General features: G+C 41.2%; 1 protein-coding gene across 1 annotated transcript; it reads right to left on the bottom strand.

Annotated features, from left to right (window-relative positions):
• Window positions 1-36379: 36379 nt before the first annotated feature.
• Window positions 36380-52755, bottom strand: LOC142996876 (protocadherin-10-like). Its single transcript, XM_076147995.1, has 5 exons — window positions 50209-52755; window positions 49078-49136; window positions 48447-48553; window positions 38706-39089; window positions 36380-36926 (listed from the first exon to the last, which is right to left on the bottom strand). The coding sequence occupies exons 1-5, from the start codon at window positions 52753-52755 to the stop codon at window positions 36907-36909; spliced, it is 3117 nt and encodes a 1038-aa protein (XP_076004110.1). The 3' UTR covers window positions 36380-36906.
• Window positions 52756-72089: the final 19334 nt, after the last annotated feature.

The raw sequence follows: 72089 nt of genomic DNA, 5'->3' as shown, positions 1-72089 counted from the left end.
GAAAGACGTGAAGACAAAGGATTATGGGTGAATTAGCAACTGGTCTGCACAACAGGTGGCCTGCTCTCTTCATCAAATCATCCATATTCCTATTATCATATCAACGTGTCTGTCATTGGCGAGGCTAGGATTGGAGATGCTATTGTTTTGGAGACGTTTCTACGATTTAATTTGCCTCATTAGCATTCATGAGGGGAGAAACTTTGCTCTTTTCAAAAGGTTTTGTTTCCGTGTTCAAACTGGATGATTTCACTGTAATCGTTTATGATAAAGGTATACAGTTTACAAACCTATACAAGGTGCTTTATCAGTTTCAATGTCTTTATCCACACCGTATCTTAAAGTCAAACGTTCTGAATTCCCTCCACTTATTTCAGTGATTCCCACATTGTGTCGGTTTCATTTCCCTTCACTTATATTGAGTCTGCACTTTCACACTTTTCACTTTCTAAGTGCACGCCAATGTCTTGATTGACATTTTCAAAATAACAGACAGACCACAAAGTGTCCGACATGTTCGGAGCGGATCGATCCAGCGAGTCAAGATCGGCATCTCTAGTTTACGGCACATTTCTGCTCGCACCCAAAGCTTCAGTACATTTCCTTAATAACAGCACAGCAAATGACATAACAGTTTATCTCCCTCCAACAGCATGACATCTAAAAGTAACAGCTAAACCCCGCTGAAGCATAATTTACCTTTTTCGCTTGTCTCTCCCTTTCTCACACACTCACTCTCACTCTCCCTCTCTCTCACACTCACACGTGCACACACACACACACACACACAGCGCACAGGAAAAAACTGTTGATCCTTGTCCCTTCCTTCCGACAGGAGATTCTCTGGGGTATTGAAGTATGTACAAGCTGGCATGACGTCTGGAACAACAGATGGGAAATATTCTCCCAGGTGAAGAAAATATCAGAGGTCCTTTCTAAGAGAACACGGAGAGAGCGGAACATAGCTGCACAGACATTATACACGCTATTTTAAAACACATTACTGCAGGGTGTTCACTGTTTAGTACTGAAACCTTGTACATGTTTTAACTGTTATTGTGGGGGGGGACTGCACTTAACTTTATACACTAACATACTGTACATGTAAACATATTCATGTACGAAGATTAGACCTCAATCTAAAAGGCCCTTTTCTCCACTTAGTAAGTTCAATATTCCATTATGTATGGAAATTGAACTGGCTGTACTTATTTCTTAATTGAAATCAGGATCAAAATGAACCTGTAGTATGTTTGACTCGTCTAGAAATAAATTCCACCTATTCGCCAACACGGGAAAAAATACAAAACCTGGTTAGTGGAGCTTCGCTAGATATTTAAAGCACTGAATACTGCAGATAAAGCATATATATACAAACTCATACACCGGAATTCAAAAGCAAAGCATTATCTTTCCAATAGCAGACTTCTCAGTAGGAATTCCCTGAGGGGGAAAAAAACACACAGCAGGATTCAGCAGCTTTTTTTAACACTGACAATAAATTATTCGCTAAGCTTGTGGGATTCAGAAATATTAATCCTCCGTAGTGTAAGCTTGTGGCTACAATACCTTCGCCCCAAACTGCAGGGGATTGTCAAATCTAAATCCAGTAATAAAATCAGCTGTTACACGTGCGAGGCCATTTTGACATTTCAAGATGCACATTTGGCTTTCGATTAAGTTCATTTCCTATAGTTTTGAATGTCACAACATCCCACATTGAGTGTTTCTCATGTTTTAATAACTGTGACCTTTCCCTTAAGCCAATTCCAATGACAGAATCAATTTCTTGGTGCTGGAAAGCAACGTAGGATTGGATTTTCGTTGGAAGGTAATGGTCAGCTGGTCTCGGCGGTCATCACAGAGGAGCAGAGTGGGAGCCGGTCTGTTTGTGCAATGTGCACCGACCTCACATTATTAGCAACGTAAGGAAGCTTTCCCTGCCGACTGCCCCACATACACATCCACCTGGATACATTCTTGGTGTTGGAGATTGGGAGGAACCAAATCTCCGACATCAGTGAATCAGGTATTGCCGCCCTTCTCAAACTCTCAAACTGCTTGTTGAATTTCAGCCAAACCAGGCAAACATTTGAGCTCTGAATGATTTTTGTAAACAACTGTCAAATCAGGAGTCAAATCATAAAAAGTACAGCGCATGACTTCACTTAGTGCTGAGGCTGATAATTATAAACCTGAGCTTTTTTCATTGGCCAGGCAGTGAATCCTGAGCCTTCTACTTGTACCTTTGCCGGTTTGGTTTTTTGTACTTATCATGTCCATTCTAAACTCATCTCTTTTTTGTCTTTGAAGTACAGGAAGAAAAAAAGTATCTTAGGTATCAGATTGATGGAAAGCCCGGGACATTTGACATTGACACTCTCTCTGCAGTCTATTTTTGTCGATGTTAGTGTAAAAAAAATGAAGATTAACCTCATGTACATCAAATCAGACGTATTTATAAATTTGGGGGTTGAGAGTCGATGCCTTATTTAAACGCCTCAGCGAAAATAAATATATAAAGAAAGAAAGGGAGGAATATGAAAGATGCCGCGTGATTGCTTCGTGACAGCTGAGTCACACGGTTTAAACACAAACACACCCACCCGCCGCTCAGACAGAATCCAGCGTTGACATCATATTAATGCAAACTCTGTCTTATTTCTTTCTTCTTTATATTTTCTCACCTAGGAGGGGATGATTGTTTAACCTTAACTTGCCTTTCTTCAGCATTTTATTTCTTGTTTTCAGTCGGCTGACTCGCGGGTCATCATGAAGTGGATGTTTTTACTTATCTCCCCCAGAAAGATTGTTGAGTCCTTGCTTATTTAGACACTGTATCCAAACAGGGAGTTGACATTGCAAAATAGAGCAACTACAAAGAAAACATAGCTCAGGATGCCATTTCTGTTTACTGTCAGACAAACAGTGCTGCACAGCATGAGCACATTTTGGATTCACAATCCATTTAATCAGTGAATAATATGGTCAAACAGTGTCAGAAGAGCTGCAAGCTTCCCTGCAAAATTCACAAATGTATGAAAACAACAAGGAAGCTTCCCTACAAAATATGAATGCTTTAGAAATCATATAATTACATGGAAACTGTGCTTTCAATGTATTATTCATTGCAGTTCATTGCATGCATGCTGGGATTGAATGTACCACTGACAGAATGAACCCATACTTGGGTAGGCCATTCTCTCATGATTGCTGCATTTATCTCTGAATAAATTTAGAATTAACCAATCAAAAGCTTTCAGCTGTTGAGTAAAATGCAAGCAACTTTTAATTCTTACCCCCTGTGTATAAAATTCACAGTTTAAAGATTCCTCGTTGAAGACATTGAGATGTGAGCGTATAGACCTCTGAGGGATACAGGATCTCTGGCTGACAGCTCCAGCATTTTGTATGTAAAAAGCCAAGTGATACGCACACAACACACTCTTACACACGCACATGCGCAAAACTGTTCGAACAAACACAGTAAGTGGCATCTGCACCGACTGAAAAACAAACAAATGCACAGGCAGACAGTGACAGTCAGGGCAATGTGTAGACTCGCATGTGTGCACACATGCGCAAACATCACACACGCATGCACACACACCCTGAACTCTTGTGTTGATCAGAGACTGTTACAGTGTCACCCAACTCCCCAGCTCAAACCACACAGGAGATGGCTCTCTGTCACTGACGCCACTCTGTAGACAGCCTCATGCAACCCCTGTCTGCTACCTGCGTGTGTGTCTTAGTGTGTGCGCATGTGTGGGGGTGTGTGTGTTTGTCATGGGAACTGAAATATTTCCTCACAGTTGAAAATGTACCCTCTCTTATACTATTCGATCAAATCTGCTTTCCAGCTATAATTCCTCAGTGTTTATACGCAGCAGCAGCACAGCATGAGTAATATCAATATCAGTTTAATTGACTTTGAAATAAAAAGGTAAACAGATCAAAGCTTTTTAGTATCATTGCTTCCATTTTTATAAAGCTGACAAAGCCGAGTTAAACAGGAGAAAAAAAGTGAACATATTTCCCAGAGCTGCAGTTCAAAGTGTCTAATTCTACAGCTTGTTTTACAGTTTTGGCTACATAAACTAAAAAAGCTTGTTGTAGTGAATATTACACTGTTTCCCTACAGAGAAGGACATAATTCTTTTTATGTCTCAGAAGGCCCAGAGAAATGTAGAATCTAAACACAGCTACAAAGAAAATAGCACAGACTCTTGTGTTCCCTGTGTTTTGACATCTTCAGGCAGAATGCCACAGCTGAGCTAATGGTGTGGTAAGCGATAAAATGTAGGTTTATGAGGGATTAGTTGGCTGTGTGTGCAACTCAAACACACACAGACACACAAACGCACACAGACACATGAGATTCCCCAAGTTTAGCAATGCATTAGTGGTGTTTACGACAGCTTTGAGTGGAGCTTACCCCTGCTCCAGTCGTGTTCGCCCTCACACGCACGCACTCACACACACACACACACACGCTTATACTGGCTACTGAGGCCACTATGACAAGGGTTTAGTTAAAGACTGGAATTCTCAGTCACAGATGGTCAGGTCGGGGGAGGGGGGTGTTAGATGTGGTGTACATCTACCATTACGTCACGCTGGGCTTCAAAGGGAGAAGAGGCATAAAACGATGACCAGGAAGGGATCTCATTTGAGCCTATACCTCCACCAAGGCTGAACAAACGCAGACGCAGTTGAGTGAGGAAAGATAATGAGGGTGATAAGAGGGGCAGAGAGACATGAAGCGGCAGCAGGGGAGGATCACTGTGCAGGTGAACAGCAACAAAGTGAAAAGAATGTAAAAGGAAACATACAGAGGGAGGGGAAGAAATTATGTTAAGTGCTATTTAATAAGTTTAAACGAGCGTAATCTCTGCTGCATGCATTATTGATCCATTATTAAAATCCCAAATAGCCCTGCATTTAACAGGAGCTCGGATTTATCCCAGCTCACAGTCTACAGCCAGGGACTGTGAGTGTTCATGCTCTTTAAGGAGTCCCAGCCCGACTCCACAAAGACTCTCATTTACTGCAACACGTTTTATTTCCATCCAACTACTGTCCACTACAAACATCTTTAATCTTGTCTCTAAGCTAAACGGCAAGGTGGAGTCCAGCAATGGAATATATCCGCCACAATTTCTGTGTGTAATGCAAGTTTCAGGGATGGGTGCTTGGTACAAGTGTGTGTGTGTGTTTGGAGTCACTTGGTCATATCTGTCCAGAATAATAAGGTGCCCAGAAATGTGCTATGCTAAGAGAGTTTGGTAGTTAAACTGCAGCACAGATAAACACTTCCCTCTCTCTTCCAAATCTCAAGTAAAATATTAAACGTGTTTTCTTTGTTATGGAAATCTTTCTGTGTGAAAAGACAGGCTGTGCTTGATATAGGCCACACAAACACACACACACACACACACACACACACACACACACACACACACACACACACACACACTTAGCTAAGAGCTTAACAAACAGTGGAATCTTCTTAAATCTATACTAATCCATTATCCACTGGGTGTGCTGTTCCTGTCTCCGAGTGGGAGGGACCAAAGTGTGTGCGTTGTGCTTAGTGATGTTGTTTGTGTTCACGTTAATGGTAGCACATGTGTAGTTTGTGACTTTTATAGGTATACGTGTGCCTGCAGTGTGTACATTAAGTTTAGCCGTTGCTGCTACAATGGTGGCTTCCTCCCTTGAGGTACCCATGATAACTCAATAAAGTACACAATCAAAATCCAAATGCAGAGAAAGGCAACAAATTACCCCTCATGCCCCCTCTTCTTGAGCACATCCATGTGTGTACGCGAGAAGACAGTTTGGTTAATGAGGCAGCATCTGTTGTATTCTCTACTGCGACGAAACACCAATCAAAGATGATTATGATGTTGACAAAGTTACCCAGCAGATAGCACTTACTACACCTCTGCAGGAGCCGCAGCTCTTAAATGAAGCCGGAGAAAACGTGTTCATCAGCTTGATTTTAGATGCCGTCACAAATAAATATGACTTATGAGCTGTTGCGGTTATTAATGTCTCCAAAATGATGCATTACATTGTAAATAAATGAATTAATGTAAAATTATGGATATATGAAGCTGCTGATGCAGAGCAGACTACAGTTTTGCCTCCACAAGGTGCTTTGTGCATAAGTCAAACATCATCAGAATGTCGTTAGGAGAAGTTCAGCAACTATTGAACTCAGTAGATTCCAATTTGATCAGCTGACACTTTTGAGTTTTCAGATAAAATACATTCTCCCCGTTAACCAATGATAACCTGAGCTCTTGCAAAACTGCAGTGAATAACTTATATAATGACCCATAATGTTTAATTCACTAAAATAAATACTATAATAACTATACTTTAAATCTGTTATTGCCATGCCAGAAATGTTAATTATATCTTCGAGAGAGATTCTAATGTGTTTTCAGATGTATTTGCCCCACGGTGTTAGATTTTCACAGAACAACAAAGAGGAATTTCAGATTGACATTGAACTGAAAACCATATGTGTATTAACTATATCAATAATACCAGGGCTCAACATCTGATTCCCTAAGCATTAGGGTCACAAACTGGGTCTAATTCCGTGAACACATGTTGTTGAGGGATTGTTGGTTTATGATTCAGTCATCTAGGAATAGTGTAAGTCTATTTATTACTTAGTGACTTTAGTGCCAAGAGCTTCTACCAGGCGGACGATTATCTTGACCATTAAGCTGAAGGTATTTTCATATTTTCATGATGGTTATATTCATGATGTTAGAACAAAGAGCTGCTTACTTCCCATTTTAAAACAGAAAATGCATTATTCCAAGTGGTTATTTTCCTTTTTGTGTATTTCTTCATTGCTTATTTGCCTTGCTTGTTTTTTCTGCTCTTCAAATATACCACAAAAGCCAAGTGTGGTACCATGGACACCGGATATGTTGTTTAAAGCATCCCTAGCTCTCATGTCATTAATAATAATGAAAAATAAATGTCTCTGTAATGTGAAAGGGTTACTCACAGTAACAAACAGGTAATTATAACCAAACTGAAGCTCTATGAAGCTTTCAGCCTATTTCAGTTAATTTCTTTGTTTTTGTAGTGCACAGTGGGCAGCCATTTCTGACAAATACACTCTAATACACTGACTATACACAGTCTGCACAGCATGAAGTGACTGAAACACAATTTAAACTAAGGGCTGGTGAAAAGAGTCAAGCATCTAGCAGGTAAGCGCCAAGATTCACGAGGCGGTGGAGACCAAAACAGAGCAAAAGGGAGAGGGAATATTACAGGGGCCAGAAACACAACTCCCATGTTGATGTAGCTGTAAATCTGCTGTTAACAGGACTCAGGGCTGTGTGTTTGTTGTCATTTGTCTGCCCCAAATGATCAGAAATTCACTGCATCTATTCCACAGTCACTACTGCATTGGCCAGATGTGCCAACATTAATCATCATTTTGGATTTTGGAAATATTTTTCAAGAAAGTGTCAATTCACTGTAGATCTTAATTTTACCTAACATTTGCCCTTATTTTGTATGTTTCAAATAACCTATACTGAATGACATTGTCTGATCATCTCTCTCTCTCTCTCTCTCTCTGTGATTAAGCGATCCTCAATAACCACCGTAACGTTTTGCACCTGCTTCTCTCAGGTGATTACAAACAGGCCCAGTTTTCTCTCCGGCAGCAGTCAAACAACAATGATATATCAGTTCGACCACACATCTGAATGAATCTCTATTCCCTCCTCTCATATTTTTGTGGTCTCACATATCGCATCAACCCAAACGCAGTTTTCAGCAGTGGCATTTTTCTGCCATTTTACAGACACAGTCAAGACCTCAGTGGCTCTTAATAGATATGGAGAACTACTATTTGACTCATTTGCGACTGTGGTTTCCATAGTCCAACGCTGATACTTCTTCAACAAAAACTGATGATTATAAGATTTTAGATGCTTAAGAAAAAACAATTAAACTAATTAAAGAAAATGGTGAGCTTGAAATGTCACCACAAACTAAGTATTTATCTTCTAAGAGGCATCAACTATTTTGTAACTTGTCAGTTATATCAATTATGGAATATAGGATGGTGGATGCAAATCACTTTTGTCAGCTTCAACTTGTTTAAGAGAAAAAAAAGTTTTAATTGGAACAGCACCAACACTGCAATTTAGCAGTCTGTATGTTATGAGGCTAAGTCAAAATGCCTATGAAAGGTGTAGGTGCTCAATGAATGCATTTGGAGTGGGATGCAGATTGATCTGCCGGGTTTAAATGCAATCCAGACAATTAGGAAAACATTTATGAGATAAGATCTGCTCGCTGTAGATAATAAACGTGAATCAGGAGCTTGGCTTAAATGAGTGTCTCTCTGAATCAAAGCCAGCTACAGCCCACAGGATAAAGTTGTTTATTTTCATGTAATGGATGAACCTCGTCCATGGGACACAGTGAGGAAACACAAGGTTTAAAAGTGTAACGACCCGATGGTCATAATGCAGACACATCCAGATAACGAGATTGCTTTTTTTATTGCGACATATAAACGGAAGCCCCTCATTTTGGTTGTCATTTTCCAAAGAATGTATCCAGACACAGTGTTCCAAAATAATGCAACATGTAGAGTACACAGGAACGTATTAGAATGTCCATGGTCCCTTTTTAGCCTCAATAACAAATTGTGATTGCTTTCTCCACAACAATTATTTCATCATGTGAAAATTAGCTCGCTCTCTTTTACACTTAAAGATAAGTGATTAGCGATTAACGAGTTTCCAGTACACACCACATATGCGTACGGGAAATTCATTAATCTTTTCTTCCACACTGCATCTATTTGTTCTTCCATCCTTGCGACATCCATTATTCATGCCTTTTTCTACTTTATCTCTCTCTAACACAAACTGACTCCACTTGAACTGTAAACAGATCCATGTTATCAGCCCACATATCTATTTACCCTTATTTTTGTCATCCTGTCCTCTCTAAAAGAAACACATTTTCTTTCTTACAGTGTGAAGTGTCTTTCTTATTTTTTTGCTCTCCATTATATACCTACAGCGTAAAACACACACTCTGCTGTCCACTTACACAGCACTCATAACCCACCTGCCAGATTGCTGCTACTGCTGTTAATGCTACTGCCCTCGTCTTTTCTCTGTTCTTATCATTGGAACTGATATCAAAAGCAACCAATATAAAATTAAAGTGTATACCGTATTGTGAAATTCAACCCTGAAAAATATAGTGCCTGTAAGAAATGAGAAAATATATCTTAACCCCATGAACACATTTTTTGGACTACTTTATCGATTTAGTTAGCTGTGATATTTTTGCAATTTGAAACTGGTTACTTGCCATGAGGTGAGTAAGAATTCAATGTTATAAATCTTGAACATCACACCGCAACCATAGCAAGTTGTCCAGAAGATCATCGTTTCCCATTGTCTCAGCACATTCACAGTCATAGCATTGTTTTCAAGGGCTGCTTTCTCTTCACAAACTAACTTTGGAGTCCTCACTACCTCTCCACCACAGGCCGTCAAGAACAATAAGAGCATGTGGATGTGGGCACATTGAGGAGACAATGAAAACGTGAGTGGTGGTGCTTCAGAAAAAGCTGCATTATGTGATCTTGCCGTGTTGTGATGTGTGCTTCTTTGATCTTGTGTGCTGCTCCACTAAACTACATGGTGGTGCTGCGATACCCGTGCTTGTGCAGCGGCAGCTGTCAGGATACAAAAGTTCCACCTATCTGTTTTTCTCTCAATGTTCATTATTAACTTGTTTCACATCATTAGTTGAACACATTTCCCTGACTATACCGAAAACATGACATGATATTTTGTATGGCTATTCATTGATTATTGCTAAACCTCATTAGCACACATCAGATATCACCACTACTCGATTTGCTCGCGAACCAATACATCTTCTGTTCTTCTGATGTTCCGTGTTGGGAGCGAGGTCATACTATATTGACTTGTGATGTATTTTCAATTGCCATTGGTCCATCAGGATAGTTGGTTTAATGTTTAATGAGGCCAGTGGAGGGTTTGGTGCGTCTTGTATCTGATAGTTAGTAATGTCCAGTAATGTCAGAAATTTTGTTTTAGGTTGTTACTTTCAAAATACAATCAAGGTTACCAGAACTTAATACTGCCTAAGCACTTGTTATCTAGACTTGTACTTCATGGCTGTGTGTAACCTGGTGTGAAGGCGAGGAAATTCAGTGGCTTTGGAGTAGTAGACGAGTAAAAGCCTGATCAAAAACAAAGATTTCATGGCAGGTCGGGACCTATGGATCTGTGTTAGCAGAGGCATTGATGTAGGAGTGGAGCTCAAAGTTTGCAGTTTAACCCACTTGCTACTACATTACACTAAAGACATTAAAGAAAATTACAAGGAACATTGTATGAATCCATTATCCATCTGTGTTTAACATTTCACACATTTCTTGCTTTAAATAATCAACCAGGTGTGAGCCTGGACCAGGAGCCAACCTATTCTATTAATATACTGTATATTAATTTTCCATGTATTAATCCACAGCACCAAACAAAGGAAATCTTTTACACATCTTGCAGCTGATTTGGTCATTCAGTCTCTCTGAAAGAAGACTAAAGAAAACATTCAATTCAATTCAATTATTCAATATCCATCCTAAATCTCTCCAACATGTTTTACTGGATTAATTTCTTGTAGAGCACTGGAGGAAAATTCTCTTGCATCATTAATGGGTTTTCCATCAGCTGTCAAAGGTAAAACACCTGATGGGAAATCTCTGGTTGAGGTTTCGCCAATAGCATGTTTGACATTCTAACCCCACAGAGAGCTCCGCAGCCGCAGTGATCCAGGGGTAATGTAAGAGGAACAAATCTGTTATTTTCACAAATGAAGAGGACATGACTTCTCTGTCCCTTCAGAGGGAAGTAATGTCACCTACACAATCACTGGGGTTATTAAGTACGTACCTCAAATCACTGGAAAGTGATGGTACTTCCACACAATACTTCCACAAGTCTCAACTCCAACTACTGCCAATCAAAACCCAGCCTCCTTTAAACAATGCTCACGTTTTGATAGAGCTGCGTAGCTCAGAGCAGCTGGTCATTATGGACAGAAAAAGGAAAGCTTTTAGGATGTTTTTTAATGAATTCATTCAATGTAATTACTTGACATTTCTTAGATTGATACTACAAGATTTATTTGGGGAGTTTACTTCAAAAATTACAGTTTGACCATTTGTAACAACTTGCCACCATTAGCATGATTAGTCATAGAAAAACAAATGATAACATGGTGAACTTTTGAATCATCTTAGAGAACATTTACATTTAAATTTCCCCATTAAGAATAAGAACACAACCATTAAATTTGAAATAGCTAGATTTTCTTTGCCGAATGGAAACAAATCTTTAAAAGAGCACAACACATATCTAGTTAACAGCCTTAGACACCATCAGCACAATCTTCATTAGATTTTGACTGAAACTACAAGTCATAACAAGCCTTTATTAGTTTCTGCCATATCTTTGCTGTGTCTCAATCTGAAGATTTGCTTTGAAAGAAGTAACAAACATGGACTGTGGCATATAATAACTGTGGAAACACTCATAACTCAGCCTAGACAGAATTTATCCTGAGAAGAGAAAGTAACTATTCCGACAACAGGTAAATTCTTTGCTTTGCCTGTCAACTAATTAAAACGATTTTTGAAACTGTACCAAATTGTACCTATTCATACTCTATTATGGAGTAGTAGCCAATTTTCACATTAACTGAGCAGAAAAACGTAATATATATAATCCTGCTAACTTATTGTACTGAATGGATAAAAGGAGAGAGAGAGAGAGAGAGAGAGAGAGAGAGAGAGAGACTTAAAGGTCATTGTCACAATGAGGCCTACTAAGGAGTGTATCACAGGGCCTGACCCAGCATAAAACCAAGCAATTAAAGCCTAACCACGGACAAGGTAGTTGACATGGCACAGCAGTAGAGCCGATCCAACAAGGCCATAGTCGCACAGAGTAAACAAGAGGGAAAGGGAAAGGCCGAGGCGACTGGCAGTGAGCGGGGGAATAGGTTATGCAAATGACCCTGGCCTCGAACAGAAGACAGTCAATGGAGTTCCTCCACGCCGACGGGAGCAGAAAGTTAACTACTAAAACAAGTCACTGGAGCTTTAAAGCAATCCTCTCTTTCCCTCATTCTGTCTCTCTGCCCTCCCCCACCCCGACTGGGAGGTGCAAGGAGCAGAGCGTGTAAACATATACTCACTTGCATCTCTGCTGATTGTTATGTTTTGACCTGTATAAAAGGAATGATTTATAATACAGATTCAAAAAAGCAAATTGCACACTACAGGGCAATCATAAGAGAAAATTACTTTACTGATTGGCTATTATAAGACTCAGGAGCTCTTTAAGGCTGTGTCCACATGTTACCACCATCCAGCATGTTTATATGCACACGATACTGTATTTGGGCTGTACTGCAATTAAGTCAAAAATGTGGAGTAAGTGCGTCTTCCCTGAATATACATGACTCCTTGCCTAATGGTTGTATGACGGGGGGCACAGCATGTGAGGCAATGTGTAAGGAGAACGCTTACTCTGCACGCCAATGGCTCATTTGCTTGAGTAAGTTGACATAAAGTCACATAATCTAGGTCATTCACTTGGCGTACACACACTCTGATTTATGCTCATTTCAACATTATGAAGGTGTTTGTGTGAGATTTTTTGATAATTACCTTGAAGAAAAGTTTCAACACTCAAGTAAAAACATATGCGGAGCAGCAACAGCATAAACTTTTATTAATCTACGGCGTATTTTGAAGCATATTTTGCACTAGAAATAAAGACCACTGCCCTTGAAACATACCACTCAAGTCTCCGCTGACCTATCAAGTTCCTCTGTATTCTATTGAACTCACCAACCTTGTTATCTTTGCTTGTAGTGCGGCTGACTTGAGAGGGAGCGACGGGACGGCTGGGTATATGCGGGTATGTTTTCATGCCATTCTGGTGGGAGAGACTTGGCCTGGTTTTCAAAGCTTGGTGCCAGATGGTGGGAGCAACTTGCGAGGCAAAGGAGGAGAAAAAAAGAAAACAAGCTTGACTCTATAATGCCAAGACCAGATGAGAAGATGTAACCCAAATGTCTCTCTCTCTCTCTCTCTCTCTCTCTCTCTCTCTCTCTCTCTCTCTCTCTCTCTCTCTCTCTCTCTCTCTCTCACACACACCCCCACACACACACACCCCCACACACACACACATCTATAAAATCTTTATCATCCCGATCGTAACATCAAAAGACCTCTTTAAGTGATGTTCTTCTGCTGAAACTTAAGATATGCTGTTGCGCCCTATTGTTAAAATAGAAAGAAACCTGTCTGTTCATCCCACTTAGACGTTAGCTGTTTTGCATTTACAACACATTTGCATTAGAGGTTACACCACATTTTCTCTGCATGTAGGCTTGCATCTCATCTATCTTGATAATAAGAGCATGGTCATTTGCATGGGATTTATTCTTTAAAAGTTGCTGTAGCCAGGTGTAGCCAAGTATTTGAATGTTAAAGCTCTAAATTGCAAAGTTACTTCTTTCTGGTAACAAAAGAATACAAAAGGTGTTGCAGTGTAGTATTTTTGGTTTCCTATCATTTGCTGGAAACATGGACCTCGATAAATGATGAACGTTATTTTCCAAGGTCTTTGTACTCGAATAGTCTCCGACTGCAGGACTGCTGACTTACAACCTATGTAACTCTTACAGTTTATCAACAATTTACTGTATATCTAGAAGAGAGATTGTGGAATGGTGGAGGGTTTAGTGTAGCTGGTGTACTGTATCATTGAAAGGCCACAGACTGCAAAGTTGTAAACGTTTCACTTTTAACCTTGTATTTACCAGCAGTAGTCATTTGGTGCTTTCAAATGCTTTAATATATCGTAGTTTTCATAGTTTCAGACATACTCAGGAACTCAGAAGCTATGATGCATGTTTCGTGTATAAACAGCGGTAAGTAACAGCTACCCTGCTAGAATATGGACATATGCTCTCATGGAATGGGTGAACGAATGATGGAATTGCCATCAGGTGTTTTCCCATTTGGAAACAGCTTGGAAACATTGCATTCCAAAAACACATGCAAGGAGCGGCGCAGGAGAGAGAGCTGCACGCCAAAATATCATGTGGTTTTTCATGTTTCGGATGAGTTCTTTAACATCCAGTTGTGCGTCGTCTGGTCTTGAGGGTCTCGAGAGGTGATATAAACATGACGTGAGGGTAAGATAGTTAAGGAGTCAGACATACAACTGGTTTAAATCATTTATGATACAGAGGAGCTGCTATTGTGATCCAACCAGGATCCTGCTGCTCAGTAACAACAGTTTATCTACATCCAGCAGCTCCGCCATTTAATCTGACCCAACAAACATTCAAAACCAAACCACAAATCACAACACTATAACCGTGGGCTCACTCCAGATTTTGGAACTGATGCATTGCCGTTTGGTTATAGGCCTTTGACTTTTTGTCTTTTTTAGCTTTTTTCTGACAGGCGCTTTATGTCCTTTATGCCATCCATTTGTTTCAGTTTAAGAGGCAGATAAACCAAACAAGCTACTCACTGCAAGTGTCACTGCATCCAGCAACATGTGTAACATTAACTGCAAAGTGCACAAATGTACTTGTCCTCCATCCTTATATTTCTGACAAATATCAAGGTCTGGCTGGTCAGGTTTTGGCTTGTTTCAGGTGGAGTTCCTCTTTAATTGTTCTCCTCTGAAAACTGATTTCATATTCTTCTTAGCCTCCGTTTTGCTGTAACTGTAGCAATAGCTGCACACAGACTTTAGTGCACACCCATACTGGGACCTAGTCCACAAACATCCACTTGTATTGGTACAGTATGTAGGCATAAACTTATGCACCTGAAAGATCTAATTCTGTTTTAGAAATTGTCTTTCCAAGTTGTAATGTTAGCCGCCGTGCTACTGGCCATTATACTAATGTGAAAATAAATTGACCTTCTCCTACTGGTAAGTCCCACTGGTGTTGCCTTATTATCTTATGCTCAGATGTGTGTTAGCTTTTGTTTTTGTCTTGATTATATTTTACCTTCTAATACTATGTGATAAAAGGACTTTTTGACATTGCATGAAAAAAGACATAAGTAACCCCACCAACAGCTTTTACTGAAGTAAACCATCTTGTGAGCTCTTCACCCCCCTGCTCTATGTGCTGCTGTAAAACCATTTAACAAAGTTTTTGTATACTATACTGCCAGATTGAGGTCCATCGATGGCAGGAAGGCGGCAGATGTGGATGTGACTGTCTTTTAGTTTGTTCAGTAAAGTGTGAATGAAATTGACTTTAACGTCAACATCTTGGTAGTATTCTTCTTTTGTAATTCTTTAAAGTCCAATTTCTTACCAACTTGAGAGCAGAGAACAGTATCACAACATCTGCCAGTCTGGTCAGACGCCTATCTTTGGAAAAAGAATGTGCTGCATATTGATGTGTTTAAGGATGAAGCTGTCAGGATGAGTCCATTTTCCAGTAGACACCGTGAATAGACTATAGAGGGAGCTGAGTGCTGCTGTCCTATGTTATATAACTTGATCGGTTATCAAATGCACAAAAAACATATTGTAGTGTTTTCAAGTGTAGAAAACTATTCAAACGACATGGCATTTATCAAATTTCACATTATTTCGAAAGCAGACCTCCATTGGAGCCTCAACCTCAATGTGTCCTAAGGACAGATGTGTTATGTCCGGTAGCATATGGTCACACCAGACATCTTAGAGCCTATTTGGACTGGTAAAGGGGTACAAGTCAGGTCAGGGTGCCCAAGCACAAAGATTGTGTTGACAAGACCTCACAAGCAGATGATCTTAACCTGTGTGCACCTCTCACACCTTAATGCAGGCACACACACACGCACGCACACGCACACACACGCACACACACGCACACGCACACGCACACGCACACACGCACACACACGCACACACACACACACACACACACACACACACGATAAGTCTAGGTGCTCTATTCAACACACTACACTACTACAAGACTGTCAATATACTAAGAACACTCAACAAACACACATAATCTGAACAGTGTATGGTTTCAAGACCAGACATGAACCTTTATCTTATCGGATCAGACAAATCCAATAAAGCAGCCAGTGGGGTTTGAAGTTATCTCGCTGTAATATTGTTTCGGACAGGAAGCTTCATACATGCATGTGTTTCTATCATTGTGGGATTTATAGTTGTTAGTTATGATTTAATTGTAAAAGATTATTTTCTTACCTCATTGATTGCATGCATATTAAGAAATTATATGAAAAGTATGTTAATGGTTTTATTTCTTCTCGATACGGACAAACTTAGACAAGATTGGCCAATAAAACTGCATTTAAGAGACTGACGACATTGCAGTCTTGTCAATCTTCTGTCTCAGTCAGACTATCATTTTAAGGACTTAAGGAGTGATGTGAGGCCATGTTGCGACCTTCTGCATGGTTAAGCCGTCATAAGAGGATAATGGTGTGATTTGAGATCATATGCTGAAACATTGCATGATGGTTGCACTGTTGACTGAAGATACAAGCTGAACCCTTCACAAACAGTAGGGAATTTGACAGTAGTTGTCGGGTTCATTATTTAAATAATGAGTTGTGCATTAGGAGCAGTGCAAATCCTGTGAAATGTACTCAGCTGTGTCATAGTTTGGTTTGACAGCTGTCTTTGTTTGATTGATTGAGCAAGTGTACTGCCAGGTGAAATAATAGACAAATTCGGGTGTACAGTATGTTTTAGGAACGCTGGGATGCTGCAATATTTAGCTACCAGTCTGTCGCAGGACTTCAGCACTAGAATAGACATCTAAACTAGATGAACTTATTAAGAAGTACTGATCGGTATGTAACAGCAAGCACTTAAGAGTACAAAGAGGATGAAAACATTGATTTGATTTTGTTTTAAGGTCAAGGTGTATCCCTAAACTGAAAGGTCAGATTACTGCGGCACAATTTAGTCAGCATTTGCTCAGTTCTGCTCAATAATGACCCAGTTTTGAGCAGGGTGGGTGATCAGAGTGCAGCATGAACAGACCATGGGGTCAAGTGGAATGATATTAGTGTGGCAAAGAGCTTGTTTTTCCAGTGGATTGGACTATCTGCCTGCTCTGGCACCTCCTCTGCACCCAGATGCATGCACAATAGCCTACAACCATGTATGACCCGACCATCCAACCACTGATTAAGCCATCAATACTTAAAAAAAAACAGAGTTCAAATAATTAGCCCATAACCATTTTGTGAAAGTATTTAAATAAATAAATATCCATGAAGAATTTAATAGAAATATCCATGCCAAATCAAAAAGTACAAAAATAATGATATAATATGGCCTCAATGGATTTTGGTGAGCAGCTGTCAGCAAAATCCCTGACTCATTCACTGTTGCAAATACAATTATTCCGTAATACATTTACATGTTGAATTCCATGCAAGTTGTCCTTGACTTTGTAGCAGTAAGGCCATGGTTACAACCTTGGAAACTCTTGAATAGATCTTGGAATGAATTCAAACTGGTCAAGGAACTGTTCACATTGTGGCAAATACACGCTCATAGCTGCACATGACAAAGGAAGATGAGCTGTGTTTTGGGACACGTTCATTATTCTCTTTTATCCCTCGTTCTCCCTCTTTCTCGCACTGTCTGCCCTTGCTATTAAAATCTCTGGATATTTTTGCTCCCATTGAATGAATTATGCCCATTACTCTCCCTGACAACTCAGCGTTGAGTGTGCCCGCCCCGATTTAACATTGTTCTAATCCTCTCACTATTATTCCAATAAAACATTCATCAGAATAGTTAACCATTTTGACATGTAATTTAAGCTAATTAATTTGAGAGAAAAATGCTTGTTATGTAGAGCTCTGTGAATTGCCATGAACCTTAATGCTAATCGCAGAAACAGCAGTGATGAGCCTTGATGAGTTTTAACTTCTTTAAGCCTTAACATTGCACAAAAAACATGCTCACACACAACACACACAAATGTTACATGGATCACCTGCCTATTAAAAGACAATGACAGTGATCCATCTTGATAATGGTTGTAATGGCTGATGCCAATAAGGATCGCCCAGGGTGTCCATTCCTCTGTGTGCCAACATAATGACAAAGACTTCACCGAAATGCACTATTCTTAGGTTGTTAGCACTGTAAACTACCTGGATAGAGGCAATCTAGCTTTTCAAAATCAGCCTATTGGTTTTCTTCTTATTGCTCTTCTGTTATAGATCCCTCTAGGCAGAACATTGATATACTATAATTTCTGTGTCTTTATTTTCTGCATCTGGCCGAGAGGTTTTTTGTTCAAAGAGACAGGCGAGCACAAACAGTAGGCATATATTGTTATTGGCACATTGTTTTCTTTATGAGAAGGCAAACTCTTGCATAGGCTGCATTTTGAATTCAAGTATTGATTGTCTTGGAAACTCCATTGCAGGAATGATGTAGTTTATGTTGGCAATCTGTTTGTTTGCTTTTGCATCACCTTTAATTTAGAACATACATAAATCTTGTTCAATAATAAAGAATGAGAAATAATATCTAATGAATGCATATTCCATCTATCTATCTATTGATCTATCTACAGGACATATTACTCCAGTTCTCAGGTCTTTCCTCTGGCTTCCAGTCAGATACAGAGTTTTATAAGTTTTACTTATTGTCTCTAAGTCATTAAATGGTCTGGGCCCCAAGTATATTTCAGAAATGTTTCATGTATATGAGCCTAATAGGTCTCTAAGATCTGCAGGAGGTGGTCAGTTAGTTGTGCCCACAGTTAAAACTAAACAGGGTGCAATGGCAATCAGCCGTTATGCTGCCCACTGCAGCTCCCAATGGAGATAAAATCTGCCCAGACTGTGACTGGCGTTAAAAGGAAGCTACTGCTCTGTCCCCCTCTGCCTGCATACTATTATCTATTTAAAAATCTGTCTTCTTTTTACTTTTTTTTAGCTCTTTTATTTCTTTAATGTCGGTTAATATCCTTATTTTATGTTCTTTTATTTTATGTGAAATCTCTCTCTCTCTCTCTCTCTCTCTCTCTCTCTCTCTCTCTCTCTCTCTCTCTCTCTCTATCTCTCTATCTATCTATCTTATAGTAGTAATCCTAGTTGGGTCAAGTATAGAGGACAAATTAATAAAATTAATCAATTAATTTAACAACTTTTACAATTAGAATTAGACACATTTTCTCCAGGCTTGCTTGATTTACGTGATCTAATGAGTGTCCCTTCGATCTCAAAAATGTTCTCTCTTTTGCCAGCCTTAGCAAACATGCAATAAAAACTTTGAAGAAGCATTTGGAGCATACAACAGACGGATTATTGCTCATTATGTGTTTTTAAGTCGCTGCCAAATTAACTCTAATGCTCAATGATCAAAGTTTTCAGCTTGTCATGCTTGTGAGTAAACCAATATCCTTGGAGCAGCTTGATAGGATCACAGACTGCCTGAACATCTTTCAGTCATTTGACACAATTAGGTGATATCTAATGTGAAATGTCTTCAGCAGCGCTCAGGCAGGTATATTTATCACACATGCTAATAGAGTGTGGAAACACTCATTTTGTTTCACCTACTACAAGCCATTAATTAAAATGGCATCCAAAGTGATTTGTTAGCATGCCCTATGGAAGAGCACCAATGATAAATACATATGTCCAAAGCAAAACAGATTACCAGGCCGAAAGAATAAATTCTTATTAAAAGTGTGCACGGGTGAGGGCACAGCCAACTATTGTCACACGAGGCAGGCATGTGGATTTGCTGCATTTTTCTACGTGAGTATAATTACATTTCATGCTTAGGAAAATGGTACAGGAAGTCGTCCAGATTGTTTTACATAGTCGAAAGCCCCATTCAGAAGTAAATCAATGACCTTGGGACATCAGGTAATTGCTCTATTTGATCGTGGTATTTGGTGATTTTATCGCCATCTCAATCAAAAATGTCTGAGCTTTTCTCTTACCGGCTTGGTGAAAATTCTGTGACAAAATACCTTCTGTTTTTCCACGATCCCCACACATGATAAATCTTTGAAATTGTCATCGCAAAATTGATTTTCTGATCTCATCTCATTCAACATCAAACCACTCTTTGTTGTAGCTACTATCAGCAGCTGTTGGTAATTATATCCATAAAGCACAGCATGTGTTTTCACATGTTGTATGTTTGTTTCTTTAATTGTCTGTTATGTCTTGATTTGGCTGGAAAAACTGATACTGAAAACAAAGAACATGTGTGATTCACACTTTGTGTTTTGTATGTTCCTGTAATTTTCTTTCTTGTGCAATCCCTCCTAGTATTAGTGAAGTTGTAGCTGTTTCTAGCAGCCTTGGAAAATGTACTGGTCTTCTGCTGTGTTCATGTAGGGCTGTGAAGCAAAAGTTTGTTTGTGGTGTGAGGAGTGCTTAGGCTTTTTGGAGGCTTTTTGTTATGCAGGCAGGTAGACCTTGGGTTGTTTGGCTCTGTGCTGAGCTTTGTTCATAGGCTGCACTTAGTATCTTCTACATCTACATCTATCTTCATCTTGGTATCAGCCTTTTCTTCAAGGAAAACCCCCACAAGAATGTATTGGATAGAATTTGAATTAATTTTTTGAAAATTTAACTGAGCATAGCCACTGATGCTGAAATTTTAATTATTCACTATATTTACATACAGTCAATGCTTATTTGTCAGGTTAAGGAAAAATGCGAGAAAGACGTGTACGTGGACTGAATTGATAAGATTTCGCCATAGAGGATGAGTTCTGCATCCACAGTAGAGTTGAGTCTTCTATTGAGAAAATATATTCAGAGGTAGCATAATCCCATTAAGATGTTTATATACCTGAAGAAATCATTTAACTTTTGCATGATTTGGGGTTTGTTCCTTAAGTTTAGTGAGTTCTTCGATTCTTACCAATTTCAATCATGTACTGTATGTACACATTAACAGTGTCTACATGACCTATAAAACAATCTATTTATTGTCCTATGGGTATCTAAACACCATTATTTATAAGAGAAAATAAACATTTTCTGTCTTTCAGTCATCATTATCGCTTTGAGAATTCATCAGAAAAAGGAAAAGAAAAATAAGAATTATCTTCTTTGTCAGTGTTCTTTGTCAGTGTCATTTTCTTTGAAAAATTAAGTACAAACAAACAGTTTCTCACAAGAGTCAATTCCCTGTCAGTCAGATACACAAGGCATCACACACCAGAAATAATGCTTTCTGAGATAGTCACTAATACAGAACAATTTCTTCCTATTGTCATTTCCTTTGTTTGTGAAGTGCTCCTTCATATCAATGCTTACTCTTAGGTTGCTCTGGTACTCCCCCACTCCCTCTTCCCATTTCTATTATTACTTTTCTCTTCTCTTGAGCCCTGGAATATTTGTTGAAACTTCATCTTGCATTTTTGTTTATAAAGGTCTCTTTGGACCAAAACAGTGTGTTTAAATATGATTTAGTACGAACACTCAGGTTTGCTCCTCACGCAGATTTTTGCAATGTCATATTCCCCTTAGCTTTGATCTTTTATGGTACCGCCTGTATGCCTCAATTACTGGAGCACGACTGTACCCCCTGTCTGTATATCAATTAATTTCAAGATAAAAAAAATCTGATCTAAGGTTTCATCTGAATTTTAAACTCAAAGTCACCTCCCACATCTGAAGAAAAATCTCATCATGTACCTTCAAAGCAGTGTCCGATTGCCATTTCCAGACTTGCTCACCATTAGTGCCACAGAAATTGATGGGATCAACATCAAGAAGGGGCGGCACAGGTATGGAGCAGCACAATGTTCATGGCTCCGTCTGCCAGACATCCGTGGCTAACTGCATTAGTTCTGGCTCAGTCACAGTTGGAGACCCCACAAAGGAAGAGACCTCACCACAATAAGCCACACAGGAGAGATGGAGAGATCAACTGTGTTTACTTCTTCAGTAAGTTTGTGTGTTTTGGGAAATGAATTTCTGGATATGTGTGCAGTTTGAATCAGTGTATACACACACACACAAAGGCCTGCACTCACCTTTCAAAGTGTCTTGTGTGTCTGTACAGGTGTATTATTGGGACAGAAGCAAGTCTGGATGGGTTTGTTGCAGTAGGTTCGGTATGAATACATGTGGGTCAAGGTGTCAGTGAGATGAACCAAGTTTATTACAGTAGAATGGGCTTGTAACATGGAGTAGAATGGGCTTGTAACATGGAAGGCAGGCATGCTGATTGCTGGCTGGCAGGGGGCCACCAACAACAATATATGAAGTGCTGTGTGCCTGGTTGAAGAAGAAAAAATGACGAATGGAGTCTTGACAAGATGTAGTCAGACCCTTTTGACCTTGTTTGACAAATGAAGGAGCAAAATGGCTAGGATTACATCACCACACTCCACGAGTAGAGCAAACACAGGCAATCAACAAAGGGGTTGAAATACAAAATACAGGAATCCAAGGTTGTGTTCTTGTGTGGTTATTGAATGATTATCATACAATAGGTGTGATATTTCTTGCTAGTATTTATATCACACGGTAACGTTCCTGCTTATTAAGTTATATTAATAAGCAGCAGCTCTTGGCCCCCATGCTGGTCCAATATGGTAGTTCAGTTATTTAAAAGCACATTTTGATAGTGTTAGAAATAAAAACATTGTAAATTATTCACTTTAACTGTCATGAATTGCCAGGAGAGAACAGGAATGAAGTAAAGAGAAAGATGTCCTTTATTAAATCCAGATCGTTCAAAGCAACAATGCATTAATGTCTGAAACTAAAAATGTCCACGCAAACAATCTTCCATAAAACAGGCTGGGAAAAGTAATCCGAATAAGTCAAAAAGGGAACAGCTTGGCAAAGATCAACTACATAAAATAAGAAACAAGCAGAACAAACACAGGGAACAAACTAAAACTAGGACACACAAAAAAATTACCACAAGGAAAGGAAGGAGGGGGAAACCAATGAGCCACAATCAAGACACAATACCAGGAAGTTAAGTGACAGGAAACATAGTGGGAGACAATTACAAAATAAAACAGGAAATGAACACAAAATTATTAAATTTCTAAATTATTGCAAGATTGTCTGCGATAATCAGCACGCGTACCTCACTTGAAAAGATTTTATAATTTGTAATTTGAGAGATTAATTACTTTGCAATAATTCTCACAATGTTGTCATTTAATTAGATATCTGTTTTATTCATGTTGAAATCCATTGTTATAAATACATATAAATTCAAAGACAAACAAGCCTTTTTAGAGTGGGCCAAAAATTATGGGGGCGACTAAAATGCTGCAATCACATTTACAATTATCGTGTGAGGAACCACCACTACTACCTCTGATTCCTTCCTCGCAGTGCATCGAGCAGTTTTCTAATATAGATTATTTCTTCCTGAACTGCCAAACTGGCCCCGTTAAAAATTAAATTAGCCTTCTGCTTTAAACTTGCGTCTCAAAAGTATTTTTACCCTCCTTTTTCTCAAACATCATTTCCGTTTAACCTTGACTTCCACACAGAATCCTTTCTCTGAAAATACCAAGGCTTAACGTCCTCTTTAGTGGAATACTAATAACTCTCCACCCTACATGATGAATGTTAACCTTGATATATTATTATAAAATTATTTTGACAGCATGTCAGAATAGCGGTAGAAGGAACTGGTCATGAATCTAAAAACTGGGTTATAAACTGATTTATTTTCAAGGTGTTTCATTGTCCATGTAGCTAAGAAAGGTGGAGGAAACATGAGGATCACGGCCTCATTTTCATTTGTAGTGTAGAATTAATAGAAATAGTCAGTTGAATTGCCACACAGCCCACAGTGTCCAGCTGGAACCATAAAATGAACAGACCTGCACTCTGTTACAGCTGTGATCATTTGACTGATCTAGCTTTGTGTGTTGTCCTTCAGCCTAATGCGAGCTGTGTTTGTGACTCAGACAATCAAAATCACCCACTTACCTCTGCTGTTTACAACCAAGCATGCGTCACCCTGTTAAACATGTGACACGGAAACATCAACGCCCTTTGAACAGGAACAATTAATCAATATTTTGTTTATGAATGAAGTATTTCTTGAACTAACCTTAATATCACAGTTCTGTTTTCAGGACACATCCAACTGATGAACTGATCCACGGCACAGCAGAAGATGAAGCTATTGTTATATTTAGGTACACAATACAGTGTTGTAAAAGAGCCATAAGGTGAATTATTGCATTGTGCGTTAGCAAATGAGTCTTGTCAGATAATGTGTGCAGAGAATTGATGGTATGAGTCTGGTATGAGTTTTCCAGTCACCTTGGGAGTGAACTACTAATACCAGCTCTGCTCTGGAATTTCTGGAACTTGAGCAAAAAGAGTCTGGTTAAATGGTGTCACCCTTCATGACTGTGTTGGTATTCGATAAGTACGAGCTATATTTGTACAAATAGGGCATTGTGGGTGGAACTGAGTTCAGTGGAGCACTAAAGCCAAAAAGAAGACAGCTCCAAGAAACCAGGGGTGTAACACATTATAGACGGATGAGGAGAAAAACGCAAAATATATGAGAAGGAGTAAACGCACAGAGGAGGCACAACAAATCTCAAACACTAAGCACGAGGCTTTGCTAGGTACCCGAGATAACCTTTGTTGTGATTTGGCGCTATATAAATAAAGTTCAATTGAATTGAAAGATTGAATTGAATAGCCTAGTAGCTAAGGCTACGTCGCTACGTAGGACTCTTTAATGTTACCACTCGCTAGCATCACCATGTATCCACTGCACATGTATCCACACATTATGCTATCCATTGAGCAAAATCTAACAGTTTTTTTGGCCAGATACCTAAATACTCATTTGGAGAAACAGCAAACAGCATGATGTTTTAAAATACTACTAGTTTAAAGTTACTGGTGTGTAATATCATTTTGGTGAAGCAGTACAGCCAAACATGCTTTATTGAGGGAAATGAGTCCATGCTCTTCTGTGAAATTCCAAATGTTTAAATTGACTTTGACGTGAGGAAACGCTCAATGCTCAAAACGTTAGCATTGCTCCTGCTCCTTGACATGCTGGCATAATAATTAACTCAGAAATGATGGTGCAGAAGCAGGGACCAGACTGTCAAAGCTAAAATTAGTGTAAAATTGAGTGGATGCTCAATTTACTTGGGGTTCTGCACTTTAGAGAGACTTAAATGTTTGAGTAAAACTAATTGGGGAAGCATTGCTAGTATAATTTGTACTGTCTGTGGAATAGCGGCCCTTTTGAAAACTGCAGTCTAAATTATGCACAATCCTCTACTCATCTTTCAAGTTCATGCAGAAATCTGCACACACACACATGCAGAAACCTCTTTCCTCTTTCCCAGAGCTTTTCTTCCTTTATCTAATCTGTGTTTTATTGAATATGGTAATTATAATGAAAAGCCTATCTTACACTTGGTTTAATTTGTTTTTGTGCCTTTTTCTGCTCTCTTGCTCTCTCCATTTAGAGAGTCTCTCTCTCTCTTTCTGTGTGTGTGTGTGTGTGTGTGTGTGTGTGTGTGTATTTAAGCACACGACATGTGTGGTAATGTGTGTGTATATGTTTTGTTATATGAGACAGTCATCCCCTGCTCTGACACAATGTGTTCCAGCGGGACCTTTGTAATAGGGAAATAAGACGTGGCTGCTGATGTCATTGGGGTTTAACTGTGGCTCGAGGGAAGAACACACACATACACACACCCCCACACATGGCGCAGACAACCCAAGACATCAAGAAAATTCTTCCAGCATTGGGCCTATGGGGGTTTAGGGGATTAAACACAACATGTAACCTTGGAGACCTGCCTCTAGTTGGCTGAAACAGTTTCTCTCCCTTCACTCCTGTGAGGTTGTTTGTTGTTTGTGTTCTTGTGGTTTGTCGATAATACCTATGATGCTTGATTATGCTTAAAAGGCTGAGCCATGCCGCTCCAGTTTTGCCACCCAGGTAAGGACACCATTCACGTTGCTAGTTCTTTTATTCTTTGTCGTTGTTATTCATTCATCAGTGCCTCAGAGTGGAGTGAAATCAAATACAGAGAGAAAAGGAGAAGGTTGCTACTTTCACTAACACTGAAATAAAACACAGCTCTGTTGACATGAAGGAAAGATTGAAAAAACATCATTAAAGCCGGTTTTCTCTTGCCTTTACATAAATACCAAAATGATCGATTCCCCTGATGTGGCCCTGATGTAGGTACATTGTTGGTAAGTAAAACAGTTGCTCCATGAACCAGACACTATAGCTATACATTCAAAGTAGCACTACAGTCTTTAGACACAGTGGGAAATGTATAGTCGCTGTAATAGGGAGTCCCTGGATAGCTTAGCTCCATTTGCTGTGAGCCTGGGTAGCCTCGTTTGAAAGCATTAGCTTTGTTGTTGAGCTGCTTTTGGTAGTCAGTGTGAATAAGCAGAAGAGATATTTTATTTTATATTTCGTAAGTGTTACTACAACACTGACAACCTATGAATATGAAACTTGTAAATTGTGTAATTCTTCTCACTCTGCATCTTTGTGTGTGTTGTACACAGGTGTGCACGTTTTTGCATGTGATGTTGGAAACCATTTACAAGGCTATCCATTAGCAAAGCCCTGATTCACTTTGCCTGCACCCCAGAGACCTTGTGTTGAAAACTCGTGCGTATGTGTGTGTATGTGTGTCAGAGAGAGAGATAGAGGGAAAAGGCAATATAATACAGCAATAGATTGCAGTAGCCTTCAGAAAGAAATTACTGGTTCTGTAGTTCTGTCAATGAAACACTGCACAATGCACTCTCTATAGAAACCCTGCATTTGAGCTGCACACACACACACATACGTGTATATGTGTATATATGTGCACACAATGTGTTTTTGAATAAGAATTCCATTTTAGCCTTCTTACAAGATGAGCCCTTAGAGATGCCATTTATTATCTTTGTGTGTGTGTGTTTGTATCTACTTCAGTGCCTTTGTGTGTATTTCCTTGTATTTATAACAATAACCTGCACTCCATCTCTGCTTTTTCTCTCCCATGAAGGTCATGATAGATTTCAACCTGTTAATAAAATATTGCAACTCTGTGGGTGTTTATGAGATTGAATGGGTATGTTAACTATGTATCTGCCTGCCATTGTTCCCAACAGCAGTTGCATTGTGTCGCTGTCTCTATAGAACAATGATGTAAAGACATGCAACACATAAACAGACCCAATGCGTGTGAATAAGCTCTGTGTCGCTGTGTTGAATGTTTTTTCCGGTGTGCCTGCCTTTCTTCGCACAGGATCCGCTCAAATTCAGTGTGTCAGCGGAGGTTTGGCCCTGTGTTTGTCTCTCAGGGCAGACCGTGCTTGTTTCCTCTTGTCTCCACATGCTACGCTGGATGAAAGTGCCACGGGGGTGTCACACAGGAGGTTTCCTGCTGCGTATGACAGTGTTAGATTTCATTTTCACTCTTCTTACTGTCTTACACTCTCTTTCATGTACACATGGCAGTAGATATACATATACTAACACCCACTATAACCCAATGCAGTTGTCAGAGACAAATTATCTGTGCAACATAATCGGTAAGCACAAAAGACCTGAATAAATGTTTTGCTGAAAAAAAGACAGTCTTTGATCTCCCATTGGCATTGTTAACATTTACAATACTCACCGGAAACAAAAGCACATCCTCATTTGCTCCTTTTTAATTACACTCCTTTAAACATTTTTCTTCAAAGGCCTGCTGACGACACCTCAAGATGGAAGTAACAAGCCCTAAGCTAGAAACCTTGGACCCAGTGAGGAATTACCGTACTGTCTTTGGAGGTATTTCACCAGTGGGAACCGATCCAGACAAGGCAACAACAGTATAAGCAATATAAGGTAGAAACAATATGCAAATGCCACAGTGGAACATGTTTGATTTGAATGTGGGTGTAGAATCATTTAAAATAATCAAATGTCAGTACAAATTAATGCAAGACTGTGTATTGGGATTAATGAAAAGAATGAATTTGTGAAAATAATAACATCACTTTTTGAACATGTGGTCCAGGCTGGTTAAAGGAACTGTGACTGGGCAGCAGTTGCAGAGTGCACCTCTGTCTGTGTCAGTGCAGTCCAAACATCCATATTATGACATCTATCCTCTCATGCACACCATCATGATGGGGTGGGAGCTGGGGGATTGAGGACATATTCACACACAACACCTAAAGTAGAACAATGTCATATAATGTTACATAACGATGAATTCATCCAGTGTAGCATGTGTGTTAATTAAGGTGGCACTTGTATGGTTAATATGGGAACACAGATTACTAGAAAATAAGCCTGAGCAACATAAATGAGTCTGAACAGTCAAGAATTTGTGTGTTCTATGTGGTCAGCATAATATATTGACAATGAAGTAGTGACTTTATAGTGTATCTGACAAAGGCAAAGCTCTATGCACAGTCACATTCACAGATGTGTGTGTTGTACTGTAGCGCTTGTATGTTTACATTTTTACATCCATATGTTACTGTAATGCAGGAATAAGGATGTGTAGCCTGGAGGAACACTTCTTGTATTGAGATCAGCTTCATTGTTCAAATTAAGGCAACAATTCAAACAGCTCAGGATGGTCTATACAGCTCTATAAAAGAATGTATACATCTCTGTGTGTGCATGTAAAAACATGGCAGATTGCAGGCACAGTTTATGCTGAAAACTTTTCAAGAGCAACAGAAAATTAGCTTATTACTTTCACAATGAGTACAATCTTGTGTTATGTAATGTTTTATATTGCGTTGCAGTTCTGCTTCGTTGTGTACTGATTAACTGGCGGAAGAAAAACCACAGTCGTATAAACATGGAGTTGCAGATGACCGTAATACTGCTTTTGTTCTTTTATCTAAGGAAACATAGCATTGTTCCAGGCATTGTTGGTCCTGCGAGAATAAGAACAGAAAATTGAGCAATTTCTCATAATGCCCAAATGCAGCGTAATAATCAAAGTAATGGCAAATAAACAGGATTGAACAGGTTTTCGCAGTCATATAAACACTACAATCGGCATAATGCCATACTCTTTTCATTGAAATGAAGACAGTCAGCAACCTGGAAGAGGGTCTTGATTTATCACAGCGACAGAAATGTGCAGATCAGAGTTGTGGAGGTCATAGCTGGCAACAACAATGAATAACACAGACGTGGTTAATTTTCCATCATTTAACAAAGAGGTCATTCGTTACTTTTCAACTCAAATTCCATTCAGTCATCCAATTTCAGCAAGGAGCAATTTTTGCAAATTTCAACTGTGTATGAGTTGAGGTAAAGGCAGCTCTTCTTTTGGGCCTGCAGGGTGATAACTTCTGTGTGTATCTGTGTGTATGTGCATGTGCGAGTGAGGCCTCTGTCCTCTTGCCCATCTCCCCAGGCAGAAGACCCCTGTCTAGCCTGCCATTTCTCAGCCTGACAGCTGAGAGCTAGACAGCGGAACGAGAGAGGAGGGAGGGCGAGAAGAACAGAGACAGAGCTTGAATTTGTGAAAGGTTGAAAGAAATGAGAGATGGGCGAAGAAGCAGACGCGTGGAGGAGGGGAGGCTGTCTCTAGATCACCCCCCCTCCCCCTTCCCCACCTTTTGGGACCCAGGTGTTCTCCTTCGAAAGAGGTGGGGGCATGGCTGGGAGAGAAAAAAAGTTCACCCTCATGTTTCACTCGGCGTCTTCGCACCTGCATTTGAGGGGTTGGGAGGCGTGTGTGTTTGTGTGTGTGTGTGTGGCAGAAGTCAGATAAGGTTGGTCTCTGGAGGGTACGTGCTTTGTTGTTACACCACCCTACAGCAGACCTCTCTGCCCTCACCAGCACCCTCTCCCTCCACCTGACACATCTCCTTGAAATGAATTCCAGCTTTTGAGTCAGCAACTCAAGCATTTCTCCCGCTCTCCTCAAACTCTTTCTTTTTCCCACTGGTCAGGTATTCTCTGTTCAGCTCTTTCTCCTCCTATTTTTAGCTGATTTCGTGACAGCCGGGGATGAGGCAGGCATTTTGTGTTGTCTTCTCACAGCCTGTATTTACCCTGCGTCATTATTGCGTTTGTCTTATTATGCAGCAGTGTGCTTGGCAGTCATGGAGAAAAGGATTTATCACTGTTTTCATGATCCACAGTTAATTGTTGTTGATTTAGCATTCACTTAAAGCAACCTATAAAATTAAATTAGTTTTCCCCCCACATTCATGATGGCTGTCTTCTTGTTTTAGTAGCATTAACAGCTTCACGCCACCCCCACCCCCCAACCCACCACCCCTCTTTTTCTGTGCATGCTGTTTATTTCTCTCTTATTATTTGTTGTCCTCTCAGAGTCGTTACTCTACACAAGGCACTCGTTTTTTGTTTAGTCTGTTTGTCTCTGTCAGCTATGTTGTGTTAGTCTACTGCTACAGGGCGAGGTCTGTCCTCTATTGGGTTGTTTCCCCCTTAAGGTCGGGGGCATGAGTCAGAGGCCTGATTCCGTCACCCCGGGTTACCAACTCACTGCTCCCTGTCCAGAATGGAAAATGAGAGAGAATGGTGGCTTAAGGCAAAATGTTTCAGGCCCTGTGAGTGTGAGCTTGTGTGTGTGTGTGTGTGTGTGTGTGTGTGTGTGTGTGTGTGTGTGTGTGTGTGTGTGTGTGTGTGTGTGTGTGTGTGTGTGTGTGTGTGTGTGCGCGTGTGCGTGTGTGTGTGCACGTATGCGTATGCGTGTGTGTGCGTGTGCTGTTATTGAAAGTGTAGGGGCCATTGTGAAATTGCTTTATTTTTGCCCTGGAATAACAGAGCACAGGGGAAGAACATTTTCCCTCTTTGTACTCAGAGCTGTCATTTTACTCACAATATATGACTATCATGTGCATTTCACATTTGTCTTCAAATTTTTGTCAAAAAATAGCAGCCTTTCATTGAGTTTGAGGCCAAAAGGTTTTGCATTCAATGTTCCAGCTATACAATTATTGTGCGATAAATGCAAAATAAATCTTCCATTTTACATAACATGAACAAAAATCTGTTATTTCAAAGAGGTAATAATGACATTAATGTGATGAAGGCTGGACATGGTTGAAAGCTTGTGCTAATGTAACGTATTCTGATATGCAGGGCAGGCTGTTCAGACATACTATATAGGAAGTAAATGACACCTACTGTATTCTTTCCTGGAGGCATATAGACTAAGTACAGCTTGCAGTAATTTTGAACCGCAGTGCTTTCTGTTGCAGTAAGATAAGATAAGATAAAATGAAATTTTATTATCCCGAGGGAAATTACTGTGCAACAGTTACAGTACAGCATGAAAAAACAAGACCCAGAAATCAGAAATCCAAACCAGTATGACTGGTTTGGAATTCTCTTTAAAGTTCGCTAAACCACTGATGAATTAACCATGTTTTGTTTAATTAAAAATAAATTTTAAGTGCTTTGTGTTTTTCACATTGAATCCAGCCACCTGCAGAAGAGGTTTAATTAAATATGTTTAGCCTTTGGCTTGATGATGCTTCATCATGGAGTCACATCACCGTGTGCAATAACAAATGATTTGTATTATGAATAGAATGGTGTTTGCAGTGAAATGAAAGATGAAGAAAGTGAAATGTCCTCCCAAATTCTACTTAGGCAAAGATACACAAGGGTTAGCAGTACAATGTATTAATTAACGATTAAAAGCAGAGGCATTAATTAACGTAAGAGTGTCATATTGTAATATGTTGACATGTATCAGGCACATGACAAAGCAGCAAAAAAAAACCTAAAACCCTGAAACAAGCAGGTAATTTTGGAGAGGATAGAAAGAAATAATGCTAGTTTTATTGTAGTTATATTAATATTGGAGCTATGGTGTATTTTCGCCAACAGCGGAATTTAAGTCTTATTCTCCAACCCTTCCAACCCTGTCCCTGCCTTACCCGAGGGGAACCTACTCAAATGAAGACATGCTGGATGAGGTTGGGGGCTGGGTAGGTCTGTAGGGATCCAGTTAAATGTACACACAGTTTGTTCAGGACAACAGGGAGGTAAGGCTGTGTCTCAGGTCAATAGGTTGCTGCAGTGTTAGTCGGCCCGCAGATAAGGAAAGAGATGGGGAGGAATGGGCAACATGGCTAACACTGTAATAGGTGTCTGATGAGGGGGCTCGGGAGAGGATACCAAGGATGCCTCTGTGTGTGTGTATTTGGTGTGTGTGTGTGTGTGTGAGCATGCTGACTGATGGAGCGACAAGCGATAAGAGGGCAAAGGAGAGCAGTAATGTGAGTCATTGTGTGGTATGAGTTTGTACACGTGTGTCTGCCGTGGGAACACACTTAGTCAGGTGTGGGTGTGTGTGTGGTGAGGTGGCCGTGAAAAAAGGTGATAGGGCTGGCTGTGTAAATGATGGCTGATGGGGTCTCTTGAAAGTCTATTTAGCCAGAGTAATGAAGTGCGTCTGCCCGGGGAAGAATATGAGCGACACACACAGAGGCTGAGACAGACACCTCAGGTCACCTCACTCAACCTTGTACCGAGACATGAGGAAAGATGGTTCACCTGTTATAATGCTCATTCTTCTGTGTGCTGTGGAAAGACCATGAAGGATGAGCACATCAGGTCAACTCAGAGACCATTGATAGAAAGTCATTGTCCACCTGTGGGTCATCATGCCTTGTAAAGATAATCGTCCATACGCTTGTTGCTTTCTATCCTTCTTTATCTCTTTGGGAAAGACATTTATGAAATCTTTTGAGGGAAATCCAGAAGGGAATTATACTCCATTGCATGTCAAACTACGGCATCCACAATTCCTACAAGTAAAAGTATATATGTTGTGTATTAAGAGAAAAATGTCTGTTAAATAATTAATAAAACACCAGCAGTAAAACCTCTGGTATATGTTAATACATCATAAAAATGGAGGGATTTGACGGCATGTACGGAAGAGGAGAGGTGGGATCCTGTGATTCATTAAAGCGTAGCAACGAGATAAATACGTGATGGCCGTGCGGTAGTTATGGCCTGATCACACGACTTATAAAACAGAGCCATGTCCAAAACTAACCATATCATCGGTTGTCAATGATTTGAAGGATGTGACAGGACATCATGGACATTAATGACACATTTTCACTATATTTTAAACAATGAATGACAGACCACGATTCATTTAGTCACAGTCTTATTCCCACTAAAAAATTACTTTCAAAGGTATTTTTTATTTTTATGTCTGTGCCTGTGTCCAATTTTGAGGCTGTGGGAAATACATATTTGTGCACATTGCAACTATCTTGCATTGTGACACCAAGCCAATAAAGGGCTGAGGTGCAGCATTTCTCAATCGGAAGTAATATTTTATATACCTGGAAAGTAGTAACAGTAACTATGGTCTTCAGATAAATGTAGTGGTTTACAAAAATGTAGAATAGTACTTTGCAGAGCTAAAAGTAATGTATTCTCTGTAATAACTCCCTGCATCTGTTCCTAAATACAGCATAACACAGACACTGGGTTGTTTTTGGGTGCGATTTTGAGTTGAATCCCTGAGGCAATTCGCACAGCTAGAACCACCGCATCTGAATCACATGCAAGGGTCACAAGTCTCCTTGTGTCTGACTCTATCTTGTGATGGACACAAACACATCTCTGTTTTTAGGCCGCCAGCAAGGGATCGCTGCAATTCCCCCATGACATACGACTTCAGAAGCAATAGCTACATCTTCTGTAGACTCCAACGTTCGTCTTGTTGTTGCCTGTGAACTCCTGCCAGGCCATGTGAAGAATACACTGGAGTGAAGAAGGGTGTGTGCGTGTGTGTGTCAGGGTGTAGTGACTTTGGAAGAAATGGACATAAGGCTAGACTATGTGGCACCAGAACTTTTTCTTGGATGAGCTATTGAGGTCAGGGAATGAGGAAAGTAGAGCAAAACCATGGTGATTGCATCTTGGAAGTCTGTATCTTCTTAAGAGATTCATCTGGGATAGTGAAATGTCTCATGGAAATCAAGTTAAAACCACAGTGACAACCAAGACTGAAGGTGCCCTATAAAGACTTGAAATGCGAGCGATCGCGGTTTAGCCGTTGAGCAGTTGAGAATGGTGTGTGTTTGGTTTTCCAACAGCTATAACAAAGAATCTCCAAGTAGCCTTTTATTCCATGTTTACAGCATGAATCGTCTTCTGATCAGGTACATTCCCAGGTGCACGCCACAAAACATACAATAGAGAACTTCAAAGACACTGTTGATTTACCACCACTTTGAGTGTGTGAGTGTGTGTGGGTATGTGGCATGTGTTGTTTGTGTGAGTGTTTCTATGTTCGCGCCTTACCGTCTGTATGCATGTTTAAGTGTGTATGAGTGTAAAACCTGACATCTATACTGATTGTGATAGTTCCTTTGGCTGGGCGGTATACCAAGCGTAACACTATATTTAGAGGGGTGGACAGTTGTTAACATTAAGACCAAAAACAAATTTATTCATGCTGAGAAAATGTGGTGAAACGGAGACAGACAACTCAACAAGTCTGTCACAAGTGGTGCCAGAGTGCGCTGTGAAACAATCCTCCTACTCCTGCACATGTTCCTTCATTGATCCAGCTTCTGTGCCTCTGCGATTCAGAAGGCGTTCCCGCTCTGACAGCTACTTCTTTTAGAACTAGGCCGCATTCTCAACCATTCTTCATACTTGTGGACATGTTTTCTTTGGATGTGATAAAAGAGGTTGCTTGTATCGCCACCTCTGGCAACACTTGTCATCCTGCACATAACTATTCTGCTCAGCAACCAACTTTTTAAAGTAAATGTCTAACCTCTGGTTTGAAGTAGTGTTTTTTCTTATGCGTATCAAGTCTCTGTGACACGATCTCTATTTATAAATAAACCTTTTCTGAAGGCGGTATATTAGTTATTGTAATTTTCCTTTAGTTCTACAGTATTCTATAGTTTATATATATAGAGTATGCATTGAAATTAGTAGGTTTAACGCCTATAGAAATGCATCCAGTAAGACCCATAGGTCGTGAACAGCTGTGGAAGCTTCATCTGTGATTGGTCCTTAACTTCTCCAACATGTAGACGTCCATGTGTGAAAGGTTAACACACCAGGTTAGTCACGCTAAAGAATCAAAAGCCTAGAGAAGGACAGTTTAGGTAAGCATCTGTGTAGTAGACTGTTGGTGTTGATAATTGGCCCATCAGAATAGAGCAGGCTTTTTTGGGGGAGGGTTATACCATAATGCCCCTAAATCAGCTTGTTTTCACTAAGCGTGCCAGCAGTGCTGCAGCAAAATTACTGCTCTATATATTCTACATAGGTTTCTAAATGTTAGGTCATACCGCCCAGCCTAAATTATTCTCCTTACAGCAGCCCAACACAACTTAGTGTCCGGTGCACACACCAAGGTCCATAATCTGGAAATGGTGAAAAATAACGACAAAATAAGAACAGGAACTTAATCGTTGGTTGTTGTAAAAGGGGTTTGCTTTTCCTTAAGCACTCCTCCTTGTTTTAATCAATACAAGTCTCGATTTTGTAGCACTTGGTATTATTGGACTGAATGACATTATGAGGTGTAGAAACTAATCAATGGTTACACAGTCTTCAGAAAAAAGTATATTGTATATAGTCATATATATATAGATTTATATTCATTTATAAGCTTTTTAAAATAGCACAGTAAACACTTTGCACACATGATAAAAACCACTGAATGTATCTGATTGTTTATGTATAGGCCAATGGCGTCAAGGGAACCACATCCTGGTAAAGGGTCATTTCACTTTTTCTGCAGTCAGCTCAGGAAGGCAAATGAAACTGTTAGTCACTAGTGTAGAAATGAGAACATTCATCGATCACGTTTTATTGATAGGCTGAACATGAGTAGTGTTTTACGTCTATTACTCTACCAATATGTGTGTGTTAAAAATCTCCTTCCTGAAGTGGCTAAACCGAAAGAGGACTGAACCCATCTCCAGACTACGTGTTCCTGTCTGCAACTGTAACTGGAAGTAGGTATACATTAGAATCTGCACACTTTAACCACACAGAAAGAACAACAGAAACAAAAAAGAGAAGTTATATAAAGACAGTCAAGTCGGAAAAACCGGAGATACAGAATTTATAGTAATGCACATTATCGTTGCTTATCTCCTACGCCTCTTCTTCTGCATCTTCTCATACCTGTACAACACCTCTTCTCTCTCTCTCTCTCTCGCTCTCTCTCTGCTTCTTCCCTCTCTTCCTTAGTCCTTCGTTTCACTCTTTTTCTTAGTCTCTTCTCTCACAGTCTCTGTACAGTTGGCTTAGTGGTGACGGTACAAATTGATAAAGGGTTCCGTGTGACGTTTGTACAGAAACATTAGTTTTTTTTTTCCTCATGTAAACAGGCACACAGATCTCCAGAGGATAACCCCTCATTCAAAAAAACCTCAGCGAGTTAATCAGTTCCTCTTCATCTCAGTTGTTTTGTATTCCTTCATTAATTTCTGGTTCTTTCTTCTCTCTGCTGATGACACTGTAATCTTCACATTGTCGCACGTTTTTGGCCCCGGTCTCAGTCCTGCTGAGAAGAATAAGGCCTTGGATTGCTCCTCAGATAACTAGAGGTTTACAGCTACTCAGTATTTAATCTCCCTTTCTTCCTTGGCTACCGCTGCCAAGGTTCTGTTACAGTTCGCCACCCAAGATAATGAAGCTTAACAAGGGTTGCTGTTGTCCTCTTGCTGTTTGTTTTGTTTTATTTCGCTGTCTCTAGCATCAGTGTTGGCGGTCTAGCACAGATATTCACGCTGTCTCCGACAGGTCCACATGGAACGAGCTAGCAAATCCTTTTGTGGGCTGAAAGGAGAGAGAACACAGTCGTTAAGACAAATGACACCCTTCCCTGAAGACTGTTCAGTGACACAGGCTTTAAACAACATCTAAGGATGGATACATGCCACTTAGTTCTCCCACTGAAGCCATTTATATACAGGAAAGGCTGATTCTCACAGTATAATGACGAAACCAATTTGGGAGTTATGAATACCATCAGTCTATCAGTGAAGATAAATGTTAAAAAACATTTTGGCTACAAATGCACGCATACAAAACACTGTAGACTAATTGCTTCATTCATTATCTATAAATGGATCATTAAACATTTATAAACTCTTTATCAAGGCAGCTCTGGTGAACAGAGCAGTAGTAGCATACGTTTTTAAAATTAGAACATGATGCCTATTGGTTAATAGCACTTCAGCCTGTGGTGATATTTCTCATGTTTTTTTTATAGACTAACATACAACCAGAGAGGTCAGTTTATTTCAACAGACCGTGGAATGGGAGAAGTCTTAAAGTGGACTAAGGGAATATGAAGTGCATTTATCTGAACACTGCAAGGCAGACAAGATGAGCAGACGTGCATGCAGCTATATTTGGAGGAAAGCAAGCTCTAGCACCCAAAGGCCAAATAGCAATTATTCTTCACAGCCCTGATGTGCAATGGAACGATCGTCTGGCTCTGTTTGGTTAGTTGCAAACAAAAAGCAGGTCATCATGCTCGTCAGTGAACTGAAAGACAGCGCACACTCTGCATGCAGCATCATGGAAGATGGTGGTGGTTAGGTGGTGGAGAGTTGACTGGAAATGGCTTCTCTATTGAATGTGTATATGGAATCCATTCTCTACTCTTAGACTTAATAGAATATTCATGTTATGTGGGAACTTGGAAAGCAATTGAAAGCAGCAAGTGTCCTCTCATCTATTTCTAAAGCGTCTCATTCAGCTGCAAAATCAGAAATGTTAGAGTAAGAAAAATATGTCTTTACAATTTTGCTGAATGAATATTTATACAAATAAATCTAGTAGCCCAGATCGTATTTGACCTTGATGACTCCCGCCCCGTCCATCCTTACTAGTTAGGTATTGATCCACCGGCAAGTATACTATAGATGCTTCAGATGTCCAAGTCCATTCATGCATTTGTGGAAAATATCCTTCCAGTTATTCAATAGTCAGGGAAGTGTAATTGTTGAATAAGTGAAAAAACATGTCCTTTACAACTTTGATGTTCTATCTCTGTGCACTCAAGCAGATTTGGTGCAATAAATATATTAGAAAAAACCCTTTTTGTGTGTTAACAAGTAAGTGTGCTTGTGTTAGTGACCTTTACTTTTATGAGCATCAGATAAAAATGCTGAATGGAAAGCAGTTAGAGGGGGAATTTTGAGAAAAGGAAAAATAAATAAAAGGTTGCCACAGCGATGTAATTTCAATCTGATTGAGACTTTGTTTATTTTATTTTGACATAATTACAGACATTTATTGGGATAAGGATGGGGTTAGATTGAATTTGGTAAAGTAGATTTTGGAAAGGGGCGCTTAGCAACAAAAGGATGTACATTTTACATTGGAGAAAAGAAAATATAATATACAAAGAAAATACAAAAAATAGTTAAGCCATATTTTGAATTTCATCTTAAAATAGAAGAAAAAAATAGTTGATGAACAACATAAAATATGATATTAAGTCCAGATCAGAATCGAGAGGCAGAATCATTGTCCCCTCCCTCTAGTATCTGTACTGGACCAGACCAAAGTCATAGGGTCCCAGTGAAGTTTCATACTGATACTCACAGAGAAAGGTGGGTTTGTATGGTAGGGTCCCCCTATCATACTCTTTCCTCTCTAGCGTGCTGGTGCTGTACTGCTGCTGTTGCTGATGAAGGTGATGGTGAAGGCTGTGGTGTGACTGTGACCTTTGACCGTCCTTGCCAAAGGTGGAGAATGACCTATCGCTGGACGAGGCAGTGGACGAAGTCATGGTGAGTTGCTCGGAGAGGTTGACGGAGGAGGGTACCTCAGTGTCTGGCAGCGTAGCGTCCATGCCGGGCACGTGCAGGTTACTGCGGTAGTCTGGCCCCTGGCGCCCATCGGACGGTACGAACGACGGCATCCAGCAGCGGTCGGAGTGGCCCAGGGCCTTGCACTCCTCCGTGCAGTTGGAGAAGAGGTCCGCACCTGCACAGGATGAGGGAGTGGGATGATCAGTTGGAGGACAAGACAAAGGGTAATGGGAGAGAGAGTGGTTGGAGGATCAAAAAAGATACATGGGACACGAAGCAAACCAAAAAAAAACAAAGAAGAAGAGGCGTTGAGTGAGATTGAGAGGAGAGACGGCACAGATATTTGGAGGGGAGGAAGCGGGAGTGGGAAAGAGATGAGAGAAAGAGCACAGAAGAGAGAACACCAGTTAGCAATCATTTGCCAATGTCGAAAGCAGAAAAAGAGCACCAGAAGCTATTCATCAAACAGACAGGGCCAACATTGATGAAGCGAATTGTTTGTTTTCTTCTTCACCTCATTCATTCCGAATGAAATGTGCAATCAAAGCGTTGGGATGTTGCAAAAACATTTCACACCCTTGCTATGTCAACATCCTCAGCCTCCCAGTTCAGTCTCCAACACCAACAGACAATACGGGAATCCATTTTCCACCACCCTTATACAAAAACCACAATTATCTTAAGAAATATGCAGCATAAAACCGAATATTCATTGGCTGCATAATCGCACTCTCATGTCAATCATGCCTATACAAACTGACAAGCTGTGCAATTGACACGGAGCTACTACAGAAACAAAACATCATCATAAAATAGTTAAAATTAACATCTGAAATCATGTAATACAACACATACACTCATGCACACACAGAGCCAGCATGAAATAGGCACCGGATATCTTAATTACCCACTCTTAGTGAGAATAAAGAGGAGAGGATGGAAAAAAAGAGGAGTGCAAGAAAGATTATGAAATGGAAGAGAAAGGACGAAGAGAGATGTACAGTCATCATAATAATGAAACCCTCCAGCTTTTCTACTTTCTGCAGATTGGATTTGTAGTTTTCTCTTATTTCCCAGTCAAGCTGGGACAAAGTTGAAGCGTTGGGACAGAATGATCAAAGAAGAAGGAAAGAGAAGTGCAGCATTCGCCGGTGGACACCAAGAAAGTGGACAATTGGTAACGTGTAATTCTTTCAGGCCGAGAGGGGTCAGCTCACACAGGTCTGTGCACACACACACACACACACACACACACACACACACACACACACACACAAACACACACACATACACAAGGCATGGAAAGTACGCCCTGACTGTGCATTTTGTATTTGAACACAACTGCAAATACAAAATATCTTCAATAATCAGAAAAGATCAAAAAGCCACGTCAATAAAATTATTTGTAAATATTCTGGTTATATAGCATAACAATTAACATTTAGAGACATTAACGTGCTAATGTGTGATATGTGTTAAAGTGATACTAAATATTCAAAATACAAATACAGATTGCATGGCTTTCGTTGTATTTACATCCAAACTGGGTCAACGACTTTGTTTTGCTTGTTTGTGATATAGGGAAAGTGATTTCTGGAGAGTTTCAATTGGTTCCCTCAAGATTGGAATCAGACAAAAAGGATAAATTAGGCCGGGCGATGGTGAGAAAGTGGTGTTAATTTTATCAGAGTGGAACTGTGTTAAACTCTCGTCCGTTTTCGATCTCTGTTTATCCCACTGTGTTGATAATACACGCAGAGGGACACAGGCCAACAAGACGGCGGTGACCAGAAAAGATGGAGACACAAGGCTTGGAAGCTCCCACAGACAGCCAGGGCTAAACAGACGGGGGAGTCGCTGATTTCACAGAAAGAGACAGCAGGAGAGAGGAGCAGTAAGGAAACAGTAACCATAAGGACGGGGGAGACCCGGGGCCTCAGATAGAGACGGCGATGGCCAAAAAAGACAGGGGAGACCCGAGCCTCACAGACGGAGACATGAGGAGGAGACAGCCGAGGGGCCCAGAGAGAAAGAGGACATGCAGGTGAGCACGGATTAACACATGGGAAGAATAATATTGTCGCAGCAAAGGGGATGAGAGAAAGAAAGATATATTTTGTGAATTCCAACCTCAACCTTTTTGAGGCAAATTCGTTTAATAGTCTTTCTGGGAGGGACACTGGGAGTCATCGCTGCAGTGGTGTTACACACTCAGTGCACACCATGCACAACGCATTCAAATGTACAAGCAAATCAGCAAAAACACCAAAACACAGGTGCAAAATCTAGGAGTGCAAGTAGGCAGAGAATAAGCAGGCAGAATGCACATGAGCACACACACACACGCCGACACCCACACCCACACATATACATGCATATACAAATATGCAATTAATGTCAAAGGATTAATGGGGGTTCAGTTTATTATACATTTCTCATGTCTTAGTGTATTATTACGCAGCAGCAAGGGCATAATGTCCTTTAGCGATGGCTGAGTAAATACGGTCTGCAGTCTGCAGCCAGTGCTGTTTATGGTATATTAAGGTTGGATCAAGTCTTGCCAACAAAAACTCTCTGCCAAAGGATTTTTTCTGCCTGTTCAATCTCAACTATGGATTTCACAGTATTAGGGTACAAGAGTTTAAAGTGGAACGAATAATTGTTGCATGGTTTTAAGTTTATTCATTTATTATGTAACACAATGGAGGCGCCAAGACAAAGAAATGTTTTAGTTTCCGTGTGCAAATAAGATTTAGCACAGATTCCGTTTCAGAGGGTTTTCGCGCAGGAAAAACGAATAACGCAATCGTGACACATTCCACCATAAGTCATGTGAGAACACTTGGTCTGCTCGTTCTACTCATCATTTAGTCCATATAGTGCTTCAGACAGCTGAACAGGACACCAGGAGGACGTACTGAGGACTTACCTAGGACATATTGACAACATGCAATGACATAACAACGTCCATTTTCTTTCTTTTCCAGTCTTACGCGTTAGATAAAGGTTTTCTGCGGCATGTTATTGCATGCTGCTGCTCAATACGCTGAGGAAACACTCATACATGCGGACAACAGCATCTAAAGGCTGCATAGGTATTTAATGTGTTCCTAAGCAATATTAATAGTAAACTGATTGATCTGTTCTACTTCCACTTCTCTTCTACTTCTTTTTTATCATACCAGTTCACGCTCAACAGCAGCAACATATGCAACTTGTGTCTATGAACAAAGCATGCTGATGATTGTTTAAAATAGAGACACAGTATCTAAATATACAAGTAAGAAACCAGACAGGCACATGTGCACAAGACGCCTAGCGGTGACTGATCCCTGTGAAGCACCTTTTCTTCCTCGGGCAGAGAGCAAACAACAAGAAAAACATTGACTGACAATGACAGGTCCTGCCGGCACCTTCAGGTCTCACGGTGACCTCATCGGGCAAAACATCAACAACGCTCAGCAACGGGACATGGTTTACTTGCTAATATGCAATTAACATTTCTGTCCCTTTTTCCACTAATTTTTATTAAATATCTGTCTGTTTCTCAAATCCCAAATCGGTGTGATGTGACTAATTGCATTGCCTGGCGTACATCCAGCCACTGGGAGAAAGGAAATAAAGAAAAACAAGTTTTGGGAAAAACATGATCCCCGTGTTTGAATTAATTCCACGGGCATATCTCCTGCACTTTGGTTTGAAGTTAGTCCCTGAATGCATCCCATTCATCTGTCTGTCTCCTTCACTCTGTCTCTATTAGTCCCTCTGTGTCTTCGTCTCTTGCTGTTAGTTATTTTCCACCTTGTTTTTTTGGAACCTCTCTGTCTGCCTCATCTCTTTTCCCTTTCCAGATCACACTCCTCAGGTATGCGCCGTCTTCTCTCCATACTGCTGTTTTTCATCTTGTCCTCTACTGTTCCAGTGAGAGTACTGGCACAAATCATCAACATTTGGACAGCAACTCAGAGCAGCAGGGGACAAACATTGTTTCCTTACATGTGTTGTCCGGTGAGGCAGTGACGAGTAAAAACCAGAGATCAGACTCGGTGATGATAGACACAGCGATTCTTCTCACTCTCCATTTTTTAACGGTTGTTCCGCAGCAACTTGGCTGGGATGCAGTCCAAAGATGGCCACATGCCCGAACAACGTCTCTTTGATTAATATCACCACTTACATATTATTAGAGCGACCACTGATTATCGATCTCTGGTTTATGTGCTCTTCATCTCTCTGTCCACCCTTTGTATGCAACACGCTACGTAGGCTTGACCATAACAAAGACTTGCAAAGAGATAAATACCAGACAGCGCGATACTGCTGCACCATGACAAGTGCATCAGCTTGTGATCCATAGGTGCGGGTCCGAGTAGCCGCCAAATTGTGAGACTTTGGTCCTATATTACTGACCCTGTTAGAATTTTATTGCAGGCTATTTATAGTCTCAAGATTGCCAAATATACCGTCAGTGGACTAGTCTCATTCTGCGACCTAGGACTGCCAACAATTGTGAGAGAATGAATGATGCTTTATCATTCATTCTCTCACAATTGTTGTCTTTTACTATCTTACTTTGACCTAACCTTCTAAACAAAAAGGTTGACAAATGTTTGTTGGAACAGCGATTTTACAAAAAAAATATTATTTTCAGGTAATGTACATCCAAGATGACCGAGATTGGTTTTCTGTAAGTTTTAGCTTTCTGGAGATATTTGGTGTCTATGTCACCAGGTATGTAGGTCAGGTCCAGGGAATCTAAGGAATACATCAAAAAGCCTCTCAAAGTACCTCTACATGAATTTTTAAGTTCATAATACATAGTTAATACAAACAAATATGTTCACTGTTGCTTCGGAAAACTTTTTCCAATGACACTTGACACTGAAACGTTTGTGTTTTGTTGGATCGCTAACCTATACTACCTTCTGGGTGGCTTCTCACATGAGTTCACAGTTTGCCCCAAAGCAGGAGAATTTCTGAGAGTGTTACAGAGATAAAAATAGTACCCAAAGACAGCTGATTTTACAAAGTGTTACCATCACTACAGCACAACACATTTCTATTTTGGGAACCCAGAAGGTACATCTAGCTTTTATTGTGACATGCATAACTTATATTTTTGCGCTGTTGACATGGATCCACAGCAGTCCATTCAAAGGCCTATGGACCTGGTAAGTGACACCAAATGTCTCCAAATTGCTACAATTTACAAAAACAATGTTGTTTTTAATTTTCAGAAAATTTCGTCAAATTGCCAAGACATCGCTTTAAGCATTTTGCCAATTAACCTTTCAATTCCTGCTTTGGACCGCGTGTTCTTCTGTAATGGGAATATGGACAAACCACAACAATCAAGCTCCTGATCCCAGTTCAGATTTCCAGATGCTTTACTTGACCACTACCAACGGATGTTTTAATATTGCATTACATTGTTTTAGTGGGAAGCAGTGCCTGGAGCAGATGTCCAATCTTGCTTAGTCTCTGGGTTGGATTGTTTGTGTTAGTCATGGCCAAAGCCTGTTTATGACTCCCAGGACTGAGATTTCCATTAGTCTAACAAACTCATGCTCCATTTGAGTAATAAATCGAGAGCGGATGTAGGGAAACGAGAACGCATCTTTTTCACTTTCTGACACTGATGTTTTTAGCTAATTTGAAGTATCATTCTGCAATGGTGCTGCAAAGGAAAGACTCGGGGTTTCTTTTCATCCGTTTCAGGGTTGGGACACTTCATTTGCTATTCAGCTCATTCAGAAAACAAAGCCTATTCACGACACGATGACACTGATCAACACACTCAACAGGGCCTTTCAGTGTATTGATATATCCTTAGTGACCCATTACTACCATCTGATAGCTTTAGACAGGATCGAGTCCGAGTGAATACATGCCTCCATCATTTTGAGCTGTGTTAATAGAGACAGTAGGAAATAATATGTTATCTCACTAATGAAACATAATTAAGGTGAATATGGAAGGTATTTTGTGGCAACGTAAGTAGGCCCGGTTGATATCATTTTATTCCATGCAACTTATACTTCTCATTTGCCGCGAGACCCCTGCCCCCCTGATTTATCTCTGATATAACTTTTATTGATATTCAACAAATCAGTCACCTTTGATGAAGCGATGATGTCGAGTGATACCTAAAAGGCAGAACGCTAAATGAATTTTTATCTCAGGACATTAAACTCTGGTCATAATGAGAGAATATATAATTATTCTTTTATTCTGTGATTGATTTTTTTATTTCTTTGTCATTTTTACACGTTTCATTACAGGGTCATGTCACCGCGTCTAGATGGTACTAGAACGCATTCTGCTCACCTTAGTCCTGATTGGATCATTCTATCGATCTTTGAGTTGAACCATATTGGCATTAGTAATTCCCCTGACTAACATATTTCCCCTTTGTTCTCTTCTTAGATGCCTTTCTATTACAGTAGTGTTCTTATGGGACTTTTACACTTTACGTTTGGCATAGTTTTGATGTAAATTTAGACTAACTTGTCCTTCTGCAGCAGCTGATGTCAGACTCTAGAGCCTGACTGAAAGCGCATTTCAAAACGCTATAAGCTAAATTCCTCTGACAGCTCAGTGACATGGGAGACTGCAACACAGTGCCTGCCGCTAATTCATAATCAGCCATCTAATATACCGTTGCCACAGTGATTTAATTGTCCCATTCGTCACGGCTGTTGTTCTCTCCAAAACAAATGGCATGATAATAATCTTTTCCAGTCTTCTACCCGTCATGCAGACTTCCACATCTCCTCAAAGGTTTCAGAGAGTGGATTTTTTAAACTGATGAATATTTTATCTCACGCTCACTCTTATCTTTTGTTTTGCATGCATGCTCTACCCATCATCTCCTATTAGGACGATGACGGAAATAATTAGAAAATTATTTCTGTCATCTGCCACCCCCCCCAAAAAAAAAAATTGGGTAGTCAATCAAAAGTGCTTTGGTTCTTGGCACAGCAGTGCCTCACTCCAGACGTGCTGCTTTCAGAAAAGCCATTTGCCCTCTTTTTAAATGTATCCGGTGATATCCCAGCCTCACAGGCAGTGTCCCTCTGATTTAAAACCACGTCAGGAGACTTATTTTCTAAAGTGTCAGACGAGCGGCCGAGCGGGAAGCTACAGCAGGTGTAGTTGATGATATGCCAACTGGAAATGGTTTTCCCTTGATTTGAAATATTCCGAGGTGCACCAAAAGGGAGAGCATGCCGCTCGGTCCCGTGAGGAAACCTTGCCGCTAACCCTCCTTTGATAATTGCTATGCAAAGGTTCAAGAAATGAATTACTGATCAGCCGAGTGTTGCAGAGAGCCAACGTGTGGGGGAGACAGAATGAAGGATGAGACTGCCACAAACCTTGGAAGAGAGTATGTGTGTTTTGTCAGTGAAAAACACACACAAACACACATACTCTTATGTAAAATTGCGCACGTGTAAGTATGTGTGTCTGTGTGTGCACTGGTTTGCTCATAAACCACGTGAAAATACATAAAAAAATCATTCAGTTTACACATACTTGGCTCAGGCTTATACAGTGAGGCCATTTATCGCGTTTAGCACATACAGAACCTCATACAGGCAAGTACAAGGATGCTGAGTGTGTGTACAAATGCATAATCACAAAAAGACTATAACTCACACAGAACAACCAGCTGCATTCTCATCCTTACACGGAAAACAAAACATCGCTCATGCACATGCAGAGATGCACACGAGCGTTGGGTCTTATCTATATGGAGGCAATATACAGCTGGATCAGTGCCAAGCCCCGGCTAACGCTCACTCTTAAACGGAATCTCATTGAAGCTTTCCAGTGCATCACCTAGCCTAGTTCTCTCTCCGACACACATAAAACACACTCACAAAAGCTAGATTACATATCAAGTATAAGCCTACATATTTAAATCAGATAATGGTGTACAGTTACACACACGCTTGCGCACACACACACAGGCCGTCTGGTTTTGTTTACAGAAGCCAGTGAAACTCAAGTGTCTCTCTTTCCAAAATACCAGTCGTGTGATACTACCTCCCATGGAGTGGTAAGCTGTTCCCCGCTAAATCCAACATGAGAAGCAAATGCTGGTTCCTCATATGAAATACAGCGCCTCGCTCCGACTGTGTACACACCCAGGCCAGCGCCAAACGGGCCAATCATAGCCGGTATCTGTTAAGTTTATAAATTGGTTGACAACTTCAGATGCAAGACTTCCAGAAAATCAAAAAAAACGTGTAAAAAAAAGTCATTATGCATACACAAACATCCACTTTGATACTTTTTTGCCAGAAATGAAACGATTCTGGATCAAGAGAAAGAGGAGCCCTGGACTTCATCCAGCTCTGCATTTAAGCCTCGTGCAGTTTGACCTTCCCAGACTGTTTCATCAGCAAGAGCCAAAGTGATACAACCGCCACTGCATTCTGGATCTCAATTATGGTGTCGCTCATTAAAAATGTCAAATGCCATGGCGCCTGATGAGGGCTATTCACTACCCTGCACCAACCCATCTAATCCGCTCTGTATGTAGCCCCTGCATGCACCGCTATGGCTGCCGTCTAACATGAGCTGTGCTGAACGTTCCCTCTGAAGGAAAAGGGCAAATTTATATGAAAAGAAATTTTGTGAAGTTCTGTGTTCTCTCTCTGACTCCGCTTTGATCAATAAACAGGTACTAACCAAAAGGCATTTTAGAGAGAACAAAGGCAGAACTATGATTAAACCAACCTAAAGCCTCATCTAAAAAAAAGGGTATTCTATTCTCAAGTCTGGAACAAAAAGTAAGACGTGCATTTGTGATGCTGTTTGTGTGTGTGTGTGTGTGTGTGTGTGTGGCGGTTGGTCCTTCAAAATGACAATGTTCACTTAAGCACACGTGAAGTGAATTTTTAGCTGCAGCACATTTCAAAACGACAAATGACCATACTTCACTGTTTACACAAAAGACTGGAAAAACGCTTAATCTGTGTGATCAGCTGAATCCCCAACAATGCACTCTACCCAACAATGCAATACACCAACTGTGAAATGAGTCACGCGTCTGATTAAAATGCATCATATTAATTTGGCTTCGACGCCTTTTGCCTTCAGATAGCTGAACCCTATTGATTTGTGCCTCAAAGGCGCTGCAGAAACTGCCACTGCATCCTGCATGTCGCTGTCCTTTCAGCACCATTGGGTGAAGGAAGCTGGGCCAAGGGACTGAGGGAAAGAGAGAGAGAGAGAGAAAGAGAGAGGGAGCGAGTGATCTCCCCAAATATTCCTCCTCTTCACCCTAGTGTGAAATACAATCAACACCTTGGGGCTGTTCAGCATTCATGACAGCCAGCCAGCAACCCAAGCTTGGTCCTTCATGCAGTCTCAAATTAAGGAAATTAAAAGTCAGCGGTCCGCACCAACAGTTTAGCATTATCACATTCAAAAACACACTACTGAAGCAAAGGGGTGAAGGAGTCCTGAAATGACAGAGTAATTACACAATGTGTGTGTGCGTGGGGGGAGGGAGGGGACTCACCGGCTGAGTGACCCCGGTTGGTGGCATCATGGTCACTGTCGCCTTGTTCGCTGTCGCCGTGGCCACTGTCTTTGGAACTGACTATGTCTGCTTCTTGGAATGCCGAGCTGCAGCAGAGGTTAGAGCAAAGGAGGCGATTACAGGCGTGACAGGGTGAGAGGGAAGGAATACCAGGGAGGGGGGAGGGGGGGAAGGGGCAGACAGAGGTGGAGATATATATCAAGAAAGGGGGAAAAAAACGGGCAAAGAGAATAAGCATTAAATAAGGGAACAGAGGGAGGCGAGATAGAGAGAGTCTGAAAGCAACACCACATTAGTACAGTCATGGTGGCTGTGAAGTGTCTAAATTGGATGACACACATGACATGTAATGAAATTCAGCATTAGAGCTTTAATAGGCACTGCACTGTCAGTTAGGAGGCTGATGCCAAATTAAAGAGGAACGTTATGGAACCATGTAACCTCTCCGATCCCCAATAAATGATACAGGATTCATACTGATGAGAGCATTATTCCATATATGTCTGAATATGAATAATGTGAAAGGTGTGCATTAAGCTGAGTAGGCTAGAACACGTGCGGTGGCATCAGTACGGCTGTGGGGAGTCTGGGTCTATACGGCCATTATTACCTGTTGACACGCCGGGGTCGGTCCACCAGGTAGCTGAGTTCTGCTCGTTGGTGTTTTGTCTAGAAAAAACAAAACCACATTACAAATTGCATTAATTCACATAGACACAAAACTCCAGAAGCTTCAATCAAGTATTGAATAAAGGGGAGCAGCCAGGCTTGTTTATGACGGTTGCAGGGGTATTGACAGTGGGCGCATCCACTTGGAGAGCGGGTGGGCGAGAGGAGAGAGGAGAGAGGAGAGGAGAGCAAAGGCAGAGTGGGTTAGGGAGGCGATTGAATGCGTAAATGATTGAGCCGCCCGATGCTGAAACTGAACAACCTTTGTTCACAGTGCTGCCGTGCTGTGCCGTGCGCGGAATACTTAAGATTGCGACTCTGCTGTCTGGCTTCACTCCAGCCACACCGCAATCAACGAGAAAGCCCAAACTCCACATCCTCCCCTGGGCAGAACGCACACAGGCTGGAGACAAAACAGGGCTCCTTTGCTTCTCCCTCTTAGAGATCATTGGCCACTCAAACGTCAAAAGCTGTCTGGGATGTATGGACATGATTCTTGGCACATGAGGAGCATGTATAGGCTCCTGATGACTGACAAGACCAAAATATGACAGACGTCGGTCAACAAATTATTGAAGTTTTTGCACACACCCACATGTCTCACTATGAATACTGAGCCAGAATCGATGCATTTCTGCCATTTCTTTAGCATATATAATCCTTTTTCATCACGCGTGTGCCACACCTTGGCAGACGCAGGTGACCACTTCATCAATTTGCAGGTTCTATACCAGTTGTATGTTTGTTAATTCCTGTTAGTGTAAGGTTTGTCTGAAAACTCTGTAAACACCCAAAGAGACAAATAGTTGTGTTTTGGAGGATGACAGCCTATTGCGCATGATGTAATGGCTCCTCTGACAGCAGTCTATTATGGATGAGGCCACGGGAGATTTGAGTATTGACGTAAACCCAATCACCATTATGCATGACAGTGATCAAAGACCATTGAACAGAACAGCCCATTCAATAGCAGATGCGGGGACCTTTGGTGATCCCGGATTTCAGGCATGACCTGAATGACAACATGGGTATTAATTACGCTTTCTACAGCTCTGAATGAACCATTTCTTACCTCACTAGAGAGAATACTGCCGTTGGATATGATGTCCGGTTGTTGGTCACTATACCCTGTAACTATGGCGCCGCAGGGGTTGGCATGATCTGTGTCGTTGCTACGTGAGGGGCTGCACGGTTTGAGGAACATCAGGTCCGTTTTGGCGGACTCCGGGGTCAGACACACCTGGTAGCAGTAGGAGTTCTGGTTCTGGTGGTGATGAGAGCCAAAGCCCCCTCCCACGCCACCCACGCCAGACTCCTCCACGGGCACCTGCCCCACGGGTCCGACCCCTGACGTCACGTTGGTGCTCTGAACTAACATGATGTCCGATTTACTCAGCTTCTTCTGCTTCCTGCCGCGGGCCTGCCTGCTGCAGCACGACCCGCAGCACAAGCAGCAGTCGCCGGCCAGCAGACATGTGTACAGGTTGAGCTTCTTGTCCTTTTGGCAGCGCACGGCCAGCACGATCATAGCCAGGAGGAAGATGAAAGAAACGGAGCCCAGGGCGATGATAAGGATGAGGGTGAGATCGAGGGAGGTCTCTTTAGCTTTGGAAGCCGAGCCCCGATCCCCGCCGCGGCCTTCAATCACGCTGTCAACCAGCACGACGCTGACACTCGCGGAGGAAGAGAGCGGGGGCTGACCGTGATCCCTCACTTCGATCAGGAGGTCATAGAAGCCCTGCGGGTCCCGTTTGGGAGAGACTCTCCGGGCTGTCCTCAGCTCCCCTGTCCGCCAGTCCATCCGGAACATCCCCATCTCATTACCCCGCAGAATACTGTAGGACAGCCGCGCGTTCTCCCCATCATCCGCATCCATGGCTACGATGCGCGTCACCAGGTAGCCGGGCTCCGCCGAGCGCGGTAGGTGCTCTTTGGCGGTGCCATTTTTACCGATGGGGGCAATCACGGTGGGGGCGTTGTCGTTTTGATCCACTATGATCACAGTTACAGTGGCGTTAGAGAAGAGCTCGGGGCTTCCAGCGTCCTTCGCCTGGACCATGAAGCTAAACTCCTTCAGCTGCTCGTAATCGAAGGAGCGCAGCGCGTAAAGGTAGCCGGTGTCCTGGTTTATTGACACGTACGTGTCCACAGACATTCCCTGGATATCGCACTCCAATGTGGAGTAGGTGATGAGAGCGTTCTGCCCAACATCGGGGTCCAAAGCGCTCACGGCGTGGATGAACGCACCGGGCACGTTATTCTCGGTCACGTACACATCATACACAGCCTGCGTAAAACGGGGAGCGTTGTCGTTCTCATCGGAGACGTGGACTTTGATGGACTTGCTGGTGGCGAGAGAAGGCTGCCCCTTGTCTTTAGCGACCACGGTGACGGTGTACGAGTCCGTGCTCTCTCGGTCTAACGGTCCGTCGGTCACAATGGTGTAGTAGTTTTTAAACGACGATTTGAGTTTGAAAGGAACGTCCCCGAGTATCTCACAGCTCATCTGTCCGTTGTCGCCGGAGTCCCGGTCGGAGACGCTGAAAAGTGCTATGACGGTGCCGGGGGCGTCCTGCTCGCTGACGGATTCGGTGACGGTGCTGAACCCGATCTCCGGTGTGTTGTCGTTCACGTCCACGAGTTTGACCAGCACCTTGCAGTGCGCGGGGACGGCGTTAGCCCCCAGATCCTTTGCCTGGACGTAGATCTGGTGCGTGTTGCTCTCCTCGTAGTCCACCTCCCCTGCCACCTCGATCCTGCCTGTTCGAGCGTCAATATTGAACAAGTCCTTTATCCGCGGGGTGTTGTGATTGCTGAAGGAATAAACGATCTCCCCGTTTTGTCCCTCGTCGACATCTGTGGCGTTGAGCTGGATCACCAGTGTGCCCAGGGGGGAGTTCTCCCGCAGGTTGACCGTATACACAGATTGATCAAACGTGGGCGCGTTATCGTTCGAGTCCAAAACTTTAACCACCAGGAGGGCTGTCCCGGTCCTCTGCGGGATGCCCCCGTCCACCGCGGTCAGCACGTACCGATGCACCGCCTGCTGCTCCCGGTCCAGCGGCTTCTCCAGCACCAGCTCGGCGAACTTGTTACCGTCGCTCTGCGTCTGAACGTCCAGGTAGAAGTAGTTGTTATTCGTTATCGCGTATGTGCTGAGCGCGTTTGTACCCACGTCCGGGTCGAAGGCGTTCTCCACCGGGAAACGGGTCCCGGGGATGGCGCTTTCTGATATCTCAACGGAAATGTCTGTCTCGGGAAAGCTCGGCGGATTGTCGTTGATATCCATCACCTCGATCTCCACGCGAAAGAGCTCCAGCGGGTTCTCCAGAAACACCTCCAGGTGCAGCAGGCACGGGATGGTCTGCTTGCAGATTTCCTCCCGGTCGATTTTCTCCTTCACTACCAACGCGCCGTTTTCTAAGTTCACTTCCAAATACGGCGTCCGTGAACTCGGCACCGTCTGGAAGCGGCGAGCGGAAAGTTTGGTAATGATCAGCCCCAAATCCTCTGCGATATTCCCAACCACAGTCCCAGGTTCCTGCTCCTCTGGAACAGAGTAATGCAGCTGGGAAACAGTTCCATCCAGGATGGAGAGTAGAAACACGAACCAAATCATCTCCTCTCCGTCTCTCAAAGTGCACTTGAAGACGTAAAAAAAAAATGGTTATTCCTTTTTATTTACAGAAATGAGCATCTCCACATTTCCTCTGTCCGCGGGAAGGCAACAAGGCTGTCCGGTGCTGAGAAGAACCCCCCACTCTGCCTCGGGTCAGTGGAACATTGTGTCGTTTCAGCTGTGAGAAGCGCAGCCATTTGATCCGAGCTTCTCAGTTTTAATCAATTCTGCACCGGTCTGTGAGTTTTGGCGTCAGCGCAAACATTGCAGGCTGGAGCCAGGACGCAGAGCCAAACACTCCCTGTGCACAGAACACACTCACACTGCACTACCCCCTACCCCCCTTCTTCTTCCCACAAAGTCACAAACAAAAACCCGGGGAAAATCCACACGAGTATAAGGAAAAGAGAGCGGAAACTAAACGCTTCAAAGTCTCTATTCTGCGTGTCAGAAGTCAGAAACGAAGGCGAGTGTGGAGACTTCTGCCTACTATCTCTCTCTCTCTCTCTCTCGCTCTCTCTCTCTCCGTGAGGATGTAATCGCTGCGCTAAGACGCTCAAAGCGGGATGATGATGCTCTCAGCTCGGCTTCTGGAAGGCGAGTGAGAGCGGCGGGGTTGGTTTTGCGCACAGCTCCTTTCCCCACCAGCCAATGGGATCCTCAAACACCGGGCGTAATGGCACCTGATTGGGGCTCTGCGACGCCAGCCAGAGCTCAACATCGGGGCCCCTGGAACAAAATCAGTTAAGTGCCGCTGCGCTCCTCTTCCTCCTCTTCTTTTTCTTCTTCTTCTTCTACTCTTCCTCCACCGGCCGGGCCCTCGGTTATAGCAGGGAAATTAAATGTTTTTACACATCCAGTGAATTAAGAAAGTATAGCAATGGCTGGTGACAGAGTTGTGCGCGAATAAAACTCGCTGCTTTTTGAGAGATGCTGCTATTTGTTAAAGTGAAAAAAATAATAATAATGAAAACGCTGTTATTCATCAGCATCGTGACTTGCAATGTGACCAATAGACAGTCAATTAGTCACTATTCCTCCAAAAATAAGACTTTAACACACACACACACACATACACACGCACAAGTTTACCCCCTTGACGCAATTATTTCAACAGATTGGTAAAGAAAGCGCGTTGAGTCTGAATGCGTGAGTCAGAGAATGTAGCGAAGATGCCCACAGCCAGAGACCACCATGTTAAAGAGCCTGCGCAAGTAAAGATAGCTGGTGACGCAATACCCCACGGTGCCACGGCCATCCAAAAGCTCTCTCTCCCTCTCTCTCTCTCTCTCTCTCTGTCTCTCTCTCTCTCTCTCTCTCTCTCTTTCTCTCTCTCTCTCTCGCGCGCGGTCGACACTACTAGAGGCACAAAGGAAACAAAATATGTGTGACATTTTAATTTAAGTAATATCTACTTTGCACTCCGGAAGTGGATATCATTATGATCGAAGGTTCAATCAGAGCAGAATCACACATGAGCTACTTTAATTCAGTTTAATGAAGCGTCATACTTAAGTCCCACCGTGTTGCTAATAGCCTGAAGACTATTAGTCCCCCTTTTTTTCTCCCCCATTCTTATCATTAACGCCCTTAACAGTGATGCAGTTGCATCACGCACTCATTTAATTCATAAAGCATAAATTAAATATGCAAATGAGCTGGTTGAGCGAAAGACGAGGATAGCGGGGGTCTAACTTCTTGCAAAGCATTTAGAAGATAATGAAACAAAAAAAGGGAAACAAGGGCGTAATTGAAGCTAATTGGCATAAGTCTATAATTCAAAATATAATGGACGGTTTGCAATCTTATATTGCCGGTAATGCAAAGCGACGTGGCCATTGTGAAGAGGATTAAACAGCGAGTGATACGCGATTCTGCATCTCGGCATACAAGTCAGAGAAAACAAAGAGGAGATGTTAGATGAATTTCCATCCATGTCTGAGCCGGAGCTGTGTGACTGAATCAAGCTGACACTGGAGTCAGTCTCTCTCTCTCTCTCCCTCTCTCTCTCCCCCTCTCCCTCAAATCCAGGGTGTGTTACAGAGACCAACGTCGCCCCCTTGCGTTTGGTAACGGTACTCTGGTTAAGATTGCTGGAGACTGTCGAGGACCGATTTCTGCGTATTTTAAACGAATGAAACAACAAAGCAAATTCAAATTCTTTATCCTGTGTGTCTTCCTTTTGTTTGAAGACAAAACAGACCACATTAGACATTTCCTTCATCTACATTGTCAGTGCATGTGTCGATTTGAGACAGATAGAATGTGTGGCCGTAGAGATTGTTTGAATAGAAAGTAAGGTTACATATGGGAAACAGATCATCATGAGGGGCAGGAAATGATCAGCAACAAGCATTTAATTCATTCATTCATTCTTTTTTGTGCTCAAATCTCCATTACATCTGTGAAAAATATCACGTCACCTCCCACTCATGGAATCTGATTTGGGAAAATCATTTGAGCCCAGTGAGCGCAATGTTTTACAATTATAGTAATGATGTTTACAGGTATAGAACAAACTGCACCTATTGATCGTCAATCATGATGTCCGGGCATTAAGATGAGTGAAAGTGAAATAAATCTAAAAAATCCAATTAAAATATACATTTTAAAGACTTCCTGAATTGCCTCTGGATCTGAGAATATTATGAGTTTCAATGAAATTTAATGAGTTCCATGGACTATGCACCAATAATCCATGAGGTTTCAGCAAAATTGGTTTATAAAGTTTGGAGTAATCCTGCTAAAAACAAACAAACGTGGGTGAAAGTGTGTCCTCCACTGTGGAGGCAAATTCAAAATCACAACTTATTAACGAACCTGCAATTGGTTTAATCTTTCATTACAGTCCTTGTTGCTTCACCAGTGAGAACAATAGAAATGATCATTCTCATTGTAATATTGGGACATTTATAATTTAGTGGTGCTTATAATTGATAGGCTAAAATGACAAATGGGACACCATTTTTGACTAATGATATCATAACTGGCTGCGGCTTGACTGTGGGTCAGTCTGCAGGTAAGGGCTGAGAAGGTCATTAAATTTTCATAATATGATCAAAAAAGCTAATTAAGATATCATTAAGGGGGTTACTGCCCAAAGGATATACCTCAAGCCTATTACGGCGCCATTCTATATAGCCAGCCAATGTTTAAAAGTGCACTTCAGAGACTGCCAGGGACAATCTATTATAGCAAAGGTTTAGGCTCTTTTAATATGTCACCTGGAGATTGTGCTGTTTAGATTTGAACGCGCAATCAGTGGTCAGGAAAAAGGGAACCCAAGCCAGATTGCCAAAAAGCACAAAAGTAGAAAAGCAGCTTGTCAATTCCCTAAATGTTAACTCAAAGGCTTACTGAAGCTTCAAGGCCATAAATCCTGGACAAACTGTAAAAACAACAGGTCATAAAACATTCAAATGCAATGCCCACTGACATTCACTAAGCAATGAAGATGTGGGCACCGGGGAAAGCACCTCTGATTGTTACATTCATCAAGGTTGAGAAGAAATCTGATCAATAGCACAGCAATTACAATGTGCTGTTAATAACAGTCTGACACCCACTGGATAGATCCATTATTCAGGCACTTCACAGGAAGGTACAGTGAAATACACACACAGGAGAGATGCAGCGGTGCACTGAGCAGCGTATTATTATCAGCACTAAACCCAGAACGACTGTGATCAGCTGCATGATTCTAATATGTTCTACTGTATTTGCTTTAGAAACAGACTGTACAGTGTGCTGATAGTAGCACAAGACAATGTACAAAATGGATGGCTGTGCCCTCAGCCCAAAGCGACTGTGTGTGTGATCAGTGTCTGTCCCAGACAGCTGCAGGGTGACTCCCTGCCCTGATGGCCATTACTCAGACTGATGGATGGAGGGATATTGGAGGAAGTGGTGGGGAGTGAAGCAGGAGAGGTGGGATGGAGGATGGAATGAGAGAGAGAAGGAGTGGACAGTGAATTTGTGAGAGAGGGCAAGAAAGGGGTGGCATGGACGCAGAGACAGGGGACCTCAAGAGGTGGGAGTGTTAAAATGAGATGAGTTAGACAGTGAGGTGCATGTTGAGAGAGTCTCCTTTGACAGCAGTGACTGACACTGATAAGAAATGGAGAGAACATGAAGAGGCAGAGAGAGAGAGAGAAGACGACAATGATGTTACTTCGTGTAACTGGTTTATTATTCCTTTAACAGACAATCCATCACCATTTCTTTCAACACATCAACAAATGACAGACAGATCATTCCAACTGCGTCAACTGGCAGGATGCTCAACAAACATCATCAAAATGTGGTGATCTTCAAAGAAACAGAGAATTACATGAGGAAACACAACACTTACATCATCAAGCACACCTACAAAAGAAACTGACAACAACATGTACACAACAAGGTGGGTAGAGATAACCCATACTTTTACTTCTTCTCTAATTAGTTGTACTTCTACTCCAATGCATATCGAATGGAAAATACTAGAAGTTTGTTTCATCCGACTCGGCCTTCACCTGTAGTGTTTTGAGTTTGAGTTTGAGATTTTGGCATTGGTGAACTTACTTAACCTGTGGTGGAGCGTGTGATCCCAATCTGACAGCATCAAAATGCAACTGTATATCTAGAACTTTTAGACTTAGCCCATTTTTTTACTTCATTCCAAAAAAAGATGGCATATTTTCCAAATTTTTGGATGAAAATTTAACATTGTTCTTTTTCATCGCTGATGCTGACGTCAACGCAAACGTCATATTTTTCATCATGACTTCTCTCCCTCTCTCTGTGTGTGTGTGTGTGTGTGTGTGTGTGTGTATGTGTGTGTGTGTCAATGGTCTATGGTCTATGGACATGTCAAGATCTTATGTCCCTTACACTGGCACTAATAATAATGATGACGACAGAGAAGGTGGAGAAAGGTGAAGATAATGATCACTAATGCAAGCTCTAATGATAAAAATGCAATTGCAGTAGCACAAAAAAAAAAAGCCATTTCCATTATATAACCAGAGGACAATTAGTAGACAATCACCATCTCTCCATGGCACAGCCTGCTCAAATTCCATAAGCTGTCAAAGCCAAGAGGCAGCAGCTATTCTCAGAAAATCACTCCTTTTCAGCCATATGCTGTATACCGTCACTCTAAAAACAGCTCAATAAGCAATCTGTGTCTGTCTCGGCTTGGCCCTTGGCTCTGATGTGCTCTGCTCCGAGTCTGTTTGGTTATGCAGTGATTGCCTTCTTCCTTGCCCTCCTCACTCCCTGCCTCTGAGCCTCCCAGCTTTGGCGCACACAAAACTGTATTTCTGAATCTCCCCAGACGGTAGACCAATCTATGCGCTCATATTCATCTTAGCTGGAACTGATCTGTTCTCTGTCTAATGCACTGGCCTTTCCCCTGAGGTTAGGTGAGGCCTCCATCATATTCCTCCCACTCTCCCTCTTTCTCTCGGAGACAATGAACAATTTAATCCTACGACGACACTTAAACAAACAGTCAATATCCATGCGGGGTTATATACGCATATATTGCATATGCAACACCGGTGCGTTTACGATCACCACACGCACACTGCTTGAGATTGATTGACAGGAAGCTATGGTGCTCCCCTTATTGTCAGCTTGGAAGATTCAAACAGGGGATTGGCTTCCATCAAATCCCTTTTAAAAATGGATGAATCATCTAAATGACTCAAGGGGCCATCTACTCCCTCCCCACATCTCTATCAGAAAATAGATGTTTATGTCCAATATCCTTGCTTTTTCCCCCCTCTACTCATTCCCCGTCCCAGCCTTATTCAATCCTGAAATTGTTTTGTTATGTGGTTGGCATAATAAGCGATGATCGATTTCTCAGCGTGAGTGTAGCTACGGGGCCGACGTCTCAGGGCTGACCATATAATATCTGCTAAGTACTCCATTTTAGCTAGAAGACAAAGAGATGTAATCATAGACATCACCTGATACGCGCATAACTGTGATCATTTAAGGATTTACAGTCTAATAGATGTCCTTCAGCACCATACAGTGTTTTTAGTAAGCAGGAGTTTTTAGATTGTTATGTTTTTAGCATTCCAAACAACAGCCAAAGTACAAATGCCTTCAGCTTTCTATGGTGAGTGTTTTCTCCTTTGGGCCTTTTTGAATGTTTGAGCACTTCTTTGTTTATTCATGCAGTGTTGCATTCGAAGTTCGTGACATTGGATTGGTTCTGCAAGAATGTGCTCTATGTAATGCAGTATATCCCCAAACCTCATAATCACCCAGGTACAGCTTGCTTATTCGCTGTATTAAAGCCTCAAAACTCCTGGCAGTCAATTAGGACCCGTTGTGTGTGTCAACGAAGCGAGGAGAGTTTGCTTGCTGATATTATGGCTAATTAGCTCAACTCAGCTCCCCCAAGACGGAGGGAGACACTGAGGTATTGTTGTGGTTTCACTGACGTTCCAGGCACAAACTCTTAAGTCTTCCCTGCATAATCCCCTCCTCAACATTTCTTTAGCCGGAAAAGTGGAGATTGTTTGTACATTTGAAACTTGGATGTTGTTTTGGGACTCTGGCAAGCTGAGATGATTGGAATTCAATACTTTTCTCATGTGCACCTGTTCCAGCATTTCCTGCAGACAGAATACATGAAAAACTATAATTTAGCACTGATTTCCTGCAGTTGTCACAGACTTAGAGCCTCAGTTTGCTTCAAATGAATTGCTTGTTAGGTCGTCAGGCATTGTTCGAAACCTCTTTGTTATGGTCACATTAAGGTGGGAGACATGTGTCGGCTTAATATGTGGAACTCTGCGAATCTGACCACCTGTCAGTCATGCTCACTTCATCGCCAAACATGGAGTGTGAAAGTGGATAGGATTGGAATTTCTCTCTCACCCTTTCGGTTATTGTAACAGCACTTGTAACCCAATGCTGCAGAATAAGGGGAAGAGTGAAAGCGTGTGCTGTTATCCCTGCTTACATATGCTTGAGAGAGATCTTCGCAGCAGTCTGCCTCTTAATCTCTCTGTTCACATCTGTACAAGACCCAGTACAGATTGGTGACACCAAATAAAGTTTGATTACAATATAGCCAAGAGAGGGCAGTTAGGTCCCAAGTCGTTCCATTTACTCCCGGCTATTTTTCCTTGGAGCTTCATTTCCTCTCTCCTTATCAAAAAGCACTAGAAGGAAGTAAGACTAGAGGAAGCTCTTTTCTCCAGCTGATGAAAAAAAGAACAAGAAAGAAATGCAGAAAATACCCCCGCTAATGTATGACCCAATGCCAAAGGTAGTTATTTTCAAGCAGCCGCACAATAACTGCAGAACGTTGATGTAACCCATGTACCCATGTTGTATAATGGAAAATGTGGTCACATACAGTATTAAATAAATATACCATAGGCTTAATCAAAGCAGAGCTCATGCAAATGGCCATACTGTAACCCAGAGAGGGAGGGAGGAGGAAAGAGGGGTCTCGCTTTGAAAGAGAAACAGAAAATGATGAAATGGGGCTGACACACTGTAGTTTTGGTTGGCTGAGTGGGATGAAGGGAGGGTAAAGGATAGAGTACAAAGACACGAGTCGACAACGGGTGTTATGTGTGGGAGGGATAAGAAAGTGAGCACACACACACACACACATTTGGTGACTAAACTTAATAACACCTCTGCGATCGAGATGGCATATGGGCCGAAAGAAGCCATCGCTTTCGATTAAATGGAACGCACCCCGCACATGCACAAATGCCTGACCACACGCGCATGCATACATAAATAATAAAAGCTGAGGTTTATTCTGCACTGCTGTCATCGCCATTAACAGGCCGCAGCAATCACGCCGCCTGGTCCTTTTCAACGCGCTGGATGGACACACCTCTGCGCGTTTGTGCGTGCGCGCGTGATTACCGCAAGAGTAACAATCAACAAGAGAGCAATCCATCAGCCGTCAGTCCCGCTGTGAAGTTTTAATTAATTACATGGAGGGAGACAAGGTCAGTGCTGCACACCACACTGGTCTGCCAGCTTCGTCTCACTACAGGGGATCAATAGGGCTTTACACGCGCCTGTAGACTTCTATACAGAGAGTTATTAAGGAAGTGGGACCAGGGCTATTGTGTCTCCACCAGCCTTGTCAGAGTGAACGGGCGTAAAGGATGTCGACTTGGTTTAAGTTCGCAGTAGGGGAGATAGTGAATTGGACTTAATGGAGCTAATGGATCCGGGAAGGCAGGAGTGTTGAAGAGGAGACGGACAAGAGAAAGAGGGGTGAAAGGGGGTGGGCTAATGTAGCGTGCCACATGCAGAGAGGCACTTTGTTTGGGTAGGAGCGAGATTTCACTCCAGTGTCTGCAGGCGCAAACCCAGGACACACCAAACTCGTGTCCTATAGATATCAGCCACACAGATGTTAGACAGCGAAAAAATGAATTTGTTTTTTCTCAGCATTTGTTCTTTTTTTTTTTTTTTTTTGTAGTGATGCAGTTCCGGAGTGCACATTGTTGCATAACAAAAGGAACGGTTGGCATTGGTCTCGGGTGCACACCCCATCCTCAACCTCCACATCATTCAGCCCGGGAAGATCGTTAAGCTGAAATGAAGTAGCACTCGCTGAGAGGGATCAAGACCTTCACTTTATTATGAAGTGCAAAGGTATGAAAACACTCGAGACACTGTAGGATGGTGTGCATCACAAACACAGAGGGAGAGGGAGAAAGGAGGAGAGTGAGAGAGGACTGAAGCAGGTCTGAAGAGGCGATGCATTATTCATTGCAGTAAAGCTCACAGCTCATTGATTTAATGGAAATACGATTCTTATCTTTAGATCTCAGAAGACAAAGGCCTTATTTCTCACCATATGTCACTGTCTGATTGGATAATGCTCTGACTGACAGGCAGAGACGGTAAATGTCATCCTTATGTATATGGTCAAGGCCTGTAATTAGATACTGTAGTTACCTTTCTGGAAGAGCAGTTGCTCTACTTCAGGAGCTCCAGATAAAACATGTGTACATTTCCTCTCTTTATCCGCAATGAGTTTTACTAAAAGCAACTTCAACTGCGAGTACTGAACCTGTTATTGAGAGCTGTAAACCTTTCATTCACCTGGATTTCAGTTCTTTTATATTTATTTAGGCCAGTTATTAAGGCCCTACCTCATAGGAGATAAAGGTATTTGAGGCAAATACAAATTTTGTTCATTTAGACGTTATGGGTGTTCTTTGTGTAAAGCTCTTAAGGAGAATTAGTCCAAATATAACAGACACGGTTGTGTCACTGGTGGTAAGTCAACTGTTTGAGCTAATTCATCTCTTTCTCTGCTGTCAGAGAATCAAATTGCTAACCTACACGTTGAGGCCACGTTCATCCACGGATATCAAGGACTTAATAAATGAAGGCTCGGACACTCACATGAGCTCAGATTGTTGCCTAGCAATCTCATGGACACCACATAGGGTAATATTGAAGCTAATTTCTCAACAGCCAAGACATGAATGAACAACGTCTCGCCGGCAACTCGGACGTGGGAGTTTGTTTTTCGAAGCCAACCAACTGTAATTCCATCTTCTGTGATTTGTTTAAATCTGAAGTATCCATCACTTTGTAACTGTAGGTTGTTACCTTTGAGAGAGCTTGGCTTTTCTGGAAAATCCCACATACTGTGTCATGACAGCTGGAATTGGTATGATTTCCACCAATACTGGATCTACATGATTGCAGTTGTGAAAGCAGCCACCTGGTTTGTTTTGAAGGGTTTTCAATATTTCCATTTTTTCTTTTCACGAGTGAGTTATATAGCTTAAACATCATCTCAAATGAAACTTGTTTAATATGAATGGAAACCCAATATGTCACAGATGAGTTGGAGAAATTTCTCCTGTGTGCCAAATTTCTTCTTCTTCTACCATATGTGAGAACTCCTCAGAGAATTCCATTTTTTTGTACTGTAAAATAAGCATGCATTTTGATTTCAGTGGTTCATTTCAACATGAAGTATTGAACATGAAGGATTATATTCTTTAACACAGGCAATGGAGAAAGCGTGTGTCATCTGTGTCAATATTGACAGATCCAGTTAGATGTTTGGCTCCAGGGGGTTTAGCTAGTCTGAAAAGCACTAAAGCGAGAAGAGCCAGGGGGCCCTGCTCAAGTGTCGGTCTGTTTATCGCAGACAGGAACACACACACACACACACATGGACACACACACACGTGCACACACACCCACACACACACACACACAGATGTACTTCTCAAAAACGCACACGTAAAGTGGACACACACACACGCCCCTCACCAGTCACACACAAACTCACACCAGCTCACTGAGGCAAATCAAACCTGCATTTCAACCTCACTGGAGTGAATTTAACCCCTTAGGGTTTACGTAGAGTAGAGAAATACCTCAATCCGTCTCCCCTTCCCTTTACATATAGCCCTTAGGCTGCTACGAAAAGGGGCTTAACCCTTTGAAAATCAAACATACTTATCCTTCATACCATTTCACTTTTTTTGGTCTGGTTACCTAACACACCCGGAGGCACTTGATACAAAACCAATGGACCACTTTTGATTCTTCTATGGGTTCATCCTTGGGTGGGTGTAATTCTCAGGGTGGCAATGACTTCTGAGAGTGGTATAAAAGGTGAAGTTGTAGGTGGAGAGGAAATGGCATTGAGGGGATGACTGATGGCTCAGAATGTATTAGGTGTGCGGTAAAATATGGAGGTAAAGGCACTCTCAATCTGAATAGATGGACTTCAAATCAGAGGATTTGAGTAAATGCTGTCAAAAAGATGGAAGGTCAAGCTGAAGTGCAATTCGGACACAGATTGAATTGCAGCCTGAAAAACAATCTGGTTATTAGTAACTGGATCACGCTGTTATCATGTTGCACCATCGGAAAGAATAACACAAGCTTCATCAGATGGACAATCACGCTAAAGAAAATGAATAACACAGCAGGGATTTCTTGCAACTGCATCAGTCTTTGCAGAGTGTAGCAGTTTGCAACAATCTGAACAGATAAAAATAGACAAAATGAGTAGTTTGTGCTATCACCCACGAAACAACAAAAGGTTAGAGGAGTACATGCACGGGTCAGTGGTACTTGAAAGGAATTGGTGTTATCAGGTATTATACAACAGCAATTTCAGGCAAGTAATCTGACTGGTCAAAGACACACTCCAATAGTTCTGATAACTCGATCTTTTTGCTCACTGTGCCAGCTGAGAAACTGTTAACAAGATTTTTTTCAAACTTTCTGATGCTCTGAAAAGATGACGAGAGGCTATTCTGGTTAAAATCTCAGATTGAACTGTGAATTTGTAAGAGAAAGTGGATTGTGGGAGGGAAAGATGCTAACACAGGCTGGACTGAAATACCTACTATGTGCAGATATTTGTGTCTGGAACAAAATGCAAAGTGAAACTGTTGACTGTCATTAAACTTGCAGGGGATGCAAAAAGCTGACCGCAGCCAAAAACTTTCGACACAATTATAACCATAAATGAAAATAATTGACAATGACACATTCCAGCATATAAAAATAGCACAGAACATTCCAACACATCACACAAAGCCCTATAAAAGTCTGTTCTTTATTGACATGTGTTGGAGAAGTAACTTAGAATAATTGCGCACCAACTAATCAGTTTCACTCTCCTAAATTCAGAGAGATCGCATTACTCAATGTGGAAATTAAAGGAACAGGATGGTGATATTTTATCTTTATATCACAGTGAACAAATCACATTAAACCAAAAATGTCAATACAATTTGATTTTCCACACCCTGTCTGCAGTATTTAAAGAGGAAATCATTTGTCATCATTGTTGATCACCGAGGGATTTTACCAGAAGTTATTCAAATAGGCACAAATTGCAAAAGGCGTTTGGAATTATTTTCAGCCTCGTAGTAAAATTTCATATAACAGCGATTCCCCCAAGATCTGATGTGGCTCTGCATGTTGAAAGCTTTGATTACAGATATAACACTTGTTTCATAGACTTATAAAAAGAAAAAGTTGAAAGCAATACTGACATTTCCTCCACTCTGACACTGTCACCATTATTCCAAACTGGATGAGTTTCTGTTACGACAAGCTTATTCTGATCTTGTACTGCTGTAAGGAGGTAATTTTGACCTTGACATTTTTCAAGTGATATTGTTACATTTACAAGAAATTAATTGAAGTAAAAATAACAAGAGTATCTCCACTTACCGGAGCATCCAGCAACGTCTGTTATTTAGTGATTTTATTTAAGTTCCTCCTGTCCACACGAGAGTGAGCTGACAGTTGGAAATTCACTGAGCCGAGGCAAAATCATTTTCAGTGGTTTTAATTTACTGCCACGTAGCATAATTCTATGGAACTTTATGTCTAAGGCAGAAGTGCAAGGTCTCACCTGGCCAATAACTCACTCACAGTACTTGAGGGAGTACTTTGATCACAGCAGCGCAGTACTTTGCATGATTGTATTGACCAAAATAAGATGGCGTCATGGTTAATGCTGTATATAAAAGAGAAATCTTCACATTTTATACACAACTGTAATCACCTTTTTTTTATCATCTATAATCAGCTTTGAATGAAATGTTTAATGCTGCTGTAGCTTAAAATAAAAGTCTTATTTGCTGACTTAACTATGTGCGAAGATAGTAAAGTAGCCAATCACAACTTTTTTAATATGAATAAGAAATGCTGCTTAATCATGAGCTTTGAAATAAACTAAAGAATAATTTGATTTATATGCTGCTTAAATTTGCTGTAAGAGTGAGAGAGGGTTTTTGGACAAACATTTTATTTCTCAGATTCCTCTTGAGGATTTCTTTGAAGGTGATTACGGGAGCCTTGGCTTTGTTGATTTGGCCCACATCATCACATTACTTATATACTCACAGTACACAATGCACTCTCTTGATATCATTAATTACTCGACAATATCTCTGGGCCCTGATCCAAATTTGCACAGTAATTGTTCTTTCTCGTCATTCAATTATTGTGGTCTGAAACAGAGAGAGAGCAGATATAGTAAGAGCGAGAGAGAAAGAGAGAGCCTTCAACCGCATTTGGCCACAAACAATTATGATAAATAAGGGATTATGTACAGCCAGCTAATGCAGGGGGAACTGGTCATTTCAAGATGGCAGAAAAGGAGATTAAAGCAGGAAATTACATTGTGGAAAATAATGCGACTGAAGAGCTCCTGGGAAAAAATAAAACTGTAAAGCAAAAGACTGTGACTCACACTGTTTACATTGGCCACTTGGCTACTTTGTAGAGCCTGAATAGAGTAATTAGTATTACATGAGAAAAAGTAAAACACTATATAAATAGAATAAACAGGAAACCAAACTAACATGTGGTGAATCTTAATGTTAAAAATGCCTTCTGAAGACTCGACCTTTCAGATATTTTTACTTTGAATTCTCCTCATTACCAGGCACTGTTGAGGTTCCAGCCAATCCTCGGAAGTTTCATGCTTTCCTAATAGATGAATTACCTTGTCGTTGTCTTGGAAACATCTGTATCATCCAATTTGAGTCATAATTCATCCAGTTGAACTGCCTTATCACGGCTACATCTCTGTCAGAGATGTCGGTCTCCGCCTTCCCGCCATCATCTTATCACACCATATCCCATCTCTCCTCTGGTCTCTCTCTGCATATATCAGCACTTCCCCCTTTGGTTGTTAAGCTTGTTTCCTGATCAGGCTCTGTACTCTTTTAGTCTGTTTGCATCGTGAACTTGGGCTGCCTTAGCTTAGCGTCTATTGTACCTCAGCCTGCTGTTTGCCTCTTAGTTGTTGATAACCTCGCCTGCCTTTTAGACTTTGTGCCGTGTCCTTTTTGTACCGTTGACTCAACCTGCCACTCTCACTCCTACAGAGCATAAGTAAGTCTTTTGTTGCACATTTGCCTGCCAGCCGCTCTTGTACTTTTTGTACTTTCTTTTCAGTAAAGCCTTTTTTTTTATTTTACCGCTGTTCTCTGTCTCGTTGTGCTTTTGAGTCCGACAAGTTCTCCTTATCGCAGTTGTGTTTCTCAAATGTCTGTTGCCACATTGAATAAATAAATAAATAAATAAATCCATTTTGATGTCTGTCAGATGCCTTCTTAAATCATTCAGCTACCTTAGGCGAAAACCTTGCACTGAAAGCCATAAGTACATCATTTTATCGAGCCAGGGTTGCCAAAGAGAATCATTTGTTCTTAGGTGAAGACATGCACTGGTCCACAAGGCAACATCTCAGGGTGTTCAGGCTGGACCGCTCAGGGAGATTCAGATGGAGATTAAACTATATACAGTATCGCCTACACAGCGATGGAAAAAGTTAAACTTATCTCGTGGTGGAGGTATATATCATATTTATACTGTATATAAATGTATTTATCATGTTTGTATATGCATAGATCATAGACTATAGGAAATAAGGTGACACGTACACATCATCCCACTCAATTGAACAAATTTGCTGGACTCCCATCATCTGGAGAATTGTTGTCCTTTGAAAGATAGACTGACCTTTTCGCAAAGTGTTAACAAATCCAGTCACAACAATCTCAACAGTCTCTATGCTGGTCATGACTAATGTAATTTTTGCAATTCACTTCTTTAAATATCAATCCAGTTATGCTTTATTTCTCCCATTACATTTACTGCAGGATTTCTTTCTTGATCAGCAGCCAGCGATGCTCCAGTCCATGGCAACTCAGCGTGAACTCATCTAGTCAGTTATCTGTTGAAATGAAATAAATGTTCCATCATTTATTATCAAAATTAACAATTGGAAGCATAATTAAAATAAAACCTAACACTGAACGCGATAAAGGTAAGCAGCAGTGTTGAACCTTCATCTGATGTGACACCAGTGTGATATCCTATTGTAATGTCATCACTGCTCATCTTTTATGTTTTTCATAATTGATCTAAGAATATCAGGTAGCTGCTAGTTAAAAAGCAAATGTGTATTTGTATGCAGTGTTTCTGAACACTACCCTTTAGACATTCACACTTATATGAGGGAAACAAAGGAAACCTGCTAGACCATGTGCAATATGCTCACATATCACCTCATACCATTATAATTTGTTGGCTGTAACTGCAGACAAGTACAGGCGAGATTTGAAAAAACAAACCCCATGTGACATATTTCGGTGTGAATTGAAATCCATTCCTGTGAATTTACTTTCTCTACCTCCAAAATAGCAACAGTTGCTACTATGCTCCATTGAATTAACTTACACATCAAGTTGAATTAGTGTTATTGCCACTTCACACTCCTTGTCCTTCCCTTCTTTCCCATCTCATCTCATCTCTTTCTTTCATCAGGAACAGATGTTGAGGTCCACTTGACAGATAAACAGCATCTTTCAGGGAAGCTGTGAAGAGTCTAAATCAGCCCCTTCATTGTCACTTTGAATGTTCATTATCATGTTTTATCCCAACTGTCAGGAGCAGAACACAAATGTCTTTTTCAAGGAAAGCTATTAAATTCAACAGTCTTGGCTGGTGCTTACATGCAAGGGATTGAACTGGCTGTTTCCTGTAATGTGGCGCTATTCATGTGGATTCAACAATTAGAACAATGTTTCAGTAGCAGAGAAATTTAGATATTCAACATCAGGCTCCAGCTGTTGGAAAATAATGGCAAACACATACAAGATAGAAGAAGAGGAAACCAATCAGGCTGTACTTCAGTATTTTAAACGCCATATTTTTACATACTCAAACTTTGACTGCTGTATTTGTACCAATATCAAAATCCTAGAGAAAAATGGGTTTATTTGAGAAGTTCAAATAAAACGGCAACTCTTTTGGACAGACTATAACCCTCTGTTGCAGAGAGGAATGGACAGATGGGTTTAAAAACCCTAAAGCTTTCTTTGGAAACCACAGAGGCGAAATCTGTGCCTTCTTTTGTGAAATGCATATTGTTCGCTTATGACACTTTGCCAGCACCTCGTGCCAAAGTAGGCAATCTGTGGATATGAAGCTGCTGTATAAACCATCAAGCCACTTACACTGTTGAGAGCAGGTCTCTTGTGGATAAAGTTGGGATTACAGTTGGTTTGGTTGGCCTTGTGCCGTGTCTCAGCAGTTTCGGGGCGAAATAATATTAATGTGTGCAAAGATAGATAGACGGAGGACCAAGAGCTTTGACTTACAGTTGTTGCAGTTGTCTGAAATTTCCATCTCTGTCACAAACACAAAAATAATACACAAAGGAACATTTTAATACTTCAATATTTTAACCAAGCTTAAAGGAGAACATTTCAACAACAACAAATGATCTTTTTTTATATTTTGGAGAGGAAAAGGATACAGATTATAGAAGTCAAACAACAGCAATATAGAAATGTTGATGTTCAGGGCATTTCTCTCTTGCATAATCATTATTAGAGGTGCACTTTTTCTCTAGTGCTGGAAAAACGTTTTGTCATGTTTGTCTCTTGGGAATATAGTCGTGTAGTTTGGGCGCAGCAACAGTTTGTTTGGCTGTTTGAACACTGTGGGTGCATGCAACAGGCCATTACAGAGGCCAGGCAGTCACACAGTTTGTCTGATACATGGTCATACTTGCTGGGTTTGTTTGCAGTTTGATATCACAGGATCACAAAGGCATCCCAAAAACACATTGCCTAAGCCCTCTGATCTAGATTCCTGGATGCTGGGCAGGCAGCTGCTGCGTGCCAAACATTAATTGTTAGAGCGGATGCGTCAAAACTTCTATGCAACTGTGAACTTCAATGTGATTCAAGCAGTTGGGGAGTTGTCGGATGAAGCTGGGTTGATAGCAGGTAGCCAATCTCCCCCAAGCCTCATTATGAGTCTCTTGCTTCAAATGCAGCTTGTGGGCCATTTAAAAGCACATATTTCATTTTAATTTGTATTTTTCAGACCAGAGAAACTTTCCTTGAGAGAGCACATATGAGGATCTGTTTTCACTCAGTGTGTACAGTGGTGCTACTGCAAGACAGAGTAGGAATGGATGAATGCTTTTTTTCCACTTTAAAGCATTGCAAAGCTTTCAAAACTGATGCTTACATGACATTTCTTTTCACAGTAAATCTCATTTGATGCATTGAAGTGTGGTCTTTTCGTTAACTAACAATTATATTTACAAGGTTTCAACATATCTTTGCAGGCTGTGGTTGGTTACTGACGCTCTGTTTCTTATCCCATCTACATCACACCTCCTTGCTCTCTTCGTTTTCGTTCTCTTCATTTTGTATTGTGTCTTGTTCCCTTTTCCTCCCTTCCATATGTATAAAGTAATCTCAAAGGTGCCAGATGCGTTCTTCAATAAAAATATACAGCAAAAATGACATTATATAGGTTCCAATCTCATGTTGGAACTTTTGATGAGGGAACAACCCTTTTGTTTATACTTGGACCACAAATCGTAACTTGAAAGAAATAAGGCTATTTACGTTTAATGAATATGCATGTCACAAACAGATGTAGAAGAAAGCACGTCATGATCATCATGATTAGAAGAAAACGAGCCATTAGCGTGATTGCGGTTTAAATCGGGCACTGACTCAGTCTTCATTTGGTTTTAGCTCGTCTCGGTCTTGCAGCCTGAGTTGTGGTGAAAAAAGTGAATGTACTATTCATTGTTTTATTGACGAGAGGAATATCATTTATTCACATACAGTAGTGTATTAAATCAGCATCTAAGCACAGATTTGAACAAAAAATAGAACTGTGCACATATCTGAGCATTTATCATTGTTATCATTACTGCCTGTGATAGTTTTGTAAAACGACTCTAAAACTAACATAATGCCTCTATCTCATGCTGGTGGTATTGTTTCAGCCAGTGTTATCGGACTTAAGATCACATATCCGCATAAACATGGTTCGCTTCTGAGTATAATAAGGATGCTGAGGGTCCCCTCCAGCTCCTTGTGCATTTTCCTTTCTCTGTGCTTTGTTGAAGATGATAAACACATTGGCACGAGTATATAGCCCAGGTGGAGAAAGCAGCAGCAGTAAATTGTATCATGTAGCCTCGTGGTGGGAATCATTTCAACCACCAAACAGGATTTTGATGTTCTATCTTGGTTAATGAACTGCTTTCTTTTATGATAAAGGCTAAATTCTTTTTCGTTTAATTTTTCTTATGGTTTATGTTTACATTGCCCAATTTATGATCATACTATGTCAGGTATTATTTCCCTCTCTAAACAAGAAATTATCATAGCAATACTTGTCCCTTATGTGCTTTAAATAATCAGTGAAAGTGCTGTTTTTACATAATCCTACTTGTCAAAACCCACAGCAATGTCTGTTATGATTTGAAGTCATTACCTATTGGCTTTTATTTAGAAAAAGAGCACAAAAACATAAATAATATGCAGCTCATTTGTGTTTCCTCACATTTATATTACTGCAATCTGTCATGTCTTGCACTTACTGCTAGATGACCTTGTTTGCTGTTAGCAGTGGGAAGTATTTTGTTTTTCAGAAGTTTGGGCACAGTGGGAAATAAATTCTGAGTTCTTCAAAATTATATTCAACTATTTAATTTATGTGTGGTAATTAGTTAAAAGTGAAAAACATTCTGCATGTGCCCCTGACTCCCTGCTCTTTTATAAACTTTATTGCTTAAGCTCCTACTTAAAACTGTGGAAAGTTGAAAGAATTCAAAGTGTGTGTGACTGTATGTACTAAGTTATGTTGATGAAGAAATTGCCACCACAGTGATGTAGTGGTCAGGCTCAGTGTTCACTGCTGTGGGAGCGCTTAATTGAAAAGTATAATGCAATACATGAAAATATGAATTGTGAGAACGTGTTCTGTAGTTCTTGTTTAGCTCAGGCTACTGATATGACTACATTCTTTGGAAGCTACAACTTCCTTTTGTTGTAAATTTCCCCTTGCTTCTTTCCCCAGGGTCAAAATCAACACCAGATGAAAACAAAATGGCCTTAAAGAGAAGCTGAATCAAAACGGCCACCCACGTGATCCCTGATCCAATCAGCTTTCACCTTGCTTCCCTGTCTTCCTGTCTCCTTCAAACACCTCTTATTCCCCCCTGGTATTCTGTATCTGCATATATTCATTGACTTAACTCTCTCACTCTTCATTTTCTCTGAATAATCCCTTTCATTCTCCCCTTTCTCCTTCACTACCTACTGCATTATCTGCTAATAACCTGAAATTTGTTTGTCACTGTGACGATACAGGGGTGTGCTGCCCGTTCGATTACCCTCCACACCCCCACACCCCACATGGTATATAACACCTCTTACTGAGTTTGATCAAAAGCCAATTGAATCCCGTCAAATATTTGTATTTCCCCCTCGTCTGTTTGATTTAACCGCCGCTGCTGTCAATCCCGC

The sequence above is a fragment of the Genypterus blacodes genome, unplaced genomic scaffold (assembly GCF_046128005.1).
Source record: "Genypterus blacodes isolate CSIRO-AG114 ecotype Tasmania unplaced genomic scaffold, CSIRO-AGI_Gbla_v1 ptg000039l_1, whole genome shotgun sequence".
NCBI lineage: Eukaryota > Metazoa > Chordata > Actinopteri > Ophidiiformes > Ophidiidae > Genypterus > Genypterus blacodes.
Note: the sequence above shows the minus strand (reverse complement) of the source record. Positions and strands in the feature narration are given on the sequence as shown.

Bases quoted from the DNA above. Each gene is read 5' to 3' on its own strand.
- LOC142996876 (XM_076147995.1), bottom strand. From the start codon at position 52,755: ATGATTTGGTTCGTGTTTCTACTCTCCATCCTGGATGGAACTGTTTCC. The intron at 39,090-48,446 runs GTGAGTCCCCTC...CATCCTGTGCAG, and splicing joins CAACCGGGGTCACTCAGCCG to GTGCGGACCTCTTCTCCAAC. The intron at 36,927-38,705 runs GTGAGTATCAGT...CTCTCCTTTCAG, and splicing joins ATACAAACCCACCTTTCTCT to CCCACAAAAGGATTTGCTAG.